The 72,089-nt window shown below is 46.1% G+C and overlaps 3 protein-coding genes across 3 annotated transcripts in view; all 3 read left to right on the top strand.

Annotated features, from left to right (window-relative positions):
* MTRR (5-methyltetrahydrofolate-homocysteine methyltransferase reductase) overlaps window positions 1–2,850 on the top strand; it is a 143,512-nt gene extending 140,662 nt beyond the window's left edge. Inside the window, exons 14-15 of the mRNA XM_040355179.1 lie at window positions 1,047–1,229; window positions 2,496–2,850. Coding sequence (XP_040211113.1) covers window positions 1,047–1,229; window positions 2,496–2,640 — 328 coding nt within the window. The 3' untranslated portion in view covers window positions 2,641–2,850. The remainder of the gene's footprint in view (window positions 1–1,046; window positions 1,230–2,495) is intronic.
* A 25,419-nt stretch (window positions 2,851–28,269) lies between these two features.
* On the top strand, window positions 28,270–30,871 carry LOC120941648 (E3 ubiquitin-protein ligase TRIM39-like). Its single transcript, XM_040355178.1, has 2 exons — window positions 28,270–29,189; window positions 29,231–30,871. The coding sequence occupies exons 1-2, from the start codon at window positions 28,317–28,319 to the stop codon at window positions 29,936–29,938; spliced, it is 1,581 nt and encodes a 526-aa protein (XP_040211112.1). The 5' UTR covers window positions 28,270–28,316; the 3' UTR covers window positions 29,939–30,871.
* A 9,102-nt stretch (window positions 30,872–39,973) lies between these two features.
* LOC120941647 (E3 ubiquitin-protein ligase TRIM39-like) lies at window positions 39,974–58,950 on the top strand. Its single transcript, XM_040355177.1, has 2 exons — window positions 39,974–40,018; window positions 56,912–58,950. Exon 2 carries the CDS (start codon window positions 56,914–56,916, stop codon window positions 58,507–58,509), a length of 1,596 nt encoding a protein of 531 aa, XP_040211111.1. The 5' UTR covers window positions 39,974–40,018; window positions 56,912–56,913; the 3' UTR covers window positions 58,510–58,950.
* Window positions 58,951–72,089: the final 13,139 nt, after the last annotated feature.

Genomic DNA, 72,089 nt, shown 5'->3' with positions numbered 1-72,089 from the left:
ATAATTAAGCTGTAAATAAAACTTTATCAATAAAGAGTTAACAAAAACAATACCTTGGTTCTGGCTTTGAGGGGGGTACGGGTGACCTTTTCAAGCTCAACTTACCAACCAGTCTGCGACCTTTGCTGCCATAGTGCTATGTACTGGGTGTTCAGTGTGCCTTTTTGAGGGGTGGGCCCACTGTGGAGACTCTTAGAAATTAGAGTTGGGGACTAGAGAAAATGGGGTGCCTTGATAGGGCTATGTAACTTGCGCATGTATTTGAAAATGTGTGTAGACTAAACCCCTTTTTAGACAGGGCAACTGGGTTGGTTGCTGGCTGGTTCGTAACTTGAGCTTGGAAATTTCTTTGGTTTTATTTGACATACATCGGTATCCCCTGAATCCCCTCTTTGGTCTTGTGTTTGAAATTGAGTTTCTACAGACAAAGATTTCTGTTTTTTTTCCCAGCTTTGGATGTAGAGGTGAAGGGTTGTCGGGTAACTAGGACTGCATTCCAGGCTGGTTAGTTGGTGGGTTTCCTCATCACTGCAGATCTTGTCTTCAGGTCTCCAACACCTGGCCAATTTGTATTCCTGTCTGTTACTCCACAGTGGGGCAAGGGGGGATCCTCCCTATATGTTCTGGTGGGCCTTTCCAGGGCCCCTTGCTTCCAAGACCAGTTATAGGTGGGGGCAGTGGCCACTTGTTGGTATTGACCTCATCACACCTCAATGAGACCTCCAGGCCACTCAGAATCCAGCAAGAATGAACGGCTGCAATGGACTGGGGAGCATTCTTGTGGGATGTTCAGTGACCAGCTATCCCAGCAGGCAGTGGAAAGGTGCCTCCTGGAAGCTGCAGCTAAAGTATTATTTACATTCTATTTATATATTGATTTTTATTTTTCTACTTTCGTTATTTCTTTTACTGCTGATTTTGTTTGGGCAACGAGGGGCAGGTTAGTGGACCTTTCATTTTTCATGGAGGGTCCGCTTAAAAAAAACTACAGATGGTAAAACAAGTGTCTGAGATATTCCAATTTTTTTTCTTTCCCTGCGGTTTAGGGAGGAACTAAGCGGTTTTGTTCAAAATGGCACTCTAACCCATCTAAAGGTCAGCTTCTCAAGAGAGGCCCCCGGCGTTACAGGGGAGAATCACCCGAAATACGTTCAGGACTATCTGAAGATTTATTCCAAAGAAATGGTTCAATTACTGACTGAATCAAATGGAATCCTTTATGTGTGCGGGTGAGTACGCAGCGTGTTGTATTATGACATTTACTTGCCTGCTCTGTGAAATGGTTTTGCACAACCCCGATCCTCCAACTCCTCGGGTCCCCTGGCAACGCTCCTGGCCCCCCCCCCTCTGCTGAAATCCCCCATAGCAAGCTGTTTGCTCCGGGGGCACTTGTCCTTGCTTGCTCCCGAGCCACCTCTGGCTCTCTCTGCCTGTGATTGACAGCAGCAGGAACCAATAGCTCCTGCTGCTTTATCTTAGCCAATGAGGAAGGGGAGAGCCAGGAGAGCCACTACTCTCGTGCACATCACTAATTGAACTAGGCCCAGGTGAGTATTGGGGGGGGGGGGAAGCTGCACCCCTGCACCCTGAAGGTTTTTTGCCTTCATGCATAGAATGAAGGTAAAAAACATTCAGCCTTTTAGAACCATTTTAACCACCTCCCGTCTGCTGTATTGTAAAATGACGGCGGACGGGATCCACATTTTTATTTTTTCACCAGGCCATGCATTCTACTTCCAGTCCCTGATATTTATTGGATGGAAATTGTAACCTATTACCTATCCCTAGCGGGAACTAAAAAATAACTAAAACCCCCATTATGAACACATACTGTAATTTATTCATAAGTAATACATATGTAGCATTACCCCGGAGGCCAGCATGGTCCTGGAACCAGGAACACCGGGTAGCAGGCACGCACCAGCCAGGTAGGCCATAGCGCAGGGGTGCCGTAATGTGGCCACCCTAAAGGTGGGTGCCACACTGGACGAAGAAGACCCCGAACCAATGGCGTCTGCCCCATAAATACCCCTCCCCAGCATGCACAGCAAGGTCAAACCCTCCTGATTGGCTGCTGGGAAAGAACACCCAAACCTTGACTCCACTGCTGCCACCTGCAGCACCGGGGTTGGAAGAACACCCCAGCACAGCAGAATAAGCCCACAGCACAGCCAAGCTGAGACAGAGACCCTGTTTTACAACGAACAATTTTGGATCAGAGTTTAACTACACTCTGATCTACCCTTAAATTTAATTAGCACCAGTACCAAAAAGGCGCTACACATATATTATTTATAATGATCTCGTCCTGCGAATTTTTTTTTTTTTTAATACAATCTATCAAAAAAAAAATCATAATGAATGTAAAAAAAAAAAATAAAACACAACATCTTTTGCCACCTTGAAAAACCTCAAATAAAATGATTGACAAGAAATGTCTCATAATATTTTATCTTTGTGACTTATAGATTATGATCATTTCTTTTTTTTTTCAGAGATGCTAAAAATATGGCCAGAGACGTCAACGATACATTAACGAACATTATAAGTGCGGAGCTTTGTGTGGACAAACTGGAAGCGATGAAGACGCTGGCCTCGCTAAGAGATCAGAAGCGATATGTACAGGACGTTTGGTGCTGAGGAGCCATTTACTGCCTTATTGTTACTGTTCTGTATGGGTCGTGCTGGCCTTGTGACATGGCAGAATATGCCACTTGGATTGCATATGGATCTTATTGTCAGGACGGTTCACTGCAAGCCTATCTCACAGGGTTCAAGGACTGTCCATTAAAGGCGAATTCACACTAAGGGGTGTATTTTATTTATATATATATATATATATATATATATATATATATATATATATATATATATATATATATATATATATATATATATATATATATATATATATATTTCACAGAGCTATTCATCCTTTGAAACTACGTGTACATTTCTTCTGAGTGAATGGGAGCAAAATCAAATGTTATTATGTAGAGAAGATAAACTAACATAAATCAAGGAAATGCCACATTATGGCCACTAGATGGTGCTGATGATTTTAGGAAGTAAATACTTTAGGCTTCATTTCCACTGACGTTTTTACAGCCACTTTCCTGAGCGTTTTTTACAGCTTAAAAATGCCTGTCCATGTTATTCTATGGCATCATGCCCGCATAGGCGTTTTTGAGCTGTAAAAAAAAACGCAGGACCAGGGCGTTCTGAAGCTCCAGAGTAGAGCTGTAAAAACGCCAAACGTTAAACGATCAAACGCTCAAAAAACGCTACCGCTGCGTTTTCGAGCTCCAGCTAAAAAAAAAAAAAAAAAAATTAAAAATAAAATAAACATGGACATGCGTTTTTAAGCTGTAAAAAAGGCTAATGAAAGTGGCTGTAAAAACGTCCATGGAAATGAAGCCTAATTGTCAGTTTCTGATAACGTTCGATTTTTTATTTTATTTTTTGCCTCTATTTGCACAGAACAGATGTACATGCAGTTTCAAAGTACGAATAGCTCTGCACAATTTTATTATAAATACACCCCCATTATAGATCTCGTTACCCTCAAATGTTATATTTGACTTTTGTGTCCATGTGGATGTTTCTAAATGTAATCTTATCTTTTTTGTTTCTTTTAATCGGATGTACCTCATAATCTTGCCAGTCCTGTTTCTTCCTTGTAATCTGCAGTGGTGTAGTTTGGAGATGGAGGGGGGGCAGCTGGGGGTGGGTTGCCCCAGGTGCAACCTTTCGAGGGGGTGCAGAAATGAGTCCCACACTGTGACCAACCATGCCCGATCATGGCGTCGGCTGCCTGGTACTGTGCTGCTGCCGCCGCCCTCTTTTCCCCTAGCCAGGCTAGACTCCCTGCAGTGCTTTTAGCCAAGACTCCACTGATTCTAGTCCTGGCTCCTCTGCAGCCTCCTAGCTCTGTCTGGCCCACATGTAGGTAGGGGAGCCAGCTTCATTTGGCAAAGGAGGAAGTAGCAGGCGGCACACAACTCACACCGAATACGAACACCGGTCTGATCCTGGCCCAGTTGGGGTGGTGTGAGGGGGATGTGATCAGAGTACTGCTGCTATCCCGGAGGGATTATGGAGCAGTATGCGGCTCAAATCCGGTACTGGACAGACTATGGAGAGGAACCTGTTCCCCAGGGTGTAGAGCTGCATCGGATACCCCCAACACCGAGGTGAGTCCCCATTACCGACCTGCACTTCTGATCCCCCATCTTCCCTCCCTCCTCCTCTCTCCCCCCTTCCTCTGCCGCCCCTATCCTCGCCCTCTCTCTCCCTCCTTCTCCCTCTTCCCCTCTTTCCCCTCCATCCTTCCCTCCTTCCCTTTCCTCCCTCTCCCCTCTTTCCCTTCCCACTCTCACCCCCCCTGGATGCTGCCAACCCATGCTATGCCACTGGCAATCCGACCATGCCATGCAAGGAAGAAAATAAATGCTGGCATGGTCAGTTTGCGTTATCCGTTCCTTCTTTTTGGTGTTTCAGTGCACCAGCTTGTAGCTTCCATAGTTGCCTTACTCTCCCCCCCCCCCCCCAACAGACCCTTTGATGATCAGTGGCAGCTCACTATTAAGCCCCCATTCTCCCAGTCTGCCCAACCCGCTCACATCCACCAATATGCAGAAAAGCATAAGAAAGACTGTGCAGTCATGTGACTGACCACCAAACAGAAGTCCAAAAAAATAAAAAGATTTTTAAATTAAAATGATAAACATGTTCTACTTACCTGCTCGGTGCAATGGTATTGTATAGCGAGCAGTCCAGATCCTCCTCTTCTGGAGTCCCCCACTGGCATTCTCCACTCCTTCACTAGCATAAAGAACACTGTGCAGTCATGTGACCGCCAAACAAGTGCAAAAAAAAAATCTAATTTGCAAAAATGTATTTAAAGTGATTCTAAAGCCCAAAAATATTAATAAAATAATAAACATGTTATACTTGCCTGCTCGGTGCAATTGTATGGAGTGGTCTGAATCCCCCTCTTCTGGAGTCCCCTGCTAGCGCTCTCTTCTCCTCCAAGTGCCCCCTCTGCAAGCCTTGTGCTGAGGGAGAATCTATGCAGGGGCATTCCTGAGCCAGGCAGAGTGTGTCCATAGATCCACACAGCACCACTCAACTACACCCCCCCCCCACTCCGTCTTTACAGGATTTGACTGACAGCAGTGGGAGTCTCCTGTGGACGGAGGGTGCAATGGTGCCACAGGCGAGATGGCATTGGATCTACAGAGGAGCGATAGGGTGTGTTTTTTTTTTAATGCAGAGACTGCATTAAGGTAAACAAACAATTATCCTTTAGAACCAGTGGCTGCAAGTCCGAACTTAATCAATACTGTACTTTTATATTTTCATTTTATTGTATTGTTTTTAATTTTTAGTTTTTTCCATGTCTGTCTTTACCGTGTCTTAACCTTTGAAAAATGTTTAGAGTCCTAAAAAGCTGCTAAAACTGAGTTGTATTCTTAAGAGTTTTAAATAAAGTCCTTCTACTAAAAAAATCAACCAAAACCATTGAAGTGCGCCTTTGCCCAGGTTTTACATTTTTTTTTTTTTTAATAGGTTTATAAACGAGCGGTTATTAGACCGTCACAAATTCACCAAACATGCATGACTGTCTAATATCCCTAATAAAAAATACATCCATGGGAAGAGAATCTACATCACCCTGGTTGGGATTGCAGAGACAGCTGTGACCCTAAAATCTATCAAGACAAATGTTAAAAACGTGTTTGGATACAACCCCTTAAAAGTCGGGGCGTTGTGTAAAAACGACATGAAAACAAAATGCGGTGATCTGTAAATCTCATACACCCGTATTTTATTCACAATAGAAAATAGAAAACATATCAAATGTTTAAACTGAGAAAATGAACCATTTTAAGAAAAGTAATTTTGAAATTGATGGCAGCAACAGGTCTCAAAAAAGTTGGGAGGTGGGGCCATGTTTTGCACGAAGTAGCATCCCCTCTTCTTTTACCAACACTCTGTAAACATCTGGGAACTAAGGAGAGCGGTTGCTGGAGTTTTGGGAGAGAAATGTTGTACCAGTCTTGCCTGATATAGGATTCTAATTGTTCAACAGTCCTGGGTTGTCTTTGTCGTATTTCTCGTTTCAACTAATTCCAATTAGTGAAAGGTTTGGACTGCAGACAGGCCAGTAAAGCCCCCAGACTCTTCTACTAGGAAGCCATGCTGCTGTCATAGATGCAGTGTGGTTTTGCATTGTCCTGCTGAAATATGCAAGGCCTTCCCTGAAAAAGATGTCATCTGGATGGGTGCATCTGTTGCTCTAAACCTGGATCTATCTTTCAGCATAGATGGTGCCTTTCCAGATGTACAAGCTACCCATTCCATATGCAGAATGTCAAAAACAATTATTCGTCTGACCACAAACAGTTTTCCACTTTGCAAACAGACCATTTACATGAGCTTTTGGCCCAGAGAAAATAGTTACATAGGTTGAAAAAAAGACACAAGTCCTCTGGTTCCACCATAAAAAATAGAAATCAAATATCGAACAATCCAAATATACCCAAGTCTATACCCACAGTTGATCCAGAGAAGGCAAAAAAAAAACCAGCAGAGCACGTTTTCCACTTTGCAGCAGACCATTTACATGATCTTTGCCCAGAGAACAGTTTTCCACTTTGCAAGAGACCATTTTACATGAGCTTTTGCTAAGAGAAAAATTTTCCACTTTGTAGAAGGCCATTTTACATGAGCTTTGGCCCAGAGAACAGTTTTACACTTTGCAACAGACCATTTTACATGAGCTTTGGCCCAGAGAAGACGGCAGCGTTTTTGGATCATGTTCAGATATGGCTTCATTGCATGATGAAACTTTACCTTGTATTTCTGGGTGGCACAGCGAGCTGTGTTCAGACTGGGATCTCTGGAAGTATTCCTGAGCTCATGCAGTGATGTCCATCACAAAATCATGCCTGTTTATAATGCTGTGCGCCATCTGAGGGCCCGAAGATTGCCACCATCCAATATTGTGTTTTGGCCTAGTCCCTTCCACCCAGAGATTTCTCTAGGTTCAGTATCTTTTAAGGATATGTACTGTATATAAAATAAGGAGACCTAATTAATTAAGACACCATTGGCTGCTTGAAACCAAATGTTTGTCACCAATTAGGTCAAGGGAAAGGGGATTTTGGGGGGGGCTATTCACGGCACTGGTTAAACACAGTATAGTAAAAAATAACAAGTATTTATTGAACATAAAACAGGTATCATAAAACAACATTTAAAGACAATCCCCACATTGCACAACAGTAAGTTATACACAAACTATATCTGCATGTAAGGAGTTGATCGCCTCGACCGGTTTCGCGGTAGTGTACCGCTTCTTCAGGAGGGGGTTTGTCTACAAGATATGCATAAAACATATAAATATACAAGCAAGTTTATACAGTAATTGTAAACATTTCATAACATAATCCAAGTAGCATGCCTTATAATGGAGTGAAGAACTCACCCAGACTGGTCAATTTATCGAGCCAGGAACCCAGTTGAAAACCTTCTTTGGCGCAAGGAGGGGGATATATTTATTTAGAACGGGCTCTATTAAGGAATAAGATTGATAATTTCATATGTAGCGAAGTGGTCAGTTATTTAATAGGGTGGGGATCACTGTGGAGTGTGTGAAAGTGATGTATCACAGTGACAAAGGTTGATTGAGGAAAGTAAGAAATTAGGAGACTGAGAGGAAAGCAGAGGTAGGGGGTGAAGGGAAAGGAGGGGAAAAGAAAGGGAAGGGATTGAAGATAGGATAAGGAAAGGGAAAGATAAAAGGAATGACACTTCAATATAGTGGGAGTGAAATAAAAGAAAAGGGGGGTATGGGGGGAAGGGGGAGGAAATTGATAATGGAACAAGGGAGGGAAAGGGAGGGGGAGGAGAAGAAGGGGACGATGAAAGTGAAGGGAGGGGAAGGGGGAGGTGTAGAATTGAAAAATAAAAATGAAAATGAAAAAAATCTAGAAGCAGGAGAGGGGGAGAAGGAAAAACAATTAGGGGAGAAGAAAAATGAGGTGAATGGGTGGTGGGGGGGGGGGGGGACAGGAAAAAGGGGAACGGGCAGTTGAAGGGAATATACGTGAAGGGGGGGAAAAAAGAAAAGGGGGAGGCGGGGGGAAGATGAAGGAGGGGAGAGACATCGAAGGATAAAAGGAGAAATAAGGAGAAGACTAGGGGGAGGGGGGGGGTTGAAGGGGAAAAGAGAGGGGGGCGAAGGAGGAGAGTGAGTATGTGTAGTGACACCGTGAGAGTAAAGTATTCTGAAGGTGCTAAGATGGAAAAAATTGTATTAAAAAATTTAAGTAGTGAAGGAAGGGGTAAGAAGAAAACAGGGGAGGAAGGGAGGGACCAGGAGGGTTTGAGGGGGATGGAGGATGGGGACTGGGGAGGGAAAGAAAGGGGAATAGACGGGAATGAGGGGGGAAAAATAAAAAGGGAAAGCGGGATAAAGGAAAGAGGGAAGGGGGGACAGGAATTGAGGTGAGGTAAAGATAAAAGAAGGAAAGGGAGGGGGGGGAACCTGAAAAGGAATAGAGAGGAGGGGGAAAGTGAGGAAAAAATGAATAAAAAGATTGGAGTAATAAATAATTATTTTTAGTTGTGCATGCATGCAGGGTGACCAGAATGAACGTGAAAATATGATGTTAAGGGAGTGCAAGGAATGTGAACGTGAACGTGGAAATATAATGTTAAGGGAGTGCAAGGAATATCCAAGGAATCAAAAGTTAAAGAAACCGATCACCAAGCAGTCTAATAATATTTATATAGGTAGACCCTGATGGGTCCTTACCATAGCTGTATAAAAAATATATATATATACTCGGTTTTACTGGGACACAGAAGGACAGTCTCTGTCAGTCAATTCTAAAGTTTGCTCAACTGCCAGGGTATAGGCAGTGCAATGCACTGGTTCCAGCTGAGGGAGTTAGAAGGCAGAGGGCTAGTTAGTCATGCAAGGCAATCAGAACAAGGGCCAAGTAGATGAATAATGATCTGACTTACCGTGGCTGATACTTTTACACGTGTGTCCCCAGGGAGAGCGTCCGTGCTAACTCACAAAAGCGGCTTCCTCAGCCGCTTTTGTAAGGATCCCTGGACGGCAATGTGTGACGTCATCAATAAGCGACGCTATCGCCGTCCAACGTCCCACCAACCCCTGCACGTGAATGCGTGGGTGTGCGGCCAGAGACCCAATGGCATGACGCCAGGTCATAGGCTGCAAACAGGGAGCCATGATTGGTGCTCCCTGCTGGGGACGACACTCCGCGCCAATAGTGAAGGAGAAGCTGGGCACCAGGCTGAATCAGCCAATCGGGGAGGTCAAAACTCCGGAGGCAGGCTAAAGTTGGAAAATAAACATTGTACATGACATTTAGATAGCAATTACAGCGATAAGCATAGAAATTACTCAATACATATAGTTGATGGGGGATTAATCCATCATTTTGCCTAGCAACCTGCATCAGAGCACAGCATTCTGAAATCTAAACAGGACAAAAAAAGTTTATAGAAAGAAATAAAAATATCACAATGTCACATCTATATAATGGCTCAGGGGCCAGGTAGCCCACACATCAGGCCATGGTTGTAGCCTAAGGATGTGGGGGATATAGTTGGTAGATGGGAAGGAGGAGTTTGAATACACAGGAAAGGTAGGGGGGGAGAGAAGAAGAAAATCACAAAGGAGTAGATTGGGGCACGGCCATTCCTCCAGAAGGTACATATATTAATGTTCCCGTAGAAATGGTTTATTGGAATTGACTTCGTTCAATCCTGGGAACCTCATGGCATTTAAATCTTCAATCCATAGGCATTCTTTCTGTAGAATGGCCCTGTTCCAATCACCTCCCCGTTTTGTTTGGGGAATAACTTCCAAAACAAAAAAACGTATGACAGAAAGGTCGTATCGATGGTATAGTCCCACATGGCGTCCTACTGTGGTTAGTTTACCTACATCGGAATCGTACAGGTGATCACCCATCCGTTGCCGGAATTCTCTGAAAGTCTTCCCCACATAGAAGGCTCCACATATACAGCTCATGAGGTAAATAATACCCTTAGTGCCACAATTGGCAGAAAAGGGGGGGTAAAATTCCCGACCATTCGGCAACAGAAAATGTTGTCCCTCCAACACCCAGGGGCATCTTGGGCAATTGCCACATTTGTAGGTGCCTCGGGGTGATGTGTCGGTTGTGTGTTGTGTGGTGTAGTGACTTTGAGTCAGTCGATCCCTTTTTCTTTCGAATTAAAAACAATGTGTACGGAAGCTTACTACAAAGGTCTTATTGACAAAGATACTCTCGAATACCTTATTCCAAAGTTTCCCCGTCTTCCTACTTTCTATGCACTTCCTAAAACCCACAAAAATCTACAGAGACCCCCTGGGCGACCCATCGTCTCCGGCATTGGTTCGCTCACAGACCACGCTAGCAAATTTGTTGATGCTTTTCTGATGCCACACGTCATCAGTCTTCCGTCCTTTATTAGAGACACGTCGGACCTACTTAAACACATTGAGGGGACCCAAGTCCCTCCTGGCGCCCTGCTCGTGGCCTTGGATGTGGAGGCACTGTACTCCAGCATCCCCCACGAGCAGGGTGTCAGGATGGCTGGCTCATTCCTCCATGAACAGGATAACACCTCCTGGCCCCTGATGGATTTTGTTTTACAGCTGTTATTGTTTATATTGACCAAAAACCACTTTACTTTTAATGACGAACTGTTTTTACAAACTCAGGGCGTGGCGATGGGCACCTCCTGTGCCCCAGCCTACGCAAACCTATACTTAGGTGCATGGGAGCGATTCCTCAATGCTAGCGATATGCACAGCAGGTTTATGGATAAAATTTTGTTATGGTATCGATTCATAGACGACCTGTTCATCATTTGGACAGGTTCAAGTGAACTATTACTTGAATTTGTACAGACGCTTAATGTAAATGAGTTTAACTTGAAATTTACGGTTGTGTTTGATGAGAGTCAGGTCCCCTTCCTGGACCTGACTGTCATCAAACAGGCCAATGGCATACTCTACACGGACTTATATAGGAAACCTACAGCGGGTAACACCTTATTATACGCTTCCAGTGCCCACCCAAAACCACTTATTCGAAGCATCCCCTTTGCCCAATACTTGCGGCTACGTAGAAATTGCACATTGTCAATGGATTTTAAGAGACAGGCAGATGAATTACGCGACCGACTCCTAGCTCGTGGCTACACCCACACTAATTTAAAGAAGGCCTATAACAGGGCATGCCTTCGATCTAGGCATTCCTTGCTATATGATCCTTCCAAGAATATTAAAAAAGGTTCCCACGAGTCCGTACGATTCATCACAACTTATTCGGCCAACCACAATGAACTGCGCAATATATTACAAACCCATTGGCACATTATTGCCGAGGATAATATCCTTAAGAAATATGTTAAACAAAAACCTGAGATGGTGTTCCGTCGAGCCAGTTCATTGAGGGATCGACTGACTCAAAGTCACTACACCACACAACACACGACCGACACATCACCCCGAGGCACCTACAAATGTGGCAATTGCCCAAGATGCCCCTGGGTGTTGGAGGGACAACATTTTCTGTTGCCGAATGGTCGGGAATTTTACCCCCCCTTTTCTGCCAATTGTGGCACTAAGGGTATTATTTACCTCATGAGCTGTATATGTGGAGCCTTCTATGTGGGGAAGACTTTCAGAGAATTCCGGCAACGGATGGGTGATCACCTGTACGATTCCGATGTAGGTAAACTAACCACAGTAGGACGCCATGTGGGACTATACCATCGATACGACCTTTCTGTCATACGTTTTTTTGTTTTGGAAGTTATTCCCCAAACAAAACGGGGAGGTGATTGGAACAGGGCCATTCTACAGAAAGAATGCCTATGGATTGAAGATTTAAATGCCATGAGGTTCCCAGGATTGAACGAAGTCAATTCCAATAAACCATTTCTACGGGAACATTAATATATGTACCTTCTGGAGGAATGGCCGTGCCCCAATCTACTCCTTTGTGATTTTCTTCTTCTCTCCCCCCCTACCTTTCCTGTGTATTCAAACTCCTCCTTCCCATCTACCAACTATATCCCCCACATCCTTAGGCTACAACCATGGCCTGATGTGTGGGCTACCTGGCCCCTGAGCCATTATATAGATGTGACATTGTGATATTTTTATTTCTTTCTATAAACTTTTTTTGTCCTGTTTAGATTTCAGAATGCTGTGCTCTGATGCAGGTTGCTAGGCAAAATGATGGATTAATCCCCCATCAACTATATGTATTGAGTAATTTCTATGCTTATCGCTGTAATTGCTATCTAAATGTCATGTACAATGTTTATTTTCCAACTTTAGCCTGCCTCCGGAGTTTTGACCTCCCCGATTGGCTGATTCAGCCTGGTGCCCAGCTTCTCCTTCACTATTGGCGCACGGAGTGTCGTCCCCAGCAGGGAGCACCAATCATGGCTCCCTGTTTGCAGCCTATGACCTGGCGTCATGCCATTGGGTCTCTGGCCGCACACCCACGCATTCACGTGCAGGGGTTGGTGGGACGTTGGACGGCGATAGCGTCGCTTATTGATGACGTCACACATTGCCGTCCAGGGATCCTTACAAAAGCGCTGAGGAAGCCGCTTTTGTGAGTTAGCACGGACGCTCTCCCTGGGGACACACGTGTAAAAGTATCAGCCACGGTAAGTCAGATCATTATTCATCTACTTGGCCCTTGTTCTGATTGCCTTGCATGACTAACTAGCCCTCTGCCTTCTAACTCCCTCAGCTGGAACCAGTGCATTGCACTGCCTATACCCTGGCAGTTGAGCAAACTTTAGAATTGACTGACAGAGACTGTCCTTCTGTGCCCCAGTAAAACCGAGTATATATATATTTTTTATACAGCTATGGTAAGGACCCATCAGGGTCTACCTATATAAATATTATTAGACTGCTTGGTGATCGGTTTCTTTAACTTTTGATTCCTTGGATATTGCTTGCACTCCCTTAACATTATATTTCCACGTTCACGTTCACATTCCTTGCACTCCCTTAACATCATATTTTCACGTTCATTCTGGTCACCCTGAATGCATGCACAACTAAAAATAATTATTTATTACTCCAATCTTTTTATTCATTTTTTCCTCACTTTCCCCCTCCTCTCTATTCCTTTTCAGGTTCCCCCCCCCTCCCTTTCCTTCTTTTATCTTTACCTCACCTCAATTCCTGTCCCCCCTTCCCTCTTTCCTTTATCCCGCTTTCCCTTTTTATTTTTCCCCCCTCATTCCCGTCTATTCCCCTTTCTTTCCCTCCCCAGTCCCCATCCTCCATCCCCCTCAAACCCTCCTGGTCCCTCCCTTCCTCCCCTGTTTTCTTCTTACCCCTTCCTTCACTACTTAAATTTTTTAATACAATTTTTTCCATCTTAGCACCTTCAGAATACTTTACTCTCACGGTGTCACTACACATACTCACTCTCCTCCTTCGCCCCCCTCTCTTTTCCCCTTCAACCCCCCCCTCCCCCTAGTCTTCTCCTTATTTCTCCTTTTATCCTTCGATGTCTCTCCCCTCCTTCATCTTCCCCCCGCCTCCCCCTTTTCTTTTTTCCCCCCCTTCACGTATATTCCCTTCAACTGCCCGTTCCCCTTTTTCCTGTTTTCCCCCCCCCCCCCACCCATTCACCTCCTTTTTCTTCTCCCCTAATTGTTTTTCCTTCTCCCCCTCTCCTGCTTCTATATTTTTTTCATTTTCATTTTTATTTTTCAATTCTACACCTCCCCCTTCCCCTCCCTTCACTTTCATCGTCCCCTTCTTCTCCTCCCCCTCCCTTTCCCTCCCCTTTCCCTCCCTTGTTCCATTATCAATTTCCTCCCCTTTCCCCCCATACCCCCCTTTTCTTTTATTTCACTCCCACTATATTGAAGTGTCATTCCTTTTATCTTTCCCTTTCCTTATCCTATCTTCAATCCCTTCCCTTTCTTTTCCCCTCCTTTCCCTTCACCCCCTACCTCTGCTTTCCTCTCAGTCTCCTAATTTCTTACTTTCCTCAATCAACCTTTGTCACTGTGATACATCACTTTCACACACTCCACGGTGATCCCCACCCTATTAAATAACTGACCACTTCGCTACATATGAAATTATCAATCTTATTCCTTAATAGAGCCCGTTCTAAATAAATATATCCCCCTCCTTGCGCCAAAGAAGGTTTTCAACTGGGTTCCTGGCTCGATCAATTGACCAGTCTGGGTGAGTTCTTCACTCCATTATAAGGCATGCTACTTGGATTATGTTATGAAATGTTTACAATTACTGTATAAACTTGCTTGTATATTTATATGTTTTATGCATATCTTGTAGACAAACCCCCTCCTGAAGAAGCGGTACACTACCGTGAAACCGGTCGAGGCGATCAACTCCTTACATGCAGATATAGTTTGTGTATAACTTACTGTTGTGCAATGTGGGGATTGTCTTTAAATGTTGTTTTATGATACCTGTTTTATGTTCAATAAATACTTGTTATTTTTTACTATACTGTGTTTAACCAGTGCCGTGAATAGTCCCCCCCAAAATCCCCTTTCCCCCTTTCCCTTGACCTAATTGGTGACAAACATTTGGTTTCAAGCAGCCAATGGTGTCTTAATTAATTAGGTCTCCTTATTTTATATACCAATTGGGATGAAGGCACATGCTTACTTCTTATACTCTTAGTATAAAAGAGACCATACTCATCCTTTTTTCAAAGGATATGTACTGTAGATGATGGGCCAGATTCACGTAAGAGGGCGCATCTTTTGGCCGGCGTAGCGCATCCCATTTGCGCTACGCCGATGTAACATAGTGAGGCAAGGCCAGTATTCACAAAGCACTTGCTCCGTAAGTTACGTCGGCGTAGCGAAAATGGGCCGGCGTAAGCCCGCCTAATTCAAAGTAGGCTGGTAGTGGGCGGGCTACATTTAAATTAACCGTGACCCCATGTAAATGAAAGGCCATTAGTATGGCGCATGCTCAGAATCACGTCGCAAATACTCCCTAAGATACGTCGGCTCAATGCTTTTGACGTGAACGTAACCTACCCCCAGCCCCATTCACGTATGGCTTACGCAAACGACGTAAAATCCGATGTATATACTTTGCATGGGCTGCGCCACCTATAGAGGTGTTTCATCTTTACGCCGGCGTACGCCTTACGTAAATGGCGTAGCTTACTGCAACGGGCGTACGTACGTTCATGAATCGGCGTATCTTGCTCATTTACATATTCGATGCGTAAATCAACGTTAGCGGCACAGCGTAAATATGCACCCAAGATACAACGGCGTAGGAGACTTACGTCGGTCGTATCTTGGCAACATTCAGGCGTATCTCATTTTAAGAATGAGCGTATAGATACGACGGCGCAAAATTGGACTTATGACGACGTATCTACTGATACGTCGGCGTAAGTCTTTATGAATCAGGCCCGATATATTTAAAGTCTTGGTCATTTTACATTGGGGAACACGATGCTGAAATTGTGCAAAAAGATGCTCTTTTTATACCCAATCATATTACTGATCTGTTGCCAATTGACCTACTTAGTTCTTCCAGCTCTTCCTTGTTAGTATCACTTGCTTTACAAACTTTTTGTTGCCTTGGCCCAACTTTTCTAAGACGTGTTGTTGCCATCGATTTCAAAATCGCCTTTTTTTTAATTAAAAACAATTGATATGTTTTCTATTTTCTGTGGTTAATAAAATCCAGGTTTATGAGATTTGCAGACCATTCCATTCTGTTTTCATGTAGATTTTACACGGCGCCCCAACTTTTTTTTTATTTTCTTTTTTAGAATTGGGGTTGTCCTCTCCGATTTGTTTTTTGGGGGGGCGCAAACAGAATTTTTTTTTATTGCAGCCACGGTACCCATAATTTGCCGCCACTGCCATTAAACGCAGCTACTGTACCCATCAATTGCTTCTAGTGTGCCCATCAATTGCTGCTACTGTGCTCCATCAAATGCTGCCAGTGTGCATCGCCCAGCGCTTACCTGTCTCGCAGCGGGTCAGCGGCGGTGTCCTCGATGTCTTCTTCCGTCCTCTCTATCAGGCGTTCAATCACAGCGCCTGACATTTCAGCCAATCAGATGACAGGTAACAGACCCGAGCACCTGATTGGCTGAGAGGCGGTTCAGTGTTGGCAAAGCAAATTCCTTTGCTTTGCTAACACAACGCTGAATGCACAGAGAGCGCCCCGCATGGTGCCAGCTGTTCACCTTTTTGGGCGCCTATTAGGGCATATGGCTCTAATCAGGTGCTTCCGAAAAACACCCCCACTGCTGTAATTCAGGTGCACGGTGCTCGAAAAGGGCCAGACACCTAAATCAGGGGTATCAGCGGCGACCATAGATTCATGATATGCATGAATCGATCTATGGTGATAGAGCGGTGCCAGGAGAGAGGGGCGGCGCCCATGCGCCCCTCATGGACACAGCGCCACTGATCAGAATAAATGGGGAATAGCACCTCAACACCTTTTTGGTCCTGCATATTTTTTTAAAGAGCAAATCGGAATAAAATACTCTTCATCATTGGTACCAGTGAAAATAATAGTAACTCTCAGCATTGGTGTCTGTGGCCACAATAGTAACCCCCACCACCACAGCATTGATACCAATGACCATAAAAGAAAAAAACAGCACTGGCATGCAGTAATTACCCCAGCATTGGTGTCATAGGCCACAATAGTGGGCACCGAATGACTTTTCCCCGGCACTGATTCCTTTTCCTAATGCCGAGTCCTCTCTCCTTCCGGCCTCAACATGGAAGTTTTTGTTTGCCTTGCCTCACCCACCAGCTACCCATAGCCAGGGAGGGGGAATCAAGGAGTGCATAACCCCCTGCGATCTGCCCTTTACATACATTACAGTAGGAGTGCAACGGATCAAAAAACTCACGGATCGGATCGATCCTCGGATCAGGAGTCACAGATCGGATCATTTTTAGATCAGCAAAAAAAAAAAAAGGATCCGTTTTCATTGGTCCAAAAAAATAAAACACACAGACACACACACACACATACATATATATATATATATATATATAGCTGTAAAAACGTCACGCTGGGCTCTGGCAAGCAGACTGGGTGGAGCAAGATGGCCGCCGCTCCGGAGCTAGGCCGAAGCCGGGGACTTTCCTAGGCCTAGGCTCCGGAGCGCTCCGCGGATCGCGGGGTGTGCCGATCCGAACGGGGTGGCCCGTTCGGATCACGGATCGGTGACGATCCATTGCACCCCTACATTACAGTCAATGCTGTGTGAGGTCCTGCATGCTGCACCCATCACAATATGACTGCAACATGAAGGTGGTACCGGTGTGGCTGTAGACAGTGATTGGATGTGGGGAGTCAATAAACACAGTCTGCATTGTGGAGGGAAGGGGGGTGGCGTGAGGACAGTGGTAATGGTTGGGGGGGGGGGCAATCCTTCGCCTGTGTAGAAGGAAATCCTTGCATTAGTTCTGGGCCCAGGATGCAGTGTGAATCAGATGTGGGCAGTGAGGGCGATCGGTACTGGGCGGGGGGGGGGGGGGTTTACTGGAACCAATCCCCTGTATGGTTCTCTCTGCAGCACTGAAAGCCAGCTTATTCTATTCTCCCTCCCCCAGGCTTTTAGCTGCAGCAGAGAGAACCATACAGGGGATCAGTTTCAGTAATCCCCCACCCCCTCGTTTATTGGCCATGTTGGCCCACCACGATCAATCCCTTTACCCTGATCCCTGAGCTTACCAACTCCATGGAGGAGACCGTTTCATACCCTCCAGAGGTCTTAGAGACCTTTCAAACTTTTTTGTATGGGTCACACTACACCTCCACCCCCCCCCCCCTGATTAATTCCAAGGGAACTGCACGATCCGTTAGATCCTCTGGTGCTTGGATGGCTTTCGGGCGAGGAGTGTGAGGCATTGGTATGACCTATTACCACGTTGGAAGTAATACAATTCTTCCCTTCTGGGAATGCCCCAGGCCCAGATGGTCTTCCAATTGACTTTTATAAATCCCATAGTGAGCTGCTCGCTTCACTTCTGGCCTCATTATATACTCAATGTCTGGCAGACGGTATGTGGCCTACCTTTATGCATCATGCCCAAATGCATGACAATGCCCGGCCTTATGTGGCGAGAGCATGCAGCCAGTTCCTGGAGGATGAAGAAATTGATACCATTGAATGGCCCCCACGCTCACCTGACCTAAATCCAAAAGAACACCTCTGGGACAAATGATCCCTATATAAAAATCGCCTAAAGACCCCATAGCTTGTGCTTCATATAGACCCATCACTCAGCTTAACAACGATTTAAAAATTCTGACAAAGCTATTTACCCTCAGACTGCAACACATGTCCTCTGTTATAGAATCTGACCAAATGGGTTTTATGCCCCATAGAGCCACTAATATAAATCTCTGCAGACTGCATACAAATTTACATGCCCCACACAGCAACACAGGCTCAAGAGTGGTAGCCACCCTCGATATAGAGAAGACCTTCGACCCAGTTGAATAGCCTTTTCTATGGGAGACACTTGGCAGAATGGGCTTCCCTCTGGCATTTATGAAAGGAGTCAAGGTGCTGTATCGTAACCCCATTTCCTCTGTCAGACTGGGCGGTGGACCGTCCGCCCCTTTCAAGTTGCACAGGGGAACTAGACAGGGTTGCCTTTTCTCTCCGGCCCTCTTTGTCATAGCCATTGAGCCAGTGTCTGAGGCTGTGCGCACCCCCCCCCCCCCCTTCATTTAAAAAAGTAAAAGCGACCAGAGACAGTTTTTTGACAATTCCTTTATTTAAAAAAAATGTCCTGCGATGTCCATTCATCTTCATGGCGCTGATGGACCCAAAAAAAAAGAAAACCATCCAGCTCTATGGGAGGCGTCCCGCCGACTGATGTATAGGCAAGGGTGAGGCCACCTGGTGATGTAACCGAGTGACTCTGCCCCTTCTAATGTCAATGTGTGGTCAGAGGGGGTGCTGACACCAAGGCACTTTTGCCAGTCAGTGGGGAGTCAGCAGGGCCGGACTGGCCTACCGGGATACCGGGAAAATTCCCGGTAGGCCGCCTGCTGTCAGTCAAACCAGCTCAGCTTTGGCCGAGCTGTGGCCGGGCCGCGGCCGCCATCGCGGCCGCACTTTACAATTATAGGCCTGCCTGCCCACATTCACTCCAGTGTGATGTCTATGACATCACGTTATGTTAATAAAAATCAGTGGCGAGCCGGCCGCCGGCGGGTTGCGGCCACCATGCTCGCCGCCTCACTTTACTTCCCGCGCCGCTGTGTGAAGTGTGGACACTGGACTAGACTGGAGCGATCATGTGTTTGAGGGAGGGGAGGAGCCGAGCAGGAGAACTGACCGTCCCATCGTCCCGTGCGGCGCCAGCACCGCCCACTATGTTTCTCCAGTCTCCACGTGTGAAGGCAGAGCCGCAGAGGAGAAGAAGTGAACGGCGCCGGCCACCCTAGCAGAAGAAGGCAGAAAAGGTAGGTGCGGGGGGGGGGGGGGGTTGACCATGCAATGGTGAGAGAGATTATACAGTCCAGATTACAATTTGCAGGGGCAGCAGAGGTGACAGTGAGAGAGGGGGTTGCATGGTGCACCCCCTTTTCTCTGTCACCTTTGCTGCCCCTGCAAATTGTAATCTGGACTGTATAATCTCTCTCTAGCCAGCCCCTGTCACCCAGCCCTCTGACACCCTGACCCAGTCCCCTGTCACCCAGCCCTCTGACACCCTGACCCAGTCCCCTGTCACCCAGTCCCCTGTCACCATGACACAGTCCCCTGTCACCCAGTCCCCTGACACCCTGACCCAGTCCCCCGTCACCCAGTCCCCTGTCACCCTGACCCAGTCCCCTGTCACCCTGACCCAGTCCCCTGTCACCCAGTCCCCTGACACCCTGACCCAGTCCCCTGTCACCCAGTCCCCTGACCCAGTCCCCCGTCACCCTGACCCAGTCCCCCGACACCCTGACCCAGTCCCCTGTCACCCAGTCCCCCGTCACCCTGACCCAGTCCCCCGTCACCCTGACCTAGTCCCCTGACACCCTGACCCAGTCCCCTGACACCATGACCCAGTCCCCTGACACCCTGACCCAGTCCCCCGTCACCCTGACCCAGTCCCCTGTCACCCAGTCCCCTGACACCCTGACCCAGTCCCCTGTCACCCTGACCCAGTCCCCTGTCACCCAGTCCCCTGTCACCATGACACAGTCCCCTGTCACCCAGTCCCCTGACACCCTGACCCAGTCCCCTGTCACCCTGACCCAGTCCCCTGTCACCCAGTCCCCTGACACCCTGACCCAGTCCCCCGTCACCCTGACTCAGTCCCCTGTCACCCAGTCCCCTGACACCCTGACCCAGTCCCCTGTCACCCAGTCCCCTGACCCAGTCCCCCGTCACCCTGACCCAGTCCCCTGTCACCCAGTCCCCTGTCACCCTGACCCAGTCCCCTGTCACCCTGACCCAGTCCCCCGTCACCCTGACCCAGTCCCCCGACACCCTGACCCAGTCCCCCGACACCCTGACCCAGTCCCCCGTCACCCTGACCCAGTCCCCCGACACCCTGACCCAGTCCCCCGACACCCTGACCCAGTCCCCTGACACCCTGACCCAGTCCCCTGACACCCTGACCCAGTCCCCCGTCACCCTGACCCAGTCCCCTGTCACCCAGTCCCCTGTCACCCTGACACAGTCCCCTGTCACCCAGTCCCCTGTCACCATGACACAGTCCCCTGTCACCCAGTCCCCTGACACCCTCACCCAGTCCCCTGTCACCCAGTCCCCTGTCACCCAGTCCCCTGTCACCATGACACAGTCCCCTGACACCCTGACCCAGTCCCCCGACACCCTGACCCAGTCCCCCGTCACCCTGACCCAGTCCCCCGTCACCCTGACCCAGTCCCGTGACACCCTGACCCAGTCCCCTGACACCCTGACCCAGTCCCCCGTCACCCTGACCCAGTCCCCCGTCACCCTGACCCAGTCCCCTGTCACCCTCACCCAGTCCCCTGTCACCCAGTCCCCTGTCACCCAGTCCCCTGTCACCCTGACCCAGTCCCCCATCACCCAGTCCCCTGTCACCATGACACAGTCCCCTGTCACCCAGTCCCTTGACACCCTGACCCAGTCCCCTGTCACCCAGTCCCCTGACCCAGTCCCCTGTCACCCTGACCCAGTCCCCTGTCACCCAGTCCCCTGTCACCATGACACAGTCCCCTGTCAACCAGTCCCCTGACACCCTGACCCAGTCCCCTGACACCCTGACCCAGTCCCCTGTCACCCAGTCCCCTGACCCAGTCCCCCGTCACCCTGACCCAGTCACCCGACACCCTGACCCAGTCCCCTGTCACCCAGTCCCCCGTCACCCTGACCCAGTCCCCCGTCACCCTGACCTAGTCCCGACACCCTGACCTAGTCCCCTGACACCCTGACCCAGTCCCCTGACACCATGACCCAGTCCCCTGACACCCTGACCCAGTCCCCCGTCACCCTGACCCAGTCCCCTGTCACCCTGACCCAGTCCCCTGTCACCCAGTCCCCTGTCACCATGACACAGTCCCCTGTCACCCAGTCCCCTGACACCCTGACCCAGTCCCCCGTCACCCTGACCCAGTCCCCTGTCACCCTGACCCAGTCCCCTGTCACCCAGTCCCCTGACACCCTGACCCAGTCCCCCGTCACCCTGACTCAGTCCCCTGTCACCCAGTCCCCTGACACCCTGACCCAGTCCCCTGTCACCCAGTCCCCTGACCCAGTCCCCCGTCACCCTGACCCAGTCCCCTGTCACCCAGTCCCCTGTCACCCTGACCCAGTCCCCTGTCACCCTGACCCAGTCCCCCGTCACCCTGACCCAGTCCCCCGACACCCTGACCCAGTCCCCCGTCACCCTGACCCAGTCCCCCGTCACCCTGACCCAGTCCCCCGTCACCCTGACCCAGTCCCCCGACACCCTGACCCAGTCCCCTGACACCCTGACCCAGTCCCCTGACACCCTGACCCAGTCCCCCGTCACCCTGACCCAGTCCCCTGTCACCCAGTCCCCTGACCCAGTCCCCTGTCACCCAGCCCCCTGTCACCCAGTCTCCTGTCACCCAGCCCTCTGTCACCCAGTCCCCTGTCACCCAGCCCCCTGTCACCCAGCCCCCTGTCACCCAGCCCCCTGTCACCCAGCCCCCTGTCACCCAGTCCCCTGTCACCCAGCTCTCTGTAACCCAGCCCTCTGTCACCCAGTCCCCTGCTGTCACCCAGTCCTCTGTCACCCAATCGCCCAGTAATCTGTAACCCAGTCCCCTGCTGTCGCCAAGTCCTCTGTCACCTAGTCCCCTTGCTGTCACCCAGTCCTCTGCTGTCAGCCAGTCCCCCTGCTGTCACCCAGTCCAAGTGACAAGTCACACGCTGAATCTGGATACGGGATGGGTGGCAAGTGACACACTAAATCTGGTGGCAGGGGACGGATGGCAAGTGACATGCTGAATCTGGTGACAAGTAGCAAGTGACATTTCCGAGTATCTCCGATGCTCTCCGGCGCCCCCCCCACCTCTGGCCACATGCGGTATTGCATGCAATTGAAGTCAATGCGGAACAAATTATTTTCGTTTCCATTAACTTCAATGGGGAAACTCACTTTGATATGTGAGCACTTTGGAATATGAGCATTCTCCTGGAACGGATTATGCTTGTAATCCGAGGTCCCACTGTGTAACATATATATATATATATATATAATCTCCCTAGCCTTATGTGCTTTCATATCTGTCTTATCTTTATATAATACGCTCTTTAAATGTTTCTTTAAAATGTATGGTTTTCTCTTTTATGAAGAAAAAAATAATGATGTTATGATGTTGGGCTGGTATAATAATGCTATGGGGCTGGTATGAAATGTTTTCCAGGGCTGGTTTTTACTCCCAGTCCAGCCCTGGGAGTCAGCAGCACCTTGCACCTGCAGATGCTCTGTGGTGGGACGCAATAGGGTGACTGTCCCTAATCTGACCCCTGGAGGACATCCTGCCTCGTTTGAGTTGTGCCTCCTCCTCCTCACTTTCCTCCTGTCTTCTCTCAGGCACCCAAGTACAGTCAGTGACCTCATCATCCCCTCCCTCCTCATCACTGGAGCAAGCTTGGCAGTATGCTGCAGCTTGGGTAAAATGACTGCCAGTTTCTTGTCCTTCTGTGGCACCCCCTCTCTCTATGCTTACGTTACTCCCTTTCTCCACCTGGGAACCAACGTCGGAGCCTTCAAATCGCTGCACATCCTCCAGCAGCATGTAGCATGTAACCGACACTGTGGTCGAATAAATCTAGTGACTCCTCCGTGCATGATGGTGGGGCTATGGAAGGAGTAACTGTGGACAAGGAGCCGGTAGCATAGGCTGCGTTGGAAGGCAAACTACTATGAACCTGGGTGACAGATGATGAGGAAGATGAGAATGGCTTCATTATACACTCCACCAACTCTTCTGCATGTTGTGGCTCAATAATACAGCCAGCAGCAGCAGAAAAAGGACAAGCGTGACCCGCCTGCAGAGGATGCACCATGTCCACGACCACCACTGTTCACTGTAGACACAGAGGCTGCTTGCCCTCTTTTAGTGGCCTGTGAGCGTCTGCCTCTCCTTGGTGGCCTTACAGACATGATGGGGATTTTTTTTAACACCGCACTACACTGTATTATATACTGTACACTGCACTGTATTAGAAACTGTACACTGGCTGCACTGCATTATATACTGTCTACACCGCCTGAAGTGTATTATATACTGTATACCGCCAAATGCACTGTATATATAGTCTACACTGAATGCAGAGTGTGTATATATATATATATATATATATATATATATATATATACTGTATACACACTAGACTATATATTAAAAACAACACTGCCTGAAGTGTATTATATACTTTATATACTGTACACCTCCGAATGCACTGCATGTATAGTCTACACTGAATGCAGTGTGTGTATATATATATATATACTGCTCAAAAAAATTAAAGGAACACTGAAAACATATCAGATCTCAACGGGCAAAAATCTCATGCTGGATATCTATACTGATATGGACTGGGTAATGTGTTAGGAATGAAAGGATGGCACATCATTTGATGGAAATTAAAATTATCCACCTACAGAGGGCTGAATTCAAAGACACCCCGAAAATCAGAGTGAAAAAATTATGCAGCAACTCAAAATGGTCCTCATCAGGGCATGCTCCTAATGAGATGACGGATGGTGTCCTGGGGTATTTCCTCCCAGATCTGGACCAGAGCATCACTGAGCTCCTGAACAGACTAAGGTGCAACCTGGCGGCACCGGATGGACTGAAACATAATGTCCCAGAGGTGTTCTTTTGGATTTAGGTCAGGTGAGCGTGGGGGCCATTCAATGGTATCAATTTCTTCATCCTCCAGGAACTGGCTGCATGCTCTCGCCACATGAGGCCGGGCATTGTCATGCACCAGGAGGAACCCAGGACCCACTGCACCAGCGTAGGGTCTGACAATGGGTCCAAGGATTTCATCCCGATACCTAATGGCAGTGTCAGGAAAGGTTCCATCCGCTGGTGCTATTTATTACCTGGCTCGCATTACTGTGTCTCACCAGCAGGTGTATCCTGACAGTTCCAAACTGTCAGGAGAACTTCTTCCTGCTGGTGTTATATCACCCTTGGGACGCAGTACCAGTCTCCACCAGCGGATGGACCCTGACAGTATGGAGCATACGGCCCTTCCTGCGCTCAGGTGTGACCTAAACTTAATTGCCACACCTTTATATACCCAGTGAGTTCAAGCATACCTCGCCCTGGTATCTTTCTACTAACCTGGTCCTGAGCCTGCTTTCCCGACCCTGAGCCTGCTATTCCGACCCTGAGCCTGCTATCCCTATCCTGGACTTGACCTTCCTGTATTTCCCTGTTCCTGCTTATTCCCCGTCCTCAATCCATCTTATGACCTCCCTGTGTATGACCTCGGCCTGGCTTTGTTTACGATTACGGTATCTCCCCTTGACTTGTATATATGATTTGTTGTCACCGTCTAAATAAACACCTTTTTTTATTTCACTACATACATTGTTGGTCTCCTCTGTGTTGTCACACAGTACTGGTCTACCTGATTCTCTGACAGGCAGTCAGGGTGCCATTGTGTAGCCTTTAGAGGTCTGTGCGTTCCTCCATGGATATGCCTCCCCAGACCATCACTGACCCACCACCAAACCAGTCATGCAGAACGATGTTACAGGCAGCATAAAGTCCTCTGCAGCTTCTTCAGACCCTTTCACGTCTGTCACATATGCTCAGGGTGAACCTGCTCTCATCTATGGAAAGCATGGGGCACCAGTGGCGAATCTGCCAATTCTGGTGTTTAATGGAAAATGCCAATCGAGCTCCACAGTGTCTGTCAGTGAGCACAGAGCACACTAGAGGATGTGGGGCCCTCAGGCCATCCCCATGAAGTCTGTTTCTGATTGTTTGGTCAGAGACATTCACACTAGTGGCCCTGCTGGAGGTCATTTTGTAGGCCTCTGGCAGTGCTTATCCTGTTCCTCCTTGCACAAAGAAGCAGATACCGGTCCTGCTGATGGGTTAAGGACCTTCTACGGCTCTGTCCAGCTCTCCTAGATTAACTGCCTGTCTCCTGGAATCTCCTCCATGCTCTTGAGACTGTGCTGGGAGACACGGCAAACCTTCTGGCTATGACACGTATTGACGTGCCATCCTGGAGGAGTTGGACTGCCTGCGCAACCTTTATGGGGTCCAAGTATCACCTTGTGCTACCAGTAGTGACACTGACCCTAGCCAAATGCAAAACTAGTGAACACCTGAAAAACTATTCCTGTTTTGGAGGTCGTCTCATTGTTGCCCATCTAGTGCACCTGTTGTTAATTTCAATTAACAGCAAAACAGCTGAAACTGATTAACAACCCCCTCTGTATACACCCCTCCCCCTCTGCTACTTAATTGACCAGATCAATATCCCAGGAGTTCTGATTCAAAAGTGTTCCTTAATTTTGTGTTGTTGAGCAGTGTAGATAACACCCAATTTACCTATGGGCTTTAACTATGTAGCAGCTTAATCCCTGCCAACATACAGGCAACATACTGTATACGTTGGCTTCCAGACTCTCAGAAACATGTGTCAAGGGAATATTATGCATTGCCCTTAAAAAAAAAAAAATAAGTTGTTGTTTTACAGGTAGTATTTTGGGATTTTAATTTCTTTTATTTCTTTATTTTATGTTTGTAGCATTACCCCCATTGGAGCGGCTGGATTTTTGGGCGGCGTGTTACCTCGCGGCTCCTCCGAATTCTCTAGGGGTGAATGATGCGTATGTGCATAAACAGAAGTAAAGGAATGTCCAGACAGGTGCTCTTTTGCTGTGCTCTTTATTACCTAGCCGGGTAAAAACAACAAAACTTGTGGTGAGAAAAGTAAAGTTGAAAGGAGGAAGAACAGCAGATTCAGTCGTAATGATAGGAAACAGTCCTGCTCCCAAACGTAACACTTCTCTGCGCCACTCCCGCCAGAGTGGGCTCAGTGCACCTGGACAGGCCTCTCTCACTGACCTGGCAGCCGGAGTATCACTCGGACAATTATAGGAATAAGTCTCTGCCACATACCCTCCTTGGTGAACTTGAACTTGGGAGAAAGTCTCTGCCACAGACCCCTCTCAAAGAGCCTCAGAAGATACCTCTGCCACAGGTCCCCTCTGGGTTGAATTCTTGGAGATATGCCCCCTTGGTTGAGTTACGTCTGGATCTCCTTCAACTTGTCGCCCAGGTACCGACTGACAGGTGATCAGTCCCGCAGTGTCCGTCTACCTGTGATCCCTGGTGGTTTCGTACAAGCCCAATTGGACCACCAGCCTCTCAATAACGCTCCCCAGACCGACTCCCCACCGAACAGAACCCAGCTTGGGATCTTCAAAAGAGGGGACCTAGTCATTCACTGGATCCCCATCGCTGGTTCAGATGCTCCAGGCCAACATGGTCCCAGAGCCAGGAACACCGCGTGGCACACACGCCCCGGCCAGGTAGGCCATAATGCCGGGGAGCCGTGATGTGGCCACCCTAAAGGTGGATTCCACCCTCAACGAAGAAGGACCCAGAACAATGATGTTTTTCCCATAAATACCCCTCCCAGCATGCACAGCGAGGGCAAACCCTCGTGATTGGCTACTGGGAAGAGCACCCAAACCTCCACTCCACTGCTGCCACCTGCAGCACCGGGGGTTGGAAGAACACCCCAGTACAACAGAATGACCCACAGCACAGCCAAGCTGAGAAAGAGGCCCTATTGTAGCATCTAACAATCATGATCAGAGTCTACTCCGATCTATAGTTAAATTTGACTAGCACCAGTACTATAAAGTACATTGGCGCTACATGATGTTTATTTTTATAAGTGGTAAGTACAAATACTTGGCTTACTCCTTGATCTTTCTCCACCTATTGTCCCCCAAATCCCTTTTACTTCGCTGCTCAGCCAGTCAAAGTTCTCTTACATCATCACATCAAGTGTTTATATGTATTCCACCACCTTATCCAAATGAGCATGAAAAATATGCATGGCTAGATTTAAAAGCAGCCTGACTTTGGCCTTTAATGGACAACTTCCTAAGGCCTCGTTCACAGTTGAGTGAGGCTACCACATCGCTGTTTTGGTGCTTTTTTTAGTGCATTTTTTGTAGCGGCACCATTCATTTGAAGGAACCTCCCTCTGCTCCAAAAAAAAACTAATGTAACACATTTTAGCACCAAGCGCGTTTTGCAATGCACATCTTTGCATGTTTTTCATGTGCTTTGTCAGCAGCAAATGCGTGACTGTTATCCATGTTTGCGGTGACATTAAGAAATAATGGCACTGCAAGCATGTTGCATGTTTCAGCGTGTTTTTTAAACAATTTCTGCCACACCCAGGTGAAAAGGGGGCTAAAAGTGAAATTGTCTTTTGCACGAAACATCTAAAACACATTAGCATGGCACTGCATTACTAGCTCAGTATTGGTTTGGTCTGAAGTTCTTATTTCAAAAAATGCAAACAAGTCTAACAGTCACTACAGCATGTGACCAGAACACTCCCGTGTATGCAAATGTCACTTCATCTTATAGACATGCACTTTGTTCACATACTTCCTGCAGATATATGATGCAAGACCAGTTCAGCCCCACCCTGTGCTGAGAAATGTGAGACGTGTCTGGTTTCTGAGACTTTCACTTTCATTTCTCTCTTCTGCTGTCAGCGATGGCGTCTGCCGATCTGAGACAGGAGCTGGACTGTTCCATCTGTCTGGACATTTATACAGATCCTGTAATGCTGAGCTGTGGACACAACTTCTGCCAGGTCTGTATTGATCGTGTGTTGGATACACAGGAGGGGTCTGGAGATTATTCCTGTCCTCAGTGCAGAAAAAGATCTAGGAGTCGCCCTACACTGCAGAGGAACATAACACTACGTAACATAGTGGAGACTTTACGATCTACTCATGCAGATCAGAAGACTGGAGTCTTCTGTACTTACTGTATTCACTATCCTGCACCTGCTGTTAAATCCTGTCTGCATTGTGAAGCTTCTCTGTGTGATAATCACCTGCGAATCCACAGCAAGGCACCAGAACATGTCCTAACTGATCCCACCACTTCCATGGAGAACAGAAAATGCTCCATCCATAGAGAACTTCTTAAATATTACTGCACTGAGGACTCTGCCTGTATCTGTGTGTCCTGCAGGCTGGATGGAAAACACCGGGGACACAAGGTGGAGACTCTGGATGAGGCCTCTGAGACTAAAAAACAGAAACTGAGAAATGTTCGGCAGAAACTGATGACAGAGAGAGAGGAGACAGAGAAAAGAGTCCAGAGTCTGCAGGATCGCAGTAGAAAAGTACAAGAAAAATCAGCTGGTCTAACAGAGAGAGCCACTGCCCTGTTCATAGAGCTCAGGAGACAGTTGGAGGACCTGGAGAAGAGAGTCCGGAGGAATATCTCCTGCCAGGAAGAGCGGCTCTTGCATTCATTGTCTGATTTGATTGATCAGCTGGAAATAAAGAAGGAGGATCTGTCCAGGAAGATGGAGGACATTGAGGAGCTGCGTAACATGACTGACCCACTGGCTTCTGTCCTACGGTGGGAAACTCAGGGGAAGGAGGAGATAGGAAGGAATCAGACACAGGGGACTTGTGTGATACGAAGGAGGGAGATGAGGACAGAGAGAGACATGATAGACTCCTCCATGATGGAGGGGATCTGGATGTGTCTGGAATCTCACACACATTACACACAGGGTTATCTGATATGATAAAAAGGGTAAATGTATTCCTCAAAATACAGGAAGCTTCAGACATATTACTGGATGTGAACACAGCTCATAATTATCTACAGATATCAGATGACATGAAAACTGTATCCTGGTCAGATATAAAGCAGAATCGTCCAGAAACACCGGAGAGATTTCAGTGGTGGTTCCAGGTGTTAAGCAGTCAGAGATTTTCCACGGGGCGACATTACTGGGAAGTGGATGTCAGAGAGTCAGAAGATTGCAGATTCGGGATGTGTTATCCCAGTATAGAGAGGAGAGGAGTGCATTCAAGGATTGGAAATAATAAGAAGTCCTGGGGTTTGTGGAAGTTTAACAGTGGATGTTCTCTATTGTATGACAATAAACTGATCAGCATATCTTCCAATCTCTCCAGTAACAGAGTCAGGATCTATGTGGATTATGAGGCCGGGCAGCTGTCCTTTTATGATCTGTGTGACCCGATCAGACACCTCCACACCTTCACCACCACCTTCACCGAGCCCCTCCATGCTGGGTTATGTGTAGAGAATGGTCATATAAAGCTATCTAGGAGATCAGGAGACGTGTGAAATGATCATATTACAGGAAATCTGGTGAGAAATGTGAATCTGGTTCCTAGGATGACACAATTTGTACAGATAACATATTTCTGCAATCGTTGGGACCTGGTAGATCTCAGCACAGGAGAGTGTCCTCCACAGTGTTGCCAACCGACTAGACTAAAATTCACTGACACGAAACTCAAAATGTATTTATGTTTTTACTGGCATTTTCTAAAAGTTACAAAATTACGTTTTTCAGTGCAAATTTCAGTACTTAAGCTACAAACAAGTACAATACGCAGTTAGCAATGTGGTTTAAGATACAGATCAAGGTAAAAAAAAATATATATATATATATTTCTTATGTTATTTTTGATATAGTAGGGGCGGGTTATTGTAATGCAGCAGATTTTGTCACACATGTCCAACTGGAGAGATTTCCCCTTAATTTCTGTTCCATAGTCACCCCAGAAAGTGAGCAGAAATCCCAGGTAGCCGCCAGGATCACAAGAGTTTTTGTCCCCAATTCTAAAGATCTCCTTTCTCCTTATATCCCTCTACCTTTTCTAACCTCCATCACTTTCATTTCTCTATTATACCGTCTCTCCCTCTTTCTTTCCATAACTCCATCACCCAATCTATACCTCCATCCTTTTGGGGTATTTCACACAGTAATGTCCGTTTTCACAGACTCCACTCGCTCAGCGGGGACACTTCTGTTGAACTCCGCCGAGCTGGCGGATGACAGGTCCATCTCTGCTCACTGAGCGGGGACGGACCTGTCAGATCTCTGCTCTTCTCTATGGGGAGATCGGATGAAAACGGACAGCCTGACGTTTTCATCAGATCTGCCAGACGGATGGGAAATAGGGTCACTATCTGAGACAGACTCACCCGGGACATTCCCGGACCCTCTTATGTCTAAAATCATCCTATGTCCACTAGGGGCATAGGATGACTGATAAATTATATATTTGACTACCTGAGATGGGATAATTATGTAATTATTATCCACAATATATTCCAGGATATCTGTAAATAACTATTTACTGTTTGTTGATTCTGAACTCAACGGGTTAATTGTAGGAGGGACTCATTCATAATGTTGGGACACATACTGTTAGATGCCAATGTCACCAACTCCAGCCATGTCTGTTCTCTGTGCTAATTGACCCTGCTATTGTGTGAAGATGTCCTATGTTTACACTTATGATAATGTGTAGGGATATGCAATTAGCGGACCTCCAGCTGTTGCAAAACTACAAGTCATGCTTTTGCCTCTGGGTGTCATGCTTGTGACTGTCAGAGTCCTGCTATGCCTCATGGGAATTGTAGTTCTGCAACAGCTGGAGGTCCGCTATTTGCATATCCCTGGTGTATTGTATAGCAGGTGAGCGAGGAGACCTGACGTCTACCCTGAAAGGTCATATCTATGAGTCGCCTAGTCTGGGTAAATGATTAGTTAATTAGCTCATGTTAATTTATGTTCTGGTTACCTCCTCTTTAACTGTATATAAGGTTGTATTCTTGGTTCTATTAAACACTCCATGTTCAGCAGACAAACAAGTCTCGTCTCGTTGTGTGCTTGTGAGCAGCTGGAATATCTGATATCTATATCCAGACTGATAGGAAGAGGTATATGACGGAAGCACTCAAGTGGAGTGTGGGACGTTCCGTTACACTATCCATCTGGATTTGGCAGATCGGAAGGGAATTGAATGTCAGTGGACATGTCACCACTGACATCCTATGCTCAATAGAGATGCATGGAGTGTCCGATCAAGTCTGCCTGAAAAATTGACAGACGGACCTGATCGGTCCACATGTGTGAAAGGACCCTAACTCACTCCTCACTGTTCTCTCTGTCCATCCACCTCCCCCCATCACTCCACTACTCTGTCTTTCCATTTTAACCACTTAACCCCCGGACCATATTGCTGGTCAAAGACCAGAGTACTTTTTGCAATTCGGCACTGCGTCGCTTTAACTGACAATTGCGCGATCGTGCGATGTGGCACCCAAACAAAATTGGTGTCCTTTTTTTCCCATAAATAGAGCTTTCTTTTGGTGGTATTTGATCACCTCTGCGGTTTTTAGTTTTTGCGCTATAAAAAAAAAATAGAGAGCCAATTTTGAAAAAAATTATATTATTTCCTTTTTGCTATAATAAATATCCCCCAAAAATATATAAAAAAACTATTTTTTTCCTCAGTTTAGGCCGATACATATTTTTCGTAAAAAAAATCGCAATAAGTGTTTGATTGGTTTGCGCAAAAGTTATAGCGTCAATAAAATTGGGCATAGTTTTATGGCATTTTTATAAATATTTTTTTTTACTAGTAATATCGGCGATCAGCGATTTTTATCGATACTACGACCTTATGGCGGACACTTCAGACACTTTTGATGCATTTTTGGGACTATTGGCATTTTTATAGCGATCAGTGCTATAAAAATGCATTGATTACTATAAAAATGCCACTGTCCTGTAGCCAGCGCTTCTGCCGGGGGGACATATGCAAAAGTTGGGTACAGCCATTGGAGAGGGGGAAGGGTTTTCTCCCCTGCCGGTTCTGTGACCAGCCACTGGGGTGACTTCTGACAGGGGCTGTCTCCCAAACCCTCCAAAAACATACTGAGGGCTGGGCAGGGGCCAGCATAACTCTGCCCCGTAGCCAACGCTTCTGCTGGGGGGATAAACACTGGGGTAGTGTCCAAGTGCTGGGGAAACAGCTCACTGAGGTCCTCCCTCGGACTCCCTGGATCTAACTCTGAGGGTGGACAGAGGCGAGCGGTACTCTGCCCTGTAGCCAGCGCTTCTGCTGGGGGGATGAACATTGTGGTAGTGTCCAATTGCTGGGGAGGGAGAATTGCTTCCTCTACTCCCGGTGGGGATATCTGCTGTTGGGGAGTGTCCCTAGCTCTGTGTAAAACTGTATGTCTTGGAATTTAATAAACAGTTTAAGCTCTGGATGTTTAACCCTCAACACCTGTGTGGATTGTCTCGTGATTGAGGGGTTAAGGGCTGGTTATGGTGAGGTTGCAGGCTGCGGGTGCGTTTGGAGGACAGGAGACACAGGTCTGGCGGATGTGCCCACCTGGGGTATCTGAGATCCGTCACACCGCACATTTGCTAGCCACTTTTGGGATGCCATTAACAATAAATGACACCGCAAGCATATCATGCATTTTGCATGTGTTTCTGGAACGCACTCCAAAACGCAGGTAAATAAATGAGCCAAAATACATGTTAAAAAAAGCACCAAAATGTACATAAAAATTAGCTAAAATGCATTTTAAAAAACAAGCCAAAATGTTTGTTGAAAAAAGCAGCAAAAAGTGTATGAAAAACAGTACCAAAATCCACATAAAAAAGACCCAAAAAGCCCAATTTTTTTTTTTGGGGCATGGAGCATTGTGCATTTTTTCAATGCGCATTTTGGCAAGTTGCTAGAGTATTTGACAAATGACAAAATGTGTGGCAAAATGCATGTTTGCTAACTGCATTTGGGGTGCCATTAACAATGAATGGCACCCAAAAACGCATTGCGTATTTCGACGGAATTTTAGAGCAATTTGGAATCGTGGAAAGAATTGCACAATTCTGCCAACAATTCTGCATTGCTCAGATGTGAATGGGTCCTAAAAGAAAATACATTATAACTATACTGTGTATGTGTGTGTGTAATACATACACACACATAAATATATATATATATATATATATATATTAGTGCTGTCAAGCGATTAAAATTTCTAATCGCGATTAATCGCATTAATGTCATAGTTAACTCACGATTAATCGCGCGATTAAGGAGGTTCACCCTTTAAAACATTTTTTTTGTTTTCTTATTTATTAAATTATTTATTAAATTGTGTTTTTTTATTTTTTTACATTTTGATCACTTTTATTGCTGTCACAAGGAATGTAAACATCCCTTGTGACAGCAATAGGTGGTGACAGGTACTCTTTATGGAGGGATCGGGGTCTAAAAGACCTCAGAGCCCTCCTTTGCACTTTAAAGTATTCAGATCGCCGAAAAAGGCGATTCTGAATACTGTGTACTTTTTTAAATCCGGCGCCATTGGCAGCCGAGAAACCCGGAAGTGACGTCATGACGCCGCTTCCGTGGTTTCAATGCGGAGACTGAATCAAAGCCGTTTACGGCTTAGTGTCAGTCTCCGCCTGGACACAGAAGGCGCCGGATGGAGGATCGGGTCTCCCGGTGGGACGGGAGGCCCGGTCAGAGCGGCGAAAGGCGGCGGGAGGGGGGGATGTCCCCTCCCGCTCCTCCGGCATAACAACCGAGCGGCTTTTAGCCGCATCGGTTGTTATGTTTGGATAGCCGATCGCCCGCTCTAAACAACGGTACCGGGATGATGCCTGCGATAACCCCCGAACGCCGCCTCGTTAATCGCGCGATAAAAAAATTTACGGCGTTAACATGGGTTTGTGTTAACGCCGTTAATAACGCGTTTAACTGACAGCACTAATATAAATATATATATATATATATATATATATATATATATATATATATAAGGCCCTGATACAACCTCAGGGCTAACTCCATTCTGCCGTTTGATTCAAATTAATATGGAGAGACTGTGCAATCCATAGACAAAAAAGATCACATCTCACCTTTCCAGCTTCTCAGCTCAAAGAGGAGGGCTATGGCCCACACAGCTTCCTTTTATTAAAAGCATAAAATCACAAATACATGCATTTGATTGGTTCACATTATACATACACACCCATCGACCCTCCCTCTCCTTGTGACGTCTGTAGCACATGGCACGCATTGCTAAAGTCCAGGAGCAAAGGGCAAGGAATGAAAGTCCTTATTTGGAAAACAGTTCTCTGTTCAGGGACAAAACTTCCTCCAGTGAGATGAAGACAGGAAGAGGGGGGAAGGGCTTACTACGTTTGAAACATGAGGGAAAGAAATGTCATCTGCTCCCAATCTTCAGTTCTTTATCCTTCATATTTTCAATGCTGAGTTCATTACTTTTAAAACTTAATTTCATATCTGACAAATCTTATCAAGGAAAATAAACACTTATTGTGACATATACTTTTCACACATGCATATATAAAAAGAAATATAAAAAAAACAACAATAAAGAAACAATATGAAAAAAAAATAATAATAAAAGAGATTAAACATTTTAGTGGTTCTAATAAAATAATTCAAAAATAGAAATTTTACCCTAATCCATCACATATATATATATACACATACATAAACATATATAGTTATTATTTATATCAATCTTTAAGCTTGCTTTTGCTGATATTAGGAGGAAAGAAACCTCCTTCTTCACATCACAGCAGCTTCTCACCCATATTGGACCAGTTTCAGCAGACATGTTTGGCCGTGTGTAGGCACGAGCGGACCATTTTCGGGCGGATCGGACAGGTTTCCAGCGGACAACTGTTTCCTGGACTTGCTTTAAAACAGTTCGCTGGAAACCTGTCCCCCCGACATGTACGGTCGTCTGTACAGACCTACCGTACATGTCCGGCCGCCCGCCATCCCTCGCATGCGTCGAATGACTTAGACGCATGCGTGGAAGCATTTTAAAGGCAGGCCGCCCACGTCGCCGCGTCTTTGTCGCGGCGACACCACGTCATCGACGCGGCGACACCGCGGACACGCCCCGCGTATTGTTTACGCGCGGACTTCTGTTCGATGGTGTGTACAGCCATCGAACAGAAGTCCCCGGGCAGACATGTCCGATGATAACGGTCCGCGGACCGGTTTCATCGGACATGTCTTCTCGTGAGTACAAGGCCTCTGAGCTGGAGAATCTGGGACGGAGATATTTTACAGAGATAGCCAGTGGGATCCTCAGATCTCACCTTCATAAACTGCTCACCTGTGTAAAAGTGAATGACAGAAGGGTGTGTCTTGTGATGAGAAGTGAAAAAACATGTTCTCCACTCCTCATCTCAGCTTCATAAACTGGCACACCTGAGAGATCAGCCGTGATCATCAGGATCTCAGCTCTTCTCTGTTTGATAAACGTACACCAAAGAGTCATGCTGAAAACGAGTGTATTGTGGGGGGGGGAGGGGGGGGTGATGACACAGCTTCCATAGATAACAGAACAGAATGGCCAGCACAGCTCTGCACCCCAACTTTTAGGAAACATTGCACTGTCGCCCCAACATGAGAGAATTGTGAATGGCTAGAAGGCAGAAGGACAATGCGGCCCGGATTCAGATAGAATTGTCTATCTATGGGTGGGCGTAACGTATCGCAGTTACGGTACGCCGCCGTAACTTAGGGCGCAAGTTCCGTATGCAGAAAGAACTTGCGCCCTTAGTTACGGCGGCGTAACGTATGTGTGTTGGCGTAAGCCCGCCTAATTCAAATGGGAATGATGTGGGCGTGTTTTATTTAAATTCACTGTGACCCCGTGTATTTGACGTATATTACGAACGGCGCATGCGCCATTCGTGAAAAAATCCCAGTGCGCATGCTCGAAATTACGCCGCAAGTCGTCATTGCTTTAGACGTGAACGTATTAGCGAACGACTTATGCAAATGACGTAAAATTATCAAAACTCGAAGCGGGAACGACGTCCATACTTAAAGTGGAGGTTCACCCAAAAAATCTATTTTTAACCACTTCCCGCCCAAGGACGTCATATGACGTCCTGGACTTTCAGTGGGGATATCTGAATGATACCTGCAGCTACAGGCATCATTCAGATATCCATCTCTTCAGCCGGCGATTCTGTGCACCATAAGAACGATCATAGCGGCGGAATTCCACCACTTGATCATTCTTATAGGCGGCGGGAGGGGACGCCCCCCCTCCCGCCGCCATCCGGTGCTTCTCCGGGCTCTCCTTTGCCATCAGAGACCCCGGAGAAACGATCCGCCGGCATCCGATGGAAACCATAGAGTAGACTGGTGACCAGATGGTCACCAGTCATCTCTATGATCGTCGGAGGCCCGGGCGCGATGTTATGACGTCACGCCCGGGTCCTGGAATGTAAACACAGCCGCAATCGCAGCTGAAAGCATTAGATCTGTGAATTTTTTTTCACGATCTAATGCTTTCCAGCCTGGAGGAGAGATGTGGGGTCTTATTGACCACCCCGCATCTCGCCATAAAGTGGACCTGTCACAAACCATTCCTATTACAAGGGATGATTACATTCCTTGTAATAGGAATAAAAGTGATAAAAAAAAAATGTCAAAAAAAGTTTAAAAATAAAATAAATTGAGTAAAATAAAGAATATAATAATAAAAAAAATTTTTAAACGCCCCTATCCCCGGTAGCTTGCGTTAAGAAGCGAACACACGTAAGTCCCGCCCACACATGTAAACGCCGTTCAAACCACACCTGTGAGGTATCGCCGCGTGCGTTAGAACGCCAGCAACAATTCTAGCACCAGAACTCCTCTGTAACTCTAAATTTGTAACTTGTAAAAAAAATAAGCGATGCCTATGGAGATTTTTAAGTACTGACGTTTGGCGCCATTCCATGAGTGTGCGCAATTTTAAAGCGTGACATGTTAGGTATCTATTTACTCAGCGTAACTTCATCTTTCACATTATACAAAACAATTGGGCTAACTTTACTGTTTTGTTATTTTTTAATTCACGAAACCGTTTTTTTTCCTTAAAAAAAGGCGTTTGAAAAATGATTGCGCAAATACCATGCGAGATAAAAAGTGGCAATGATCAGCATTTTATTCCCTAGGGTGTCTGCTAAAAAAACATATATAGTGTTTGGGGGTTCTGAGTAATTTTCTAACAAAAAAAAATGATTTTTGCATGTAGGAGAGAAGTGCCAAAATTGGCCCGGTATGGAAGTGGTTAACATTAGATTGGGCCTAATTGCGGGAAGCAGAATCGGGTGTTTTGTTTAAAATCAATGCAATACTTACCGTTTTACAGATAGATGTTCTCCGCCGCTTCCGGGTATGGGCTGCGGGACTGGGCGTTCCTATTCGATTGACAGCCTTCCGACCGTCGCATACAGCGCGTCACCAGTTTCCGAAAGTAGCCGAACGTCGGTGCGCAGGCGCCGTATAGAGCCGTACCGATGTTAGGCAACTCGTGACGCGCTGTATGCGACCGTCGGAAGGCTGTCAATCAAATAGGAACGCCCAGTCCCGCAGCCCATACCCGGAAGCGGCGGAGAACATCTATCTGTAAAACGGTAAGTACTGCATTGATTTTAAACAAAACACCCGATTCTGCTTCCCGTAATTTGGCCCAATCTAATGTTAAAAAAAAATTTCGGGTGAACTCCCGCTTTAACATTGGCTACGCCACATATAGCAGGGGTAACTTTAAGCCGAAAAAAGCCTAACGTAAACAACGTAAAAAAAAATGCGCCGGACGTACATTTCTGAATCGGCGTATCTACCTAATTAGCATATTCATTGCGTAACTATATGGAAGCGCCACCTAGCGGCCAGCGTAAATATGCAGCCTAAGATACGAAGATGTAAGACACTTACGCCAGTCGGATCTTAGGGAAATCTATGCGTAACCTGATTCTCTGAATCAGTCGCATAGTTACGACCACGCACACTCAGAGATTCGACGGCGTATCCGGAGATACGCCATCGTATCTCCTTTCTGAATCTGGCCCTGTGTGTCTATGGTCAGAACGGATTGAACATAGCAATTACATGTCCTGGAGTAATTCTTGCAGAGACTGAATCTCATATTAAATATAAAAAAACATTAGAGTTCCATCACTTGGGCAATAGCACAATGGTTAGAGGAACAGACTTACTTTTTTTAAGACATAAAAAAAATATGTTTTAACATTCTGCTAAAACCTTTGTGAATTAGTACTGAAAGCTTGCCCTGAAAAATTGTATGTTGGTGCAAATAAAAAAAGTATCATGGACACGACTCAATTTTTGTTTGCAAAAGAAAAATATTTTTGCCCAAAAAAAAAAAAAAATTTAGCAAAACAATATCACCAAAAGAAAGCCCTGTATGTCCCAAAAATAAGAGATTTGCGTTACATCGGGGGGAGATTTACTAACACTGGAGAGTGCAAAATCTGGTGCAGCTGTGTCCAGGGGCGGACTGACCATTGGGACTCTCGGGCACTGCCCGAGGGCCCCATGCCACTAGGGGGCCCCATCAGGGTTGCCAGGCTCAATAAAACCAGGGACAGTATGTAAAAATCTGTGTTTTTTTACATCTGTCCCTGATATGTCCGAAACCGACATGCTTTTAATGTGAAAATTCTGAGATTTTAGCTGTTCTGCCTCTGTACTGCCTCCTGGTCGTGGTGGCCATCTGTAAGCCTGGGGTCCCCATAATCTTCTATTGCCCAGGGGCCCCATGATTTGTCAGTCCACCCCTGGCTGTGTCTAGAAACCAATCAGCTTCCAGGTTTTATTTTCAAAGCTTAAAGGGTCACTAAAGGAAAAAATTTTTTTGCTGAAATGACTGTTTATTGGTTATAGAGACATAAAAGTTAACTGATTGCTTTTAAAAATGATTAAAAATTGAATTTAATCTATCATATAATGTGCCTCTAGTTTCACTTTCGGTTTTAAAGGACATACATGAAGTTCCGGGTGAGAGGTGAGTCGGGAAGACTCACAGAACAAAAACAAACAAATCCAGGGCAGTGTTTTGTTTTTAAAATGAATCTGATTGGTTCTGAGGAGTTTTAGACACACAGTAATGACAGCTTAGACCACCGTGAAAATCTCCCAGTATGATGGTTATAAGGAAACAGGCAACCAGGAAGTGTGGAGATCACAGCAGAATTACAGCTACTTCAAAGCAAAAACGAACAATGAGGACATGAAACCAGTACTGCAGTAAGGTAAAGGAAGCTATTTAGCTAAAAAAAAAATTTCCTTCAGTGATCCTTTAATTGAACAAGGTGAAGTTAGAAGCTGATTGGCTCCCATGCACAGCTGCACCCGATTCTGAGTGCTCCAGTTTTAGTAATACGCCCCCTCTGCTGGTCACGTGACCCCACGACATCATCACATCGCCCATGTGGCCGGTCACATGACCAGGACGTCTTCCTGGGTCCTCCCCCCTTTGTGTTATATTTCCTGCAGAGTGGTTGTCGGTTGCATAAGACATCTGTGCATAGTGGAGGTGAGTGCTCTGATTTTTAGATTGTAAGCTCCATGACCAAGGCCTTCCTATTCCTTATTGTGTTTCTTTATATTGTAAAGTGCTGTGCAAACTGTTGCGCTGTATAAAAATAATCGTAATATTTGCTGGTTGGAGTCGCTGCGTTTTCTCGCCTTTGCTTGGGGGGTTTGTCATGTTAGGCGAATGTTTAGCGATCGATTTTTTATGTGCAGGTGAGCAAAAGTTCTTTGAAGTTTTATTGTGAGCGATCGCCGTCCGTCTTCTGCTAGTACAGCTCACGTGTGGCCGCTCTGGAATCGCACAACAGTGAGCGTTTTGGGTCTTATTCATCTTAAGCGGTACCCCAAACGCAGTGCGATCTTTCCAGCTTGACGAAACGCGAGTGTAAAATCGTTTAGGAGCCATTTGTACTTGGCGATTTCCCTACGATTCCAAAATCGTGCAGAAATTGCAAAATGCATGCGTTTGGGTGCTATGCAGTGTGACAGAATTGTGCGCCAGAACGCACCTTTGAACAATCACGTGAAGCTTGTAGCCCCCCCCCCCCCCCCTGAGCCCTCATTCGCATTGAACACGGCTTTGAAATCGTGCGACTTCATCTGAAATCGCACAATTTCAAAGCCACATTTTAGTGCCTTGTATAGTGTTGTGTGTTTTTTTTTTTTTTTTGCGACTTGAAAGCATCCTTAATGCACAGATGTCTATTGAAGTCGCACCCGAAATCCCCAAAAGTAGTGCAGGAACTCTTGCTATGCGATTTGCCAAATCACTTCAATGGGAACCAAGGGCTTGGGCTGCATTCACATAAAAAAAAAAATTGTGTGGCATGAACGCACGTGAGTTGCACATCAGAGGGACCATTCGCTTCGATGGGCTGCCCTATGCGCGTTTGTCACCCAAAAAAGTTCCTGCTCTTTTCCGGAAGGCGCAGCAGAATCGCATAGCGTTTGGGGTGCCAGTAGCCCCCAGTTCACACCAACCGCAGCTTTTGAAATCGCACTACTTCAGCATGATTTCAAAGCCGCCGGTCAGTGCGATTTCATGTGCGGCTTGCCAACATCTGTGCGACTTTATGCGCAAATGTTGATGCAAGTGGCGTTGGAAATCACCCAAAAATGGTGCAGGAACATTTTAAAAATTGGCACAAGTCGGAGTCGCATTGATATGAACGGTTCCATAGGGTGCGGCTTGTAATGCATAGAAAAATAAGTGCAGCGCTGATTGATCCGTGAAAATGCTGCCAAATTCACATTACATGGAAAATAAAAACAAAAAAAGTAAGATTCACACAGCATGGATGTAATGGTGTTTAAAGTCCATGCATATATTACCGAATTGGTGAATGAAAACGCCAACCAGGTGTGATAAGCAATGTGAGTAGTTCATAGGTGTGTTTCCCAATGAATGAATGAAACAATTCACATATAATAACAGTTCAAACAAATGAAGTCAGCAGTAATGGCTTGTCTGTAGCAATCCTCAAAATATAAAAAAAAAAGGGGGGGATGGGTATTCTTACCAGCTGTGGTGGACTTACATGCTAGTATAGTATTAGCAGTAAGTCAAATCAGGCATGGTGGTCACAATGGACCCTGGGCTCTGTGCAAATGGCTCTGCAGGGATGGTCACTCCAGTTGAGATGGTGAAACCGGTCTGGATCAGACACCTTGCTTCTGGAACAGGAACCCGGATAGGCAAGGCCAGCGATGGAATGGCCAAGCTCATGAAACAACACAGTCAGTGTGGTGGTAGGAAACAAAAAAAGGAAAATGCTCCCAATGGTGCAGATCAAAAAAAACAATGAAGGTTTTTATTAATATAAAATAAAATCACGTGATACAGTTTAAAAGCAGTATGGGGTACTATGTATGTTACCCCATACTGCATCACGTGATTTTATTCATTTTATTTTAATAAAAACCTTCATTGGTTTTTTTGTTTTTTATCTGTACCATTGGGAGCTTTTTCCTTTTTTTTGTTTCCTACCACCACACTGACTGTGTTGTTTCATGAGCTTGGCCATTCCATCGCTGGCCTTGCCTATCCGGGTTCCGGGTTGTGATAATGATAATGTCCATATATTCCTAGAATAGTGGTGAACCACTAATAAACACAGGAGTGAATCTTCTAAATGGTCCAGAAAATAAACATGCAATCTTCTCATGGACAGCAATGCTTCAGATATTCCTTCCACCAATTACGCAAAACGACACCCAAAAGTGCGGATAATAAATGCGCTTACCAAAGCGATTAGACTCCTTTAACTAAAAAGAGAGTCAAAATCGCTTGTGCAGTTGTTAATGTCTGCAAACATGTAGTGCGTCACGCTTTTTACTAATTTCCCATCATCCGACCCTGTGAGCTGGCGAGGCGAGAGGAGACATACGCCACACGCAAAATTGAGGTTTGCTACCTCCTCTATTCAAGGCCCCCAGTGTCGGGATGGGCACCTTTTAATGTAAGTGGCCACTTGGCCCATGATTTGTTTTATAATTTTAAAATAAAAACCGGTTGCACTATGGAGCTTTTTTCTGTTTTATGTCCCATTTATGAGATTACTGGGAGAAGATTTGCCTGTGTTTAACCACTGGAGGACGCACTACATGTTTGCAGACATTAACAACTGCACCAGCGATTTTGACTCTTTTTAGTTAAAGGAGTCTAATCGCTTTGGTAAGCGCATTTATTATCCGCACTTTTGGGTGTCGTTTTGCGTAATTGGTGGAAGGAGCATTGCTGTCCATGAGAAGATTGCATGTTTATTTTCTGGACCATTTAGAAGATTCACTCCTGTGTTTATTAGTGGTTCACCACTATTCTAGGAATATATGGACATTATCACAAATATATCTATTCTCTGATATATGGTTTTGGGAGCACATCGCTCTTTAGAGGTTCTTTTGTGGATCTTTTCTTTTAAATATTGACCCAACTAATTCTTTGGAATTTGGTTTTGGTTGATATATTTTGAACATTTTTTATTCTATATCACATGAGTTTTGTAATTGCTATCACATATCGATCAGATTTATTTATTTATTTTAGTATAATATTTCTGTCATTCAGTAATAGGTTTGCTATATTCCTGTCACAACAGCGCCCCCTACCAATCACTTATAAATGCCCTATGAAGCAATTTAAATTGGGTTTCCCTCTAGGATTCATTGATGTTAGTTTTGTATCCTCTGTAGTAGGTGGGGAAGGTTGTCTAGAGCGGGGTCTCCAAACCGGCGGCCCGAGGACCTTTGCTTGCCTTTATGTGGCCCTTGGGGCACTATTTCTCCCACTGATGCCAACAAGGGGGCACTATTTCTTCTACTAAGATCAATGATGGGATACTATTCCTCCTACTGATGGGGGCCCTACTCCTCCTACTGACCACCAACCCTGAAGCCACATTTATTCTCACTGGAGCTGGGTCCAGGACATTTTCTCGTCTCGTCTTTCAGGACAGCACTTGGAGAGAGCGCAGCTCCACCCACTTCCCAGGAAACACTGCAGCTATAGCTTTAAATTCCGCCCACTTCCACCATGACCTCAGTTGTTGTGTTTCCTCCGGCCATGGTGGAAGAGCTGCAGGGAACCAGGGGTGTGCTGTACTCTCTCCAGGTGGAGATGGCAAAAAGCATACCTGCGGTCGGTTGTATCTTGAATTTCAGGCAGACCCAGCATCCCCTCTGACGGGCGGGGGATGCTTCGGTGCTCTCCCCTTTCTCGGGCCCAGCGAGGGCGAAGGCTGCTGGAGGTGTCTGCCCCCATAGGCGGCTAGCGTGGGCTGAGGGAACAGGTCAGGTGCCTGTTCCGAGTTCACGTGGAGCCGTTCCGGATGGCGGGCGACGTCATTTCCGGGGGGGGCGGAACTTCCGGCGGTGCGCCGGCAGTTCCGGTTCCAGCTGCTGGAGCGCAGAAGGGAGGCGGCCTCGGCGGTGCACTTCCGGTCCTCGTGGCGACGAGGTTAACCGGGAAAATTTAAAATGGAAGAACCGGACGGCTGCTATACGCTGGGAGCGATGGAGACAGCTGAGGCAGCGGAGGTGGCGGGAGCGGGAGCCACAAGCACCAGCCTGGCCCAGGTAGGAACAGCGGTTTCCACTCTCCTGGGTTCTGTGTCCCTCCTGTTGCCCCTTAAGGGGGAGGGGAGCCTGCAGCACTATCCCTGGTGAATGTCTTTGGGAGAAATGCTTGTTTGTGTTTGCACAGTGGTGATGGGAACTAGGTGTTTTGTTCACTGCTGTGGGTGGCATATTTATTTGCTAAATGTTCTGATACAAAAAGTAAGCATAGCGTTGTTGTCTTTTAATGTTTTGCAGAAATGTAAAGAAAAGCTTAAGGATGCATTGCCACCACCTAAAAAGAAGTGTGCTGTTTGCAAAAATTCCCTCATTAAGGGCTCATGGCATAAGCAATAATGCAAAACCTGCATTGCAGATTTGGTTAGAGAGGAAGCCTCTGCCAGTGCACCCTCTGACAACCAAGGAGAGTGCTTTCCTCCTTTAGGAAGGAATTGGAACAGACCTTTTCATCGTTCCGTTCCTTCCTAGACAAACGTCCGTTTTCACATTCTACCCTAGGGCTTCCACTAGTCCCAGGGGGGGGTAGCTAGTGAGTCTGAGGATGAGGAGCCTAAGAGTGGTGGTTTCAGGGTCTGATGCAGAAGAGGACGATGATAGAGATAAATCCTCTTCTCGTTACAAATTGTCATTAGAGGAGGTAGACGATCTCCTAAAAACAATTCATGCTACCCCTAATATTAAGGAGGTAAGGCCCAATTGTCGCTACACGACAAAATGTACCAGGGGTTAGATGAGGTTAAACACAAGACCTTTCCAGTACACAAAGTTTTATCGGATGCTATCAGGAGAGAATGGAAGGATCCGGAGAGGGCCCCCTTCTTCTCTAAATCTTTGAAGAGAAGGTTCCCGTTTGATGAAGACGAAGCGCAGGTCTGGAATAAGAAACCCAAACTTGACGCAGCTTTTTCAAAAGTGTCACGTAACACAGATTTAGCTTTTGAGGACATGGGTGCCTTAAAGGATAACATGGACAAGAGAGCTGATGCTCTTCTTAAAAAGGCGTGGGATTCCACACTAGCCAACCTCAAGCCTGCTATGGCGTCTACAGTAGTAGCTAGGAACCTGGAACACTGGCTGGATAAATTAAAAAGCCATATTGAGGCAGGTACCTCTCGCAAGGAACTTCTGGAGTCCTTACCAGTATTGGTCAACGCTGTAGGGTACATGGCAGATGCCTCAGCGGAATCAATAAGGATGTCAGCTAGGTCCTCGGCCTTAATTAACTCGGCTAGGAGAGCCCTGTGGGTTAAGACTTGGTCAGGGGACGCAGCTTCAAAGGTGAAGCTGTGCGGTCTACCTTTTGAGGGGGACTTAGTGTTTGGTTCTGGGCTAGAGGCAGTCCTAGACAGAACAGCAGATAAGAAGAAAGCTTTCCCTTTAAAGAAAGTAGTGCCACAAGCCAAGAAGAATTTTCGTTCTTTTTTCCAGTCCCAAAATTCAAAGGAGGCACAGAGAGGTGGTAAGTCCTGGCGGCCTCCGAGGGGCCGAGGCAAGCCGGGGGTGTTGTTTCATTCCCCCAGTCAGCCCTCAAAACCCCAATGACGGTCTTCCAGCTGTGGGAGGGCGTCTTCAGTCCTTTCTCCCACAGTGGGAAGTAGCAACTTCCAGTGCGTTCGTCTTGAAGGTGATCGCAGAGGGCTACGCACTGGAATTTTCGGAAAATCCACCGTCCCGGTTTTATGTGACTCAGTTGCCAAAAGATCAGGAGAAATCTCAGGCAATGATGACACTAATAGAAGATTTTCTTCAGCAAAGGGTTATCACTTCTGTTCCCCAGCACGAGGAAGGGTTGGGGTGTTACTCCCACGTGTTCTTAGTGAGGAAGCCGTCAGGAAAGTTCAGATTGATTCTAAACTTAAAAATCCTGAACAAGTCAATCCGTTACAAAAAATTCAGGATGGACTCCATCTATTCAGTAAGGAAGCTTCTCCCTTCAGGATGCTTTCTTGCTTCAATAGATCTGAGGGATGCATACCTGCATGTCCCAATAAAGGCCTCATCACAACGCTTCCTTCGCTTGGCGATCAGGACGGGGAAGGAGGTGAAACATTTTCAATTCAGAGCCCTCCCCTTCGGGCTCTCCTCCTCCCCCAGAATATTCACAAAGGTAGTGGCAGAAGCACTAGCACCACTCAGGTTGGAGGGAGTGTCTGTGATCCCATACCTGGACGACCTCCTACTGTTTGCCAAAACAGAGGATCGGTTGCTCAGAGACCTGAGGAGGACTCAGTCCCATTTAGAGGAATTAGGTTGGATTTTAAACAAAGAAAAGTCGAACCTGGTTCCCTCTCAAGTTATAGTCTTTCTGGGGTATTCCATAGACTCAGTTCAGGAAAAGATCTTCCTTCCGGAGGAAAAGATTGTCAAAGTACAAGCAGCAGTAAAGGCAGTACAGACAAATCTCCCAATAACTGTCCGGACAGCTATGTCCACTCTGGGTCTCCTCACAGCCTCTATTCCAGCAGTTCAGTGGGCCCGTCTCCATGCAAGAGATCTCCAGCTGGCGATCCTCCGAAACTGGGCTTTCGGGAATCCTGGAAAAACAGTTTTTGATCCCACCTCAGGTAAAAAGAAAACTTTGGTGGTGGAGGACTCGAGCAAATCTGAGTCTGGGTCTGTTATGGACCTTCCCCACGACAAAGATCCTAACAACGGATGCGAGTTCCTGGGGGTGGGGCACCCATCTCGAGGGACAGATGGCCCAGGGATCCTGGTCAAGGGAGGATTCCAGGAGATCCTCCAATTGGAGGGAGTTGAGAGCCATTTTCATGGGACTAAGGGCCTTCAGTCAGCCTCTTCAGAGTCAACATGTTCAAGTCCTATCGGACAATGCCACGGCAGTGGCATATATGTCAAAGCAGGGGGGCACGAGAAGCAGGTGCCTACTGAATCTGGCCTTGCAAATTCTGTATTGGGCAGAAGTAAACGTGGCATCCTTGTCTGCTGTACACCTGAAGGGCGACCTGAACCATCTGGCGGATTTTTTGAGCAGACAGAGGGTTCTGGAGTCAGAATGGAGCCTAAACCAAGAGGTGTTTCAGGAAATAGTGGACAGGTGGGGAACTCCCCAAATAGATTTGTTCGCATCTCAAGCCAACACAAAGGTCCCACGTTTTTTCTCCCTCAACAGGCTGGACCAAGCAGAGGGACTGGATGCGTTAGCCCAGCGTTGGTCCTTCCGCTTGTGCTACGCCTTTCCCCCGGTTCAATTGATCCCGCTAGTTCTCAGAAAATTGCAGGAGGAAAGGACGACTCTGATTTTGGTAGCTCCTTATTGGCCCAAGAGGCCCTGGTTTTCAACCCTGTTAGATCTAGCAATAGAGGCTCATTGGCTGCTTCCAGTCAGGAAGGACTTGCTGTTCCAGGGTCCCCTTCTGCATCCAGACGCAAGTCATCTAAAGCTTGCGGTTTGGCTACTGAGGAACAAATCCTAGAGAGTAAGGGTTTGTCTAGACGTTTAGTTAGTACCCTGCTTAGTAGCAGGAAAGAAGTTACCAGGGCTATTTATTTTAAAACCTGGAAAATTTTTTATTTTTGGTGTGAGTCCAAGGATTGTCCTCCTTTAAGTATTTTGTCGGTCCTGGAGTTTTTACAGGACGGGATGGACAAAGGTCTGGCAGCCAGCACCCTGAAATCTCAGGTTGCTGCACTTTCAGTTTTTCTAGAGAGAAGGTTATCTCTGGATCCCTATATTATCAGATTTTTTAAGGCCTTAGCCAGGGCTAGGCCTGTACCGTTTAAATTTTTTCCCAAATGGGATTTATCAGTTGTTTTAAGAGGTCTGACTAAAAGACCCTTTGAACCACTTGTAGAAACTTCACTCAAGTATTGGACGTTGAAGTTGGTTTTGCTGGTTGCAGTCACTTCAGCTAGGCGAGTCAGTGAACTTCAAGCCTTGTCAATTATTGAACCCTTTTTGACCATCTTCCAGGATAGGGTTGTGTTAAGGACAGATCCGGGTTTCCTACCTAAGGTAGCATCAGCTTTTCATAGAACACAAGAAATAATTCTTCCTACATTCTGTCCAGATCCATCTGGTCCAAAAGAGAGATTTTCATACTTTGGATGTAAGAAGGTGTTTAGTGCATCTAGAGATCACTAGTGAATTTAGGAAAGCAAATTCTCTCTTTGTGTTGTTCTCGGGAGCTCGGAAAGGCTATGGAGCTTCCAAAAACACTTTAGCTAGATGGCTTCGTATGGCTATCCATGAGGCTTACAAGGCCATGGATATGGAACCTCCCACGGGAGTGGTGGCTCATTCTACAAGGGCAATGGCAATATCCTGGGCGGAAAGAGCTGGAGCTTCACCAGAAAATATCTGTAAAGCAGCCACGTGGACGAGTTTTTCTACATTCACTCGCCATTACAGAATGGATTTGCTCGCAGCAGCGGAGCAATCTTTTGGCAGGAAAGTCCTGCAAGCGGTGGTCCCACCCTAGAGTAAGTACTCGGTTATCATCTCCAAGTGCTGTCCTGAAAGACGAGACGAGAAAACCTTAGTTACACTTACCGGTGACGGTATTTCTACGAGTCTTTCAGGACAGCACCGATAACCCTCCCTTGGTTTTTATAAAGGTGAATGTATAAATGCTAACATGTATTATTGCTTTGTTCTGCTTATCTAATTTCAGCATGGCCGGAGGTACTCGTTAACAACTGAGGTCATGGTGGAAGTGGGCGGAATTTAAAGCTATAGCTGCAGTGTTTCCTGGGAAGTGGGTGGAGCTGCGCTCTCTCCAAGTGCTGTCCTGAAAGACTCGTAGAAATACCGTCACCGGTAAGTGTAACTAAGGTTTTCTGCCCCCCGCTGGCCACAATCCGGCCCTCCTATTGTCTGAAGGACAATAAAGTGGCCCTTTGTTTGAAAAGTTTGGAGACCCCTGGTATAGAGGAATGTCTTTTCCCCAGGCTTTTGAAGCTGTGTACTCCAGTGGCTTGGTGTAGAAAGGTATGAGAGGATTATAGACCTCCGCTGTAAAAAATAGTCCGAGCTGCAATGAGTTTGTCTAAAAATGTAGATCAGAATCTGAGATGTGATTTTTGACAGATTTTGTTGATGAAGGTTGAAAGCTGCATGACGTAGAAGATGTGTTGGTCCGGAAGACCAAAGTCAGATGCAATTTTTTTTTTTTTGGTGGGATTTAAGACGCTCATTGACTGTGTCGTAAAGAGAAACCACGTTCGTTAGGCCTTTAAGCTTCCATGTGTTGAATGCTTTATGGTGGGTCGTCTGTGGTAGCATGGGGTTGCCAAGTAATGGTAGAGATGTGTGGAGAGACCCCCAAGGGTCTGCTATGAAGGATAGATGGTATGGATGTGCCTTGGCCGACTCCACCCCAAAGTTGGTGAACTTTGATCCCTGAACTAACCAGTCTAATCCTAGATGAAGTAAGCAAGATTAATTATACAATCAAATAAAAGGGAAACCTGCCTCTTCTTCACTCTTTGGGAGATATAGTTTCGTTAACGCAATGCAAAATCTTTTACAGCGCCACAGGAAGGCCAAAGAGCTCTATAGATCTTTTGAATGTCCTTATGCTTGATTAGTATTGGCATTGTTTGCATTGGGTACAACAGACATGAGAAGCTGACTGCAAAGCTTCATTCTCCTTTAGATTTGTAGTGGGATTTGGAGGTTGACCGGAGGACGCGATTGGTGACGTAGGGGTTTATTTTCTCGCTTAAGTATTGAGCGTTTCCTTGTGAGTGTGGCAGAGGGTCTTGAATGTGACCCAATCATTTGCAGCTAGCCATTGGAGGGACCTCAAGACTGGGGAGGTTGGTTACCAGTCTGGCTGCCGAGTTCTGGACGACTTGTAGACACGAAATCTGGTATTTGGGTAGTCCTAGGTAGAGAGAGTTTGCGTAGTCGAGTCGGGATTTGATGTTTGTTCCAACCTCTACTGCTGTATCCTCTTCCGGGATGAAGGGGATGAGTCTACGCAGCAGGCGGAGAAGATGGTGAGAACCACTGACTACTGCTCCTATTTGTGCGTCCATCGTCATGTCTGAGTCAAAGATGACTCCGAGGCTTTTAACTTTGTTGCTTAGGATGATGGTTTGTCCAAGGATGGTGGGTCGATTTGTGTGAAAATTAAGAAGTTCTGTTTTGGAACCATTGAGTTTGAGGGAGCTTTCCGTCATCCAATTATCGATGAGAGTGAGGCATTTTCCTAGTTCGTGATATTGGTCTTTTTTGTTGGTGATTTGAAAGTAAAGTTGCGTGTCATCAGCATAAGAGTGGTAGCGCAGGTCCTGTTTGCTGATGATTTTGAGTAGTGGACAGAGGTAGATGTTGAGTCCTTGAGGGACTCTGCATGTAATGGTCCGTGTTTCTGACATGAAGCCTCCTAGTTTCACTGTCTGCGATTGCTTTTCTAGGAAGGATGCGAACGAGGGTAGGGCCAAGTCCGAGACTCCGGCTACTTCTTTGAGTCGAGTGAGCAGGGTGTTGTGGTCTACCATGTCAAAAGCTGCACTAAGGTTCAGCAGCACTTCTACAATTTATTTTATTCTTTTTTTTTTTTTTTTTTTTTTTCAGCCCTGTTGGGGGGGGGGGGGGGGGGCTTTGGTGAGATATCAAGGGTCTTAACAGACCTCTGACATCTCCCCTTTAAGATAGGGACTAGGGACACATGTTCCCCAGTCCCTTTCTCAGCAGCATTAGCTGCTCTGAAAATAAATGGAGTGAAGACAGCATCTTCTCTTCATTCATAAACTGAAACATTGTAATCACAGTTTACGATGTTTCAGTTATGTGAATAGACAGTCAGTGATCACTCACTCTGTCCATTCGGAGCCGGATTTACCGGCTCCTACCCCGCTCTCCATCCTGACATTTCCAGGGGGTGGAGGAGGAGCACGGAAGGGGGGACACAGAGGGAGGGAGAGAGACTGCAGCAAAACAGAGGGGGGCTGGAGGAGGACACGGGACAGTCAGCGGTGATCGCGTGTGGGGGAGTTACAAGCACCGATCACCGCTGATTTTAAAGCGGCTGAAAGTCGGGGGAGGGGGGGGGGGAGAAACTGAGAAATTACTTTTAAATCTATACATCAGTGCTTGTAACTTCCCCACGCACTGATCACCGCCGACAGTACAAGTACTCGGGCAAATGCTTGGTATCGGTACCGATGCTAGTATTGGTATCGGGACAACCCTAGTTGTAGGTGTTGTACTACTGCTTTCTCCATGATCTTGGAGATGGTATTAAGGCTTGTTACCGGTCTGCGATGGTTTGGGTCTTTAGGGTCGAGGTTGGGTTTCTTTAGGAGGGGTTTAATTATGCCTTGCTTGAGGGAACTCGGAACAATACCTTCTTTGAATGATTGGCTCATGATGTGCGTTATGGTGGGTGCCAAGATGTCGGTACATTCTTTCAGGAATTTTGTAGAAATGGTGTCATTTGGTGATGTGTTGTCTCGGAGGCTTTTGGTGGTGTTGATGGTAATTGGGACCAGCGAAAAATTTGTGGATCGCAGCCTTTTTGTATTGATTTCTTTTTCTTGCTTTGTCTGAATGGGGTTGGTTGTGTTTTTCTGTTAAATTATTACACAAATATTTTTGGTTTTGTCAATAAAAAAGAAATCGGATAGTTCATTACAGAATTATTGAGTTGAGGTGGGGTTCATAGACTGAGCGACCCGTTTGAATAGTTCCCGCGGACGGTTTAGGGCTTTTGAGATGGTGTTTGAGAAGTGTTCTTCAAAGCAAAAAAAAAAAAAAAAAAAAGATCGCTTTGTGGTACTTCTTGGGAAGTTTGTCATAGGTAGAAGTCTTGCCTTTCTACAGTTAAGGCTGGAAATGAAGCTGGCCTTGAGTATTGTCAAAGGTCGGGTCTCAGCCTTATCGGTACTTATTCAAAGACCGCTTGTTTCTCATTCCCTGATCTGGGCCTTTATACAGGGGGTGATGCATATTCATCTGCCCGTTAGGTCACCCTTGTGCCCATGGGACTTGAATCTTTATTTTGTCTGCTACAAAACAGCCTTTTGAGATTTTGCACCATATTCTCTTTGTCCTTTTGACAAGAAAATTGTTTTTTATGGTCGCTATATCTTTTGCAAGAAGAGTCTCAGAGTTGGCAGCTTTTTTCTTCTAAAAGGCCATATTTAATTATTCACAAGGATAAGGTGGTGTTGCGTCCTCATCCAAACTTTTTACCTAGGGTAGCGTTGGGGTTTCATCTGTTCCAAGATGTTATGCTGCCTTCCCTTTTTTATCCGGAACCTCGTGTGGACGAAAGGTCTTTAAATTCTCTGAATGTAGTGAGAACAGTGAAGGCCTATCTGAAGGCAACCGCTCAGATCCAGAAAACCAATGTTTTGTTTGTCCTGCCAGAATGCCCTAGAAAGGGACGGGCAGTGTCAAAATCTACTATTTCTAAGTGGACTCAGCAAGTTGTTCAAGATTTGCAAAGGAAAGTTCTTATTCAAGTTAAGACGCACTCTACCAGAGCAGTTGGTGCTTCATGTGCAGTGCATCATCAAGCCTCCATGACTCAGATTTGCAAGGCCGCTACTTGCTCTTCAGTCCATAGTTTCACCAGAATTTATCAGGTGGATGTTAGGCTTCTTTCACACTATGGATTGTATGTCCGTTTTATAATATCCGTTTTACACCTATTAACGGACGTTTATTAACGGATTTAATAACGGATACATACGGATAAATATTTTACCATTCTTCCTTTATTGAAAACGGATAATGTTTATCCGTATATATCCGTATACATCCGTTATATCATTCCTTTCTAACGTCCGTTAATAAAAAACATTTCACCCTTTCTTGAAGTCCAGCTCCAGAAGTCGTATGGATATTCAGGGGAACCCCGCCGTCAATTTAAAACAAAAGTGACGTGCGGTTCCCGGTAAATATCCATAACCAGACCCTTCAGGTCTGGTATGGATATTCAGGGGAACCCCGCCGTCAATTTAAAACAAAAGTGACGTGCGGTTCCCGGTAAATATCCATAACCAGACCCTTCAGGTCTGGTATGGATATTCAGGGGAACCCCGCCGTCAATTTAAAACAAAAATGACGTGCGGTTCCCCCTAAATATCCATTACCAGACCCATTATCCGAGCACGTTGACCTGGCCGGCCGCAGAAAAGAGGGGGGACAGAGTGCGGCCCCCCCTCTCTCCTGAACCGCACCAGGCCACATGCCCTCAACATGGGGAGGATGTCCCCATGTTGATGGGGACAAGGGTCTCATCCCCACAACCCTTGCCCGGTGGTTGTGGGGGTCTGCGGGCGGGAGGTTTATCAGAATCTGGAAGACCCCTTTAACAAAGGGGACCCCCAGATCCTGACCCCCCCCCCTGTGTGAAATGGTAATGGGGTACACTGTACCTCTACCATTTCACGAAGGAAGTAAAAAGTATTGTAAAAAAACACACTGACACAAAAGAATAAAGTCCTTTTATTAAAAAAAAAAAACTCCAGCGCTGAAAAATCCACTCGTTCCCGGCTTCCAGCGTTGTCCTGATCCTGCGACGGGTGCGGGTGATCTCCCGCGATGAGAAGATCCAGCGTCGGGTGATCTCCGCTCCGGCGATGTGAAGATCCATCCATCCGGCGCAGCAGCATCCCGGACCTCCTCTCACCGCTGGGCACAGCCCAGCGAATGAGCGGCTGAAGCAGTGACATTTCTTATATAGAGGAGGCAGAGCCACCCGTCACGTGACCCTGCCCCCTCTGACGTACCTCTGCTACGTCACTGGGGAAGACCAAGAAGAGGAAAGACCTTTCCTCTTCTTGGTCTTCCCCAGTGATGTAGCAGAGGTACGTCAGAGGGGGCAGGGTCACGTGACGGGTGGCTCTGCCTCCTCTATATAAGAAATGTCACTGCTTCAGCCGCTCATTCGCTGGGCTGTGCCCAGCGGTGAGAGGAGGTCCGGGATGCTGCTGCGCCGGATGGATGGATCTTCACATCGCCGGAGCGGAGATCACCCGACGCTGGATCTTCTCATCGCGGGAGATCACCCGCACCCGTCGCAGGATCAGGACAACGCTGGAAGCCGGGAACGAGTGGATTTTTCAGCGCTGGAGTTTTTTTTTTTTTTAATAAAGGACTTTATTCTTTTGTGTCAGTGTGTTTTTTTACAATACTTTTTACTTCCTTCGTGAAATGGTAGAGGTACAGTGTACCCCATTACCATTTCACACAGGGGGGGGGGTCAGGATCTGGGGGTCCCCTTTGTTAAAGGGGTCTTCCAGATTCTGATAAACCTCCCGCCCGCAGACCCCCACAACCACCGGGCAAGGGTTGTGGGGATGAGACCCTTGTCCCCATCAACATGGGGACATCCTCCCCATGTTGAGGGCATGTGGCCTGGTGCGGTTCAGGAGAGAGGGGGGGCCGCACTCTGTCCCCCCCTCTTTTCTGCGGCCGGCCAGGTCAACGTGCTCGGATAATGGGTCTGGTTATGGATATTTAGGGGGAACCGCACGTAATTTTTGTTTTAAATTGACGGCGGGGTTCCCCTGAATATCCATACCAGACCTGAAGGGTCTGGTTATGGATATTTACGGGGAACCGCACGTCACTTTTGTTTTAAATTGACGGCGGGGTTCCCCTGAATATCCATACCAGACCTGAAGGGTCTGGTTATGGATATTTACCGGGAACCGCACGTCATTTTTGTTTTAAATTGACGGCGGGGTTCCCCTGAATATCCATGCTCAGTAAAATTAACGTCCGTTAACATAACGGACATTTACGGAGACATTTACTAACGTCCATGTGCCATAGACTTCAATGTTAAAATATAACGGACGTTAATATATCCGTTACTTGCAACGGACAAAAAATTTACAAAAAATAGTGCAAGACCCGTCACATATTCCGTTATAACTAACGTCCGTATGTTATAACGGACTATTACGGATCTTTACGGAACATAAAAAAATCCCATAGACTTTAATGATATTTTATAAAGGACGTATAACTTCCGTTTTTTAACATTATCTGACGATTTTAAAACGGATTATTAAAACGGATTTATTTTGTAGTGTGAAAAGGGCCTTAACCACTTAAGGACCGGACCAATATGCTGCTAAATGACCCAAAGGGTTTTTACAATTCGGCACTGCGTCGCTTTAACAGACCATTGCGCGGTCGTGCGACGTGGCTCCCAAACAAAATTTGCATCCTTTTCTTCCCACAAATATAGCTTTCTTTTGGTGGTATTTCATTGATTGCCTCTGCGATTTTTATTTTTTGCGCTATATACAAAAATAGAGCGAATTTTTGCAAAAAAAATCAATATTTTTTACTTTTTGTTATAAGAAAAATCAAACTAAATTTTAGTCAAACATTTAGGCCAAAATGTATTCAGCCACATGTCTTTAGTAAAAAAAAATCGCAATAAAAAAAAATGGCTACCTAGCGGGAACAGCGACACTAATACAGCGATCAGAAAAATGATCGCTTAGTGACACTGGCAATAGGGAGTGAAAGGGTTAACTAGGGCGGTGATCAAGGGGTTAAAACTTTTAATGGGGGGGGGGGTACGGGGGCTACCCTGGACCTAACACCAACTGCCTGTCACACTGACACTAAATGCATTGATCAGTACATATATGATAACTGCATTCAGTGACACTGTGACAGGGGGGTGATCGCAAGGGGTTTAATGTGCCTCTGTGTCCTGGTGTCAGTGTAGTGTTGTGCAGACTCACTGTGTGATGTGATCTCTTCTCAGCGGCGGTTGAAAATACTGCCGAGAGGAGAGATCACATCACTTCCTCCTCCTGTGTTTACACAGGAGGAGGAAGTGACACGCAGGGGGAGCGTGCGGATTGGCTGAGAGCGATCCGGAGGGGCGGACAAAAACTAACAGCCGCCCCCTCATCCTGGATCGCTCGGACAGCCACGGGAACCGCCGCATGTACCGGGGGGGGGGGGTCCCGATCGGACCCACGTCTAGGCAGGGACGTACAGGTACGTGGATGTGCCTGTCCGTGCCATTCTGCCGACGTATATGTACATGCGGCGGTCCTTAAGTGGTTAATGGGTGTGAGGATAGCATCTTTGGATGCAATGTGCTGCGGGCGGCAGTATAGGTCCTCAGGTTTGGCGATCTGATTTTATTTTTTTCTCCCTCCCCTCAGACGGCATTGCTTTTGGACATCCCATATAGAAATTACTAAGAGCCTCTGTGTCCTGTGATGTACTCCAAGAAAAGGATTTTACAGGCAAGCTGTTGTAGAAATATAAAAAAAAAAACAGGATTTTTATATTTAAAAGCAGCCCGGAGTTGGGTAAAAGTAAAGTTGTTGATTGACTCTGGAAAAATATTTCTTTTACACAAAACATGTAAAACATATCAACATGTAACCAGTTAATAGAACTGCATTTACTTTCTCAGTGTTCTGTTTTGTGATGTTCTCTTTCAAACGATGCAAACAAGTCTAAAGCCTCATACACACGATCGGATTTTCATCGGACAAAGCGTAGGACTTTTGTCCGCAGTGCGTTGGCCATGAACTTGTCTTGCATACAAATGGCAAAGAATTGTCGGCCAACAAACACGAAAAAAAAAATTTTCCAGCTCTTTAGCGAGACCCTTTGGGCAACTTCTGCTAATGTTGTGTTATGATCAGCCTTGTCTCTGATCGTGTGTACGAGGCTTTACAGTCACTACAGCATGTGACCAGAACACTCCCGTGTATGAACATACCACTTCATCTTATAGACATTAACTTTATTCACATACTTGCAGATATAAGTTGCAAAACCCTGTGCAGAAAAAATGTGTGTTGTCCTCTGGTTTCTGATTGTCAGACTTTCAGTTTCCTTTATCTCTTCTGTTGTCAGAAATGGCGTCTGCTGATCTGAGACGAGAGCTGGACTGTTCCATCTGTCTGGAAATGTATAAAGATCCTGTAATGCTGAGCTGTGGACACAACTTCTGCCGGGTCTGTATTGATCGTATGTGGGATGCACATGAGGTGTCTGGAGGTTATTCCTGTCCTCAGTGCAGGAAAAGATCTTGGAGTCGTCCCACACTGCAGAGCAACATAACACTACGTAATATAGTGGAGACTTTACGATCTACTCATCCAGATCAAAAGGAGACTGGAATCTTCTGTACTTATTGCTATCACTCTCCCGTACCTGCTGTTATATCCTGTCTGCTGTGTGAAGCTTCTCTGTGTGATAATCACCTGAGAGTCCACAGCAAGTCACCAGAACATGTCCTAACCGATCCCACCACTTCCATGGAGAACAGAAAATGCTCCATCCATAGGAAACTTCTTGAATATTACTGCACTGAGGACTCTGCCTGGATCTGTGTGACCTGCAGGCTGGATGGAGAACACCAGGGACACAAGGTGGAGACTCTGGATGAGGCCTCTGAGACTAAAAAACAGAAACTGAGAAATGTTCTGCAGAAACTGATTTCTAATAGAAAGGAGATTGAGCAAAGAGTCCGGAGTCTGCAGGAACATAAGGCAAAGGTACAAGAAAGATCAGCCAGTCTAAACGAGAGAGTCACTGCCCTGTTCATAGAGCTCAGGAGACATCTGGAGGACCTGGAGAAGAGCGTTCGGAGGAACATCTCTAGCCAGGAAGAGCGGATCTCGCATGCATTGTCTGATTTGATTGATCAGCTGGAAATAAAGGAGGATCTGTCCAGGAAGATGGAGGACATTGAGAAGCTGTGTAACATGACTGACCCACTGACTGTCCTACAGGAATCAGACACAGGGGACTTGTGTGATACTGAGGAGGGAGATAATGAGGACAGAGAGAGACATGATGGACTCCTCCATGATGGAGGGGATCTGGATGTGTTTGGAATCTCACACACATTACACACAGGGTTATCTGATATGATAAAAGAGGTAAATGTATTCTTCAATATACAGGAAGCTTCAGACATATTACTGGATGTGAACACGGCTCATAATTATCTACAGATATCAGATGACATGAAAACTGTATCCAGGTCAGATATAAAGCAGAATCGTCCAGAAACACCGGAGAGATTTCAGTGGTGGTCCCAGGTATTAAGCAGTCAGAGATTTTCCTCGGGGCGACATTACTGGGAAGTGGATGTCAGTGAGTCAGGAGATTGCAGTGTTGGGATGTGTTATCCCAGTATAGAGAGGGGAGGAGTGCAGTCACTGATTGGAGATAATAAGAAGTCCTGGGGTTTGCGCAGGTCTAGAGGTGAGTGTTATCTAAAACATGACAAGAAATGGATCATCATATCTCCCTATCTCCCCAGTAACAGAGTCAGGATCTATGTGGATTATGAGGCCGGTCAGCTGTCATTTTATGATCTGTGTGACCCGATCAGACACATCCACACCTTCACCACCACCTTCACTGAGCCCCTCCATGCCGGGTTATGGGTAGGAAAAGGTTCTATAAAGATCTCTGGGACGGTCAGGAGATTTTTTCTTTGATCACATTACAGAAAATATGAACTGAATCTCATGAAATCTGGTGAGAAATGTGAACAGTTTGTACAGATAACATATTTCTTCAATTTGGTGGATCTGGAAGATCTCGGCACAGGAGAGTCTCCTCCATCACGTCCACAACCGATAAGACGGGGGAGGGGATTGGGGGTTTATTTGTACAATCTCCTTTAGATCTACCATCAGCTGTGTAGTATTTGTACCTGCCTGATTTGAACTAAATCTAATTTTAACTTGATACTACATATTTTTTGGTAAAGCTAAAGGAGATTTGGTAGTGTGTGGTCAGCTTTAGATTTACCAAAAATAAAGGACACACATTATCTGTTCATATTGTATTCAGGAAAGTACTGGCACTACGTAGTTGATGGTAGATCTGAAACCGATTGTACAATCAGATTGTATGATCAACTTTAAGGGTTATGTTGGGTTAGGGGTGAAGGTGTTTTTTTTTTTAATTTTTTTTTTTTTATAATTGCTTCTTTTCTTTATTATACCATATTATACCACATACATACAAAAAAAAAAGGAAACATGAACAGATAAAGACAACAAGAAAAAATACAAAAAACATCACCGTACATATATAGATAAAAGTACCTACATTCCCCCCCCCCCCAAGAGCACCCTCAGATTATGTTGCTTTCTTCCCCTTCCCTCTCTCCCCCCCCCCAATCCACCTCCACCTACAAGAGGTAGAGGGAGAGAGGAAAAAAAATAAAAAATTTCCCTGTAATCTCCCTTTGAAGCAGGGAAGAAGAAAAAAGAAAAAAAAAAAAGGAAAAATGGAGGAGAATTAAAAAAAAAAAAAAATAACCTATTTCATGGCTCTTTAAATCCCATCACCTTATGAGCCCCATGCCACACGATAAGGAGGGACTTAACACCCTAAAAAAAAAATAATAATAAGTTTCTAATTTTTTTTTTTTTTAATAGTTCTTTTATTCTGTGGCTGTGACAACTCTTGAAACCCCACTTCCCATTCTTATGACCCCATTCAACCAAAATCCTTAATAGGATAAAAGGAGGAAAAAAAAAATCCGGGTTAAATTTAAAGAGTCATATTTGAGGAACATTAAACGTTATCACACTAGGGTAGCCTTGCGGTCTCTTTCCTTTATATATTATATTTGAGGAACAAGGTGTTAAATATTAATTATAAGTGTTTAAAGTATAACTAACATTTTGGAACATGTGGGAAGGAATTAGAGCCCCTGTCAGATTTTTGTCTGTCCCCCGTTAGGGAGACTCACCCTCTCCCATTTCTCCTGTTTATTGATATTGGAGTGAAAGAAAAAAATTCAAATTTTGGGTTGTTACCTGAACAGAAGTTTTCCATTGCGGACACTAGTTCCAGCGATAACCAGGGATTTCCTCTCGCTTCCTGTTTGGCTATGGGACATGAAGGGAAGTCTCCCCAATAGGACACAGAAGGCAAAAAAACTGACAGAGGTTATCATTTTCGCTTACTCCTTTTTTTTTTTATTCAAAATTAGAAAGCTTTGCCTTTAGCTCTTATTATTTTCAAGTGTTAATTTTCATGCTTCAGTTAAATTGTATATAAAGACCTTTCTTGGTGTTGAAGAGAATCTCTCCGGGGGGGGGGGGGGTGGAAACGGACAGCAACAAGAACCAGGCAGAGGTTCTAACCCTTTAGCCCTCTATCCAAAACTATAAACAGTTTTGAGTTTAGATTTGGAGATCAAAGATATGTGGAGCGACTTAGGCCGGGTTCACATTGGTATGCTGCATTTTGGCGGCAGAGCAGGTGTCTGTGCGATTTACGTGGGTTTTTGGCCACAGTTCCATGGATTTTCTTTCTATCAGGGTTGCACCGATGCCACTTTTCTAAAAGTACCGATACTTATTTTTTTTTTCCCCCCAAGTACTCGCTGATGCCGATTGCCTAGACTTTTAATGTCATGTGACAGTGGCACGTGTGTTTTTTTTTTTTTTTTTTTATATATAATTTTTTTTACAATGCTTTCTATTTTTTTGGGGGGAATGTACAGTGTCAGTTTTTTTTTTTGTTAAATATTTATTACAATTAAAAAAAATAAATAAATAATAATAATTCAGCCCTGTTGGGCAGGTTGGGCTTTGGTGAGAGATCAGGGATCTCAACAGACTTATGATTCCCCAGTCCCTTTCTTGGCAGTCTCAGCTGCACTGGAGATGAATGGACAGGAGACAGAGGCTCCTTCATTTCGAAGTTGTTATGGATGGACAGTCAGTGATCACCGACTCTGTTCATTCGGAAAAGGAAGGAGCCGGTAAATGACAGATTTTCCGGCTCTTTTCTCTGCATTCCATACGGACAGATCTGGGGCAGGGGGAGACCGGTGGAGGAGGCGGAGAGGTGGGCAGGACACAGAGGGACCCGAAGGAAGACATGGGGGGGGGGGGGGTACCGGAGAAGGAACCGGAGAGTCGGGAAGGACATGGGTGGGACCCAGAGGTGAAACATGGGGGGGGGGGGGGGGGGCTGGAGGAGGATCTGGGAAGGACATAGGAGGAGTCAAAGTCGGGAAGGACATAGTGGGCCCATAGGAGGAGCTGGAGAGTCGGGAAAGACGCAGGGGGACCCGGAGGACAAAACGGATCAGGACCCGGAAGGGGACACGGGACAGTCAGGGGTGATCAGTGTGGTGGTGGGCACAGTTGCAAGCACCAACCTCCCTGACCAGGGGAAGGAGGTGAAAAGCTATACAGAGAGCTGTCAGAAAAGCTATACAAGCAGATCGGTGCTTGTGACTCTTCCCGCCTCCACATCGATCACTCCTGAGGCTGCCCAAGTATCGGGTAAAGCATCGGAGCATTCGAATGAATACAAGTACTCGTGCAAATTCTCGTTATTGGTATCGGTGCAATCTGTTATTTCTATTAGGATCGCTTGCTTTTGCCACATTAACTGAAAAGTACCGCATGCCACTTCTTTGCTGCGCTTTGAGAATATACGGCAAAACATGTGATCTAATAGAAGTCAATGGGACTGTGGCTAAAAACGTGTGTGAAACGCATGTAAACATCACTTTGTAATATGATCGGGGATTAGATTTGTTGCTGATTCTAATTTTAATGTATTGATTTAACCAGTTCCCGACCCCCGCATGTACATATACGTCCACAATATGGCACGTACAGGCACATGGGCGTACACGTACGTCCTCGCCTATTAGCGGGTGGGGGGTCCGATCGGGACCCCCCCCGCTACATGCGGAGGTCGGGTCCGCTCGGGGAGCGATCCGGGACCACGGCGCGGCTATTTGTTTATAGCCGCTCCGTCGCGATCGCTCCCCGGAGCTGAAGAACGGGGAGAGCCGTGTGTAAACACGGCTTCCCCGTCCTTCACTATGGCGGCGCATCGATCGCGTCATTCCCTTTATAGGGAAGACACGATCGATGACGTCATTCCTACAGCCACACCCCCAAACAGTTGTAAACACATACTAGGTGCACCCTAACTCCTACAGCGCCACCTGTAGTTAACTCCCAAACTGCAACTGTCATTTTCACAATAAAGAATGCAATTTAAATGCATTTGTTGCTGTGAAAATGACAATGGTCCCAAAAATGTGTCAAAATTGTCCGAAGTGTCCGCCATAATGTCGCAGTCACGAAAAAAATTGCTGATCGCCGCCATTAGTAGTAAAAAAAAAAAAATTAATAAAAATGCAATAAAACTATCCCCTATTTTGTAAACACTATAAATTTTGCGCAAACCAATCGATAAACGCTTATTGCGATTTTTTTTTACTAAAAATAGGTAGAAGAATACGTATCGGCCTAAACTGAGGAAAAAAAATGTTTTTATATATGTTTTTGGGGGATATTTATTACAGCAAAAAGTAAAAAATATTGCATTTTTTTCAAAATTGTCGCTCTATTTTTGTTTATAGCGCAAAAACTAAAAACCGCAGATGTGATCAAATACCACCAAAAGAAAGCTCTATTTGTGGGGGGGAAAAAGGACGCCAATTTTGTTTGGGAGCCCCGTCGCACGACCGCGCAATTGTCTGTTAAAGCGACGCAGTCCCGAACTGTAAAAACACCTTGGGTCTTTAGGCTGCATATTGGTCCGGGGCTTAACTGGTTAAGATTGTTTTATGGTATAAAGAAAAACTGATTCAGTTTGATTTCTGAACCTTTTTTTTATATATTTATTTTTATATTTTTTGGTGTATTTTGTATCCTTATTATATAAATAATATGTCAGTAAATCTCGGTGATGGTCAATATATCTGTATAAATTCACCAATAAAAATATCAGAAGAGATTGTTGTCATGTGAGTTGATGGTTGAACAGGTTGAGGGGGCTAAGGGTGGTGAAAAAAGGTACATTTTCTGTGGTAACTTGAACAAAGGTAATGCTGGATCATGTTATCTTTATTCCGTCTGCTTTCCCTTGTGTGTTTTTTTTTTTTTTTTTTTTTGTGTATTTTGTTTTCAAGGTAGGGGGGGGGGGGGGGGGTGGGGGAAACGGAGTACAAACAGCAAAATGTTAACGTGCCAAATTTTAAGGAATTTTTTATTTTTAATGTGTTTTAACTTACAATAAAATATACCAAAAGGATAAGGGGAAAATACAAAAAAAAAGTGTGTACTGTCTCTCTAAATTTTAACCTCTTCAATACCGGTCACTTTCACCCGCCTTCCTGCTCCGGCCAATTTTCCGCTTTCAGCGCTGTCGCACTTTGAATGACAATTGCGCGGTCATACAACACTTTTTTTTTTTTTTCTTTTTTTTTTTTTTCAATTTTACCTACAAATAGAGCTTTCATTTTGGTGGTGATTTGAGTTTTTGCTAAACAAATGATATAAAAGACTTACATTTTTGAAAAAAAACTTTCTTAGTTTCTGTTTATAAGCATTTTGTTTTCTCCTTCACTGACTGGCACTGGGTGGGCACTGACGGACATGATTGGTGGGCACTGACGGCATTATTGATGGGCACTGGTTGTAGACATCTCAAGTCTCCCGCATTTTGGCTGCGGGCTCCCGGACACCCCCGAGCGCATGGTGATCTCCCGGTTGGGTCTGTCACTTAGCCACAGACAGTGCAGGCCCAATGGAGTCCCCAGTCTGCTTTGGCTGCTGCATGGGTACTTTTTTTCCCCTCCGGTCAATTCAGCAGGGAAGGAGGGTGGGTTGGTGGAGGCAGAGAGAAGACTGTGCGCCACCCGTGATCTGAAGGCTGTAGCAATTGAAAGCAGAAGGGGGAAAAAAAACTCCTAGTCAAGCGGACTTTCTTTACTTTCAGGTGCGCAGTGATCTCATCCCGGTCCGCCCGGCGGATTGATATAAATGAAACCGATACTTGTCACACAGGAGATCACTGCGCACCCGAAAGTAAAGAGTCCGCTTGACTAGGGGAAGTTTATTTTATTTTTATTTTTTAATTAAATTGCTACAGCCTGCAGATCGCTTCAAATCAGTCTTCTCTCTGCCTCCACCCAACCCCCTTCTTCCCTGCCAAATCGGCTGGACCGGACCGAAAAAAAAAGTACCCATGCAGCAGCCAAAGCAGACTAAGGAAAGTGTTTTTTTTTTCTTCTTCTTCTTCTAATTGCTACAGCCTGCAGATCACGGGCGCCCAGTCTTCTTCTCTTCCAGAATTCTCTGACTGGGATGGCTCACCAGCCCCATTGCAGCCGGACCCCAGGACCACCAGCCCAGCAGCTGTGTGATCGGTAGACATATGCAATTCGTTTAGTTTATAATACGTTTTTTTACGAAAAATTCGGAAATTTGTTAATTCCGAATTTTCGTATTAACAAATTTTTTTATTTTCGAATTTCCGAAAAAATGAAAAAAACGAAAATAACATAAAGAAAAAAGCTAAATTTTTGGCAGTGCACATGTCTAGTGATCGGACTGCATTTCATGGGCACTGGTATAGTTGCATTTAATTGCCCCTGACCATTTTATTGGGGGGTCGGCACTGGAGTGAAAGAGCCTACATCATAGGCTTTTTTATTTAGTTTTTCAAAGTGAAGTACAATCCATTACAGAGCCTATTGGGCATACTCAGGCTCGCATACACAATGCAAAACGAAAACTCACTAAAAAACAAAACGGAATGTTTTGGACCACCCATGCAGATGGAATCACAGGGATATTCTGTTCCCACAAACAACCTTCAGAGCTTCGCTTATTTGTTACACTGCCTCGAAGTGAAGAAATATTTAGAAACTCGCATGGTTGATGATTAAAAGAGGCACATCTGCACTCCACAAGCAGTTCAAGCCTCACTTTCAGATCGCTTTACTGCAGGGTAGTCTTCCCGGGCACCATTGCAGACTGATGGCGGTGAGAGCCTGCGGTGCAGAGGACGGTCTGTGGACCGCTTTACCCCGGATCCCTGCATACTTGGATGTGCCTGTTTTAATTATGAACCATGCGAGTTGCTAAATGTTGTACCTTCATTAAATGTAACCATATTGCTACACTTGGAGGCGCCTCTCTTCTCTTTTATACACTGTAGATCCTGCTGGATTTTGCTTCTAATCCCCTTGTGGAGGCTTCCATCTGTGGACGGACATTTTATGGTTACACAACCAATCACATCGCTATAATCTTTTTATATGGACTATAAACCAAAAGACCTATGAATAAATGGTTGTGGAACAAATCATTTGAGTTTCAATTATTTCTTATGGGGAAATTCGCTTTGATACACAAGTGCTTTGGATTACAAGCATGTTTCCGGAACTAATGATGCTCGTAATCCAAGGTTTTACTGTAAAGTGATATCAAATGGTGAGACAATAGGAGAAACACAGATAATAACAGAGAAAATGTCTATATAATCAAAGTCAGCAATCTTCACTACAACGGTTCTCCTCTAGATGATAGACAAGTGCAGAAAAGCTGTGATGCTGAACCAGATTATCAGGAGAAAGGGTCCGTATTCCACACGCCAAATAGTTGAAACTAGCTAGAAGATATCAGTAGGGGTGCAACGGATCAAAAACTCACGGTTTGGATCGTTCCTCGGATCAGAGTCATGGATCAGATCATTTTTCGGATCGGCAAAAAAAAAAAATTCTCCCCCACTGTAATATCCACACCCCCCCACACTGTAATATCCACATCCCCCCCACACTGTAATATCCACATCCCCCCCCACACTGTAATATCCACATCTCCCCCCCCCCACACTGCAATATCCACATCTCCTCACTAATATCCACATCTCCCCCTCTCCAGTGGCGTCGCTAGTGTTGGTGTCACCTGGTGCAAAAAAAAATGGTGTCACCCCCCCCCACCAACTATAGTCCCCCCCTCAGTACAGACCACCCTCACTCGGTGTAGACCCCCTAATACAGACCCCCCTCTCAGTACAGACACCCCCCCCTCAGTGCCACAGACAGTAACCCCTCAGTGCAGACCCCCCAGTCCCCCCTACAGACCTCAGACAGCGGTGTGTCCCACGAGTGCAGGCTCCTCTTCTGTGGGTGTAAACAGAAAGGATGGCCGCCGCCGGGTGTACCAAGATGGCCGCGGCTCCGGAGCTAGGCCGAAGCCGTGGCCTTTCCTAATGCAATCCGCGGATCACATAGTGTGCTGATCCGAAGAGGATCACGGATCAACGGTAATCTGTTGCACCACTAGATATCAGTGACCATGCTGAACCAGATTATCAGGAGAAAGGGGCCGTATTCCACAAGCCAGATAAATAAAATCGCTTACCAGATATCAGTGATCACTGAATCACATGTGGTCAAAACAAGCACAGGGAATTGGCTCTTCCTTCAACTAGAAGTAGTTTTTATATTGCTCCAGCAACACTCAAAGATAAAAGCAAGAGAGGCGCCCTCATAGTGCAGTATATTTAAAAATGCTTTATTTGGCATGGATTGAAGACACTTACAGAATTCCAATATGAAAGCAGCATGTATTCAAACATGGGATATGCAGAGTTTGCAGCGTTCCTACGGGCTTCCCTCCGGGCAAGAATCAAATACTGACCAATCGAAGAAGAATAACGTGATGACGTCTCCATCGTAGGCCCCACCCTATGCGTTTCATCATAGACGACGTCTGGGGCTGGCCCGGAGTGACGTGACTGCGTCGCTTTAACTGACGATGGCGTGGTCGTGCGATGTGGCTCCCAAACAAATTTGGCGTCCTTTTTTTCCCCCACAAATAGAGCTTTCTTTTGGTGGTATTTGATCACCTCCTGTGGTTTTTTTATTTTTTGCACTATAAACAAAAATAGAGCGACAATTTTGAAAAAAAATAATATCTTTTGCTGTAATAAATATCCCCAAATATATATAAAAAAATCAATTTTCCTCAGTTTAAGCCGATACGTATTCTTATACATATTTTTAGTTAAAAAATTCGCAATAAGCTTTTATTGATTGGATTGCGCAAAAGTTATAGCATCTACAAAATAGAGCATAGTTTTATGGCATTTTTATTAATATTTTTTTATACTAGTAATGGCGGCAATCAGCAATTTTTATCGGTACTGCGACCTTATGGCAGACACTTTTGACACATTTTTGGGACCATTGGCATTTTTATAGCGATCAGTGCTATAAAAATGCATTGATTACTATAAAAATGCCACTGGCAGGGAAGGGGTTAACACTAGGGGGCAAGGAAGGGGTTAAGTATGTTCCCTGTGTGTGTTCTAACTGAAGGGGGTGTGGGACTAACTTGGGGAAATGACAGATCGCTGTTCATACATTGTATGAACAGCCAACAGTCATTTCTCCCCCTGACAGGACCGGGCACGCGTGTGGGGGGAGCGGTGCATGAGCCCCTATTGGCTGCATAGCGAGATGACATATAGCTACGTGATCTACTTGCCAGCTGGTCGGCAAGTAGTTAATGCCCCCCCCAACCCGCAAGTTTAAAGTCTGGCTGGAAATTCAGGGAGACAGATGATCTGCCACATTGCACCACTATGAACAGCATAGAGGTAGAAGTGAAGTTATTGGAACATTGGTTTGGCTGTTGTTTGGGTCCTTATGAGCACCCAAGATGAAAAGGTCCTGCCCTTCCTGTGCCCCACATCTGAACTGCTCAAGGTGGGGGACTCTTCTGCCTACACCACGGCCCAGCCCAGTCCTGGCCACTCCCCTTTTAGATCCCAACCGTGGTAAAACCACATCTGAGGGGTTCCCAAGCCGCAAGACCTTGGCAAACTGCAACCAGGACTTCTTATGGCTTTCTTTCAACAATGGCTTTCTTCTTGCCAATTTTCCATACAGAGCAGATTTGTGGAGAGCACCACTAATAGTTGTCCTGTGGACCGACTCTCCATCCAGAGTTACCATGGGCCTCTTGGCTGCTTCTCTGAGGGCTTCACAGAACAGCTGTATTTTATACTGAGATTAAATTGTACACAGGTGGACGCTATTTACTAATTGGGTGACTTCTGAATGCAATTGGTTCCACTACATTCTAGTTAGGGGTATCGGAGTAAAGAGGCGCTATACAAATGCCCCCCACACATTTCACATATTTATTTGTAAAAACCATTTATCGTCTTTCTTTCACTTCACAATTATGTGCCACTTTGTGTTGGTCTATCACATAAAATCCCAATAAAATACATTTATGTTTTTGGTTGTGAACATAAGTAGGATCCTGCCGGGGAGAGGAAAACAAACGTGGACTAAAGCTCATAGGACCAAGAGGTTGAAGGTAATGAAAGTTGCCCATATCTGTTTGCCCCATAGGAGTGTGTAACCCGCAGGCGCTTGGGGGGGGGGGGAATCTTTACTGGGTCTGTGTTGCTCCCTTGGTTCTGTGAACATTTTTTCTGTATGTGGGGCAGAACACCCTGGGAGTTGCAGCAAGGGGCGAAGATAGGATTCCACTTCAGATGGAGTGTGAAACGTTAGTTGGTCTTCTTTTGGGGCTTGTAGTCGCAGTGTGGCAGGGTATGCTAGCGTGAAACGGAGGCCCTGTTTAAGAAGTTCTGCACATACTGGTCGGAATTATTTTATCCTCCAGGAGACATCTGAGTAGTCGGCAAAAATCAGAAGGCTGTGCCCATCTATTTTAACTGTGCGTGTCTTGCAGAATGTTTGAAGGATAGCCAGTCTGGTATTTGACTATCGCTGGCCTGGGTGATTTGCAGTTTGAAGCTGGCGCTCCCATTCTGTGAGCTCGTTCAGCCAAACTTTGATCTGGGAGGCCTAGGGCCCTCGGTATACGAGAAGCACAGAGGTTCTGCAAGATCTGTTTTCAAGGTCTTCCAGTTTCTCTTGGATGATGGTGTGGATTTGGGAGTGTTGCTGGAGAGTACCGTTGTTTTGGTCGACCTCATTCTTCAGGGCTGAGATCCTGCATTCAGTGTTTGTTATTCTGCGTGCCTGCTCCTCCAGTTCTTTGCAGAGTTGTGCGATGTCAGACAGGGCCGGTGCTAGACATTTTTGCACCCTAGGCGAGACCAGCTACCTGCGCCCCCCCCCCAAAAAAAACTTAATAAATTCAATAATTTTAGCACCAGAAACCCTGGTAGAGGGATGAAGCCAGGTGAACAGGAGGGGGGGGGTACAGCCAGGTGGATGGAGCCAGGTGGATGAACCAATCGGGAGGGGGGGTGAGCCCGGTGTATTTGAGCCCTGTGGCAGAATGAGCTAGTTGCAGGGATGAGCCAGGTGGAAAGGAGAGGGGGTCACACACCAGTGATAAGGTCTGACTGGAAGCCCTTATCCCCTGCGCTTCCCCTCACCACCTGACAAGTTCTTACTTTGGGGCACTTCTTTCCAGCTCCCTCCACATGTCAGCCGGTGTCACCAGTCCCAGGATGACGCATGAGAGAGAGAGAGAGCTCCTCCCCCGCTCAGATCAGCTGATCAATCTGTTCCACCCCCAGGCTCCGGCTGCCGGCCGTGAAGCAGCTGGGTAAGCAGGGGACGGGCTGCAGGAGCAGCTTTTGGTTTGGGCTCATCCAGCTCCAGGACAAGTGGCCCAGTGTGTGTCCTATGGCCAGTCCGGACCAGGCTGGGCGGAGCCAATGCCATCAGCCATCCCGGCTGTCTCTCTCTGCACAATGCCACCTGCCCGGATCTTCCAATGGCTGCACATCACCAAGGGAGGGAGACGTGGGGCGGCAGAGAGCTGACACCCACAGCTTCTGCTGGACATCATCATGGTCGCCCCTGGCTCCGGGAAGGGGGGGTCTGACTGCACAAGAGATCCGATCTTCTGGAGGGGGGACCCAGCGGCTGTGGTTGGCCTTTTTTCCATCTCTTATTGCGTCCCATTATTTGGGTGTTATGCTAAAACTTACATATTATTATACTTGTGTCCTTCTGCAGATCTTACCCCACTACGCACCCGCCCCTGAAGATTGGCTATAATGCCATGAAAGGCGTCTCGGGCTTACACAGATGCTACATGTTTCAGTTTTAGGACCTACCTTGGGTTTAATGATTTCTATATTTTTAAATAATGCAATGTACACGTTGTTATACAATGTTTATGGTTTTTGCATCATGCTTTTTATATGCACTGTCATGTATGTTTACTATTATGTATACATTTGATGTTTTAGACAAATAAACGCATCCATATTACACTGTCTTATCTTTGAGTTCTCTCATGCATACCTCATTTAAAGTCCCAAACCCCTCTTTTCTACATATAACAGGGATGGAGATATATGTTAACATATTTCTCATTTAAAGTCCCAAAACTTTTTTTTCTCGCACCCCTAGGCGGCTGCCTAGTTCCCCTAGTGGGAGCGCCAGCCCTGATGTCAGATTTCACAGCTTTGTCCACCGCCATGGTGATAGTGGGGAGCAGGGCCGGACTTACCATTGGGCTTGACTGGGCTCAAGCCCATGGGCCCCGCCCAATAGGGGGCCCCCTTTTTTTTCTTTTAGTGGTCCGGGGGCCCCCAGGGCCCTGGACGGCAACCCCCCCTTTTTTCTTTTTTTATAAAAACAATGATTTTTTATATATTTTTTTATATATATAATTATTATTTTTATTATTAAAGGGACCAGAGGTCTACAGGGTCCCCCGGATGGCAACCCCCCTTTTTTTTATTACAATTTTTATATATTTGTTTTTTATTAAAGGGCTCAGAGGTCCCCAGGGCCCCATGTGGCAACCCCCCCTTTTTTATTTATTTTTTATAAATGTTTATTTTTGTTTATATTTTTTTATTTTTCATTAAAAAGGCCCAGAGGTCCCAGGGCCCCAGATGGCAACCTCCCTTTTTTTATGTACTTTTTATAAATGTTTTATTTTTTTTTATATTTTTTTTTTATTAAAGGGCCCAGAGGTTTCTTTTTATTAAAGGGCGCCCAGAGTTCCCCAGGGCCCCGGATGGCTACCCCTATATATATATATATATATATATATATATATATATATATAATTTCTCAATCTGCTTCTCAATTTCAGGCGGCAGCACCCCCCCCCCTGGTTTTCTGCTCCAGGGGGCCCATGCCTTAAGCTGTGTAAGGGGCCCCAAAATTCCTGATGGCGGCCCTGCGCATACCTCCCAACACGCACGGATTCTGTGGGACTTTCCCGCACAGACAGCTTCTTCCCGCAGTCCCGCGAAAGGGTTAATTTTCCCGCACTGCAAGAGGAGGCAGCACAGAAGCAGGAGGAACCGGAGCGGAGTGTGGAGGACTGTGGCTGCTGAAGGGAAGAAAGCCGACAGCCGGGCTAATGACAGTCTGTGGCCCCGGCTGTCGGCACAGGTGAGAGGCACTCCCCCCCGCTCAACAACTGCAAAGCCCCCCCGGAGTGGTGTGTGGATATCTGCTGAAGGGAAGAGAGCTGACACATTCCTGCTCAACAACTATGATACTATGACCCCCCCCCCCCCCCTCGCTCAACATCTTCGATTCCCCCAATTCTCGGCTCCAGGGGGCCCCTTCAACACTCAAGCCCAGGGGCCCCCACCACCGTAAGTCCTGCCCTGGTGGGGAGTATCAGGGCTGTTGCTGCCTGAGGTATTTTTTTTTTTATGTACATCTCTGAGGAGTCCCTTGTAGCTCCAGCGGGAGCATGTGCAAGCTCTCTGGTTCCGGATTATGACCAGCGGCCATCTTGTCCCCCTTCAAGGGGAGACTAGGCGGTGCAAAGCGGGAGGGAGCCGGGGAGCGGGAGCTGGTAATTCACCGCTCCATAGCTAGTGGGGGTCGACCTGCAGTGTCTGTGACCGATTATAAAAATAAAAAAAAAAATGGGCTGTTACCAGGTTTTGTAGGCTGAATGTAGCTGGGCTAGCAAACAGCCGCTGTGTCCCACCGTCCTCACATGTGGCGCTGTAACAAGAACTGGGTTTTTTATTTTATGTCATGGATTTTTTTTTTTTTGGGTGCTGAAAAAGGTAATACAAATACTGTACTTACTTTGCACCTAAATTCCATAGCATTCCTCTTCTTTGTGCCATCGGTCCTTTGAAACCACTTCACTTTGCCGACAGGTCAGTTTTCTGAGGTCATTGCATCAATATGTATTCCCTCCCCCAAACCAAATAAGCATTTAACCCATGCTTGAGGGGACCCCACTGCATGGCTAGATTTAAAAGCAGCCCGGAGTGGGGTAAAAGTAAAGTTGTTCATTGAGGCCCTATG

This window comes from Rana temporaria, chromosome 5, assembly GCF_905171775.1.
Source record: "Rana temporaria chromosome 5, aRanTem1.1, whole genome shotgun sequence".
In the NCBI taxonomy this organism is placed as follows: Eukaryota; Metazoa; Chordata; class Amphibia; order Anura; family Ranidae; genus Rana; species Rana temporaria.
This window is presented reverse-complemented; position numbering and strand designations above follow the sequence as displayed.

Coding starts and splice junctions, on each gene's coding strand:
- LOC120941648 (XM_040355178.1), top strand. CDS start 28,317: ATGGCGTCTGCCGATCTGAGACAGGAGCTGGACTGTTCCATCTGTCTG. Junction 29,190..29,230: donor TGACTGACCCACTGGCTTCT/GTCCTACGGTGG, acceptor GGAGATAGGAAG/GAATCAGACACAGGGGACTT.
- LOC120941647 (XM_040355177.1), top strand. CDS start 56,914: ATGGCGTCTGCTGATCTGAGACGAGAGCTGGACTGTTCCATCTGTCTG.